We start from the raw sequence: 72,089 nt of genomic DNA, 5'->3' as shown, positions 1-72,089 counted from the left end.
ATCATGGTAACCATGACACCTACAATAGTAGGTCAAACCCAGTAAACAAGACATTTACCATGTTTTTTACCACAGTAACTGTAGTTTTACTATGGTTTCGTGATAGCACAATAATCACCAAAATAACTATAGTTGTACCACTGTAATGATAGTGTTTAAATGTGCTTTTATATGAGATTTCACAGTAATCACATTTACTGTACCATGCTTGTAATACCTTTCTAATGTAAATAAAATAAAAACACATTTTTCCCATCTTGCAGTTCATTCATATTAGTTTATATCTTAAATATTTTGCTCACAGATCACTATTAACATTCTGTATATAATTCTGTTTTATTTTCTCTCCCCTTGTATTTATTTTTTAGCTGAAAAGACGTAAAGGAAGCAGTCAGCCCAGTCGTGTTTGTGGAGAGGTATTCCTTCAGAAATGGAGAAGACAGAAAGCTGCAGAGGCAGGTTGGTCTGTGACTGTGATAGTTTGTCCCTTTTATCAAACATTCCTGCTGTTATCATTTGCACAGCATGAAGATCCCAAGTGTGTGTCGATCTTAACATGACAAAGTTCGTTTCAACTTTGCATTTTAAAATAAACTTCTAAATGTTTTTCCAATAGTCCCTATTAAAGATGACAATTTAATTTGTGGTGCTTCTAATTAAGTGATAAAAAGAAGTTACAAATGATGTACAAAATAAATATACTTTTCTGTGCACCAAGAAAACGTGCAACACTTTGTTTTACTACTAAATTATTCTCAATATCTAATTATTATTATTAATATTTCACATACATTGGAAAGGTTTGCGTGACCTCCTGTGAGATCTCTGCAAAAAGTCTCACGATTAATTCCAAAACATGATGCATGATGGGATACACTAAGCGTTGTAAAGCGCTCCGGTGCAGTATTGGAGAGGTTTAGTTTGTGTTAAGGATGCTGTGCTTTGGCATTATTAAGACCAGGGACAGTCTTGTGCACGCACTGTCACATACACAAGCTCTCAAGTAAATAAGACCTAAAGTGTGGGTATTTGGAAAGGGGAAAAGTCTTTAAAATGATCCCTAAATACAGTCGCACATCAAAGTCTTAATAATTCACTAATTCAATTTAACACTTGTATGATATTGTACAAGCCCCTGGACAATCTCATCTGACACTGTCACAATATTGGAAAATCACACAGTCAGAAAGTTTATATTGTTCATTGGCTTCTCATTAAATTACTTCAAATAAGCCCCATCAGTTCATGTTCCCACTATACGTGATCTCCATGATTAGAAATTGCTATTAATGACTTGCTTTTATAAAATGGATGCATTTAACAATTAATTATACAGCATCTTTGCAGAGGATGCTTTCATGGTCTAAAAAAACACAGTAAAGTTGCATGTAAAGAAATAATATTTCCTTCCTTTCTGTCTTCCAGGGTTGTTTGCAGATAACACTGTAGTTCTCCATCATTCACAAGGACTCACCTCTTCAACTCTTTATCCCCCCCCCCCACACACAGAAATGGTTCCTGGATCAGTTACTTAAGACTTTGCAGTGGTTTGATTTTTGCAGAAGATGTAACTTTGTTTTAATTAAGCTTATAATGAATACATTGTGACCTTCCAGCAACCCATATACTGTACTGTATACATAACCAGTGATGACAACAATAGTTAAAAATAGTATTTATCATATTGATAAAGCATTGTGTTCTCTTTTTCAAGCGTCATACAGTAAACTTTACTTCTGGTGCTTTTATCATAAAAAAAGCATCAGTTCTCATCGGGAGTTTTAGTAAAGGACATATTCATACACAGCCATCCCCTAGTTCCAGTCATGAAGTGAATGATGTTATTGTTAAAGTTATATTTCTGCATTTTTATGTAGCAGGTGTTTGTTTTCCTGAACACTTTATCTTTCTTCCATTGTTCGGACAATCAGTGTTTATTTGATGATGTGCTGATAGAGTTTTATAGATGATATTGCACACTTGACATGCATGACTTCATGATGTTATTTTGTGAGTTTGAAACATTTACATTGTGTTGTATCACTTTTTGGTCAATAGAATTTTTAAAGAGAATGTATCTTTTCCCGGTGTTCTCTGAAAGACATATACCGTATTTATACTGTTTTGTTTTTTAATAAAAGTATTTGCATACTGAAAATTGTTAACGTTTACAACATAACTGCCTTTTTATTCTTCATAATTTTATTCTTCAAAAACGAGCTTGGTGACAGTGCAGTAATATGCGCTCTTTGTCTTTAAATGAGTTTGACATAATAATAATACTGTAATAAATACTGGAAAATTCTTACAAAATTATGTATGTTCATTATGCTTTATTTCAGTTTTTATTCCTAGAGATCAATTGGTAAAGCAAGGCAAATCACAGAAACAAATGTGAATAATTTAATAACTTAATAATTTCACTCTTTACTTTTTATTAGTAAATGCACTTGTCTTTGGTCAGGAAAAAAATGTATCTTTTAAATTGAATGAAATGAATCTATTGGTTAGATAAGATACAACGGTGACTGTGCAGTTCTCATCACATGTGTAGTTGTAAATACACATGTGCACATCAATATTGCCTAATTTTTGTCAAGCTGAATAACAATAATTTCTGTATTTGCATTATTGTTGGAAGAAGGTGTAGACGTTAATAAAACACTATCTAATAGGTGGCAAATTTAATTTATTGTTAACCAATCTATCCCTTTAGCCGAAAAACGGAAGACAGCGCTCATGAATGACCATAAATGGTTAAGGAAGTGTGATGACGCTGCTCAGCTTTGATGCCATTGGCTCACCGCAGGACTGTCTGTGGTTGGACTATCTTTTAACCCATATTAAACAGCGCATCATGTTACAAAAGTATGTTTTGCTGCTATTATCACATTAGTAAATATATTAAGTCAACAATGAAGTGTTTCTATGTTGAGAAAAATCACCTTTTTAGTGAGATCCTAACCCTATCCCTAAGAATAACTTCAATGAACTACAAAAAACAGCGCCTAGTTTTGCCTTTCCATAGATAGAACGACGGAGGCTTATGGGTAATGTAGTTTAAAACGTTTTATTAACGAAATGAAATAAATAATATATTTAATGGTAAACTGGACATATAAATATGTTCACTGTGTAAACATCTATGATATATTTGAGAGGCATGATGAAATTTAGTATTTTAGAGTGAGCAATATTTAAAATGCCTTTATGCCACCTTTCCATTTATTTCTGAAAACTGTGCCCAAAATTATTTTATCAGCATAGCATAAGTAGTAATCCTGCTGATTTTCTCTTTGATATGTTAATTTGACTCTGATTTACAGCCATTTGAAATGTACAGTTTTGGGCTCTTCCAGGGGGTGCTACTGGGCCCCTGGGGGTAGAAGGGCAGTAAATCCTACATATATGTATTCTCCTCATCATGGACAACAAACTGAGCTGAGTCACATTTATATCTGACAGTTTTCACACTCCACACTTTTCTAATCTTAACATCATGGCTAGTAAAGCTTTTGACAGGACATGGTGAGGCCATCTGATGAAACATGGAAAAACTAATTAGAAAAAATCTGTGTAAAAATGTCCTCCTCACCCCCTTATCTTGCTCCTCAGGTACTGGACATCAGTAATGTGCATGCTCTTGGTTTTAATGCAGTTCAAGATAAACATTGATCATTCCTGCTACATTCTCAGTTATCCCTCAAGTGTTTGTAACAATAAAGCCCATGGCATCATCTTGTAATGCAAAATAATTAATCTCGTAACTCCCTTTCTTTCACAAAACAATTGGCATTTGTTACTAAATATAAACAATAATAACTTTCTGGTGTATTGATGTCCCAGATGTCATTAATCTGATCAAATATTTTTATGTCTTAAGTAAAAAATAATCCCGATAATTAATAATATGTAGTTTTTCCAAGTCTAAAATAAACACATATGAGCCTACCTAGTAAAATGATGTATTTACCAAGAATCTTCAGAACACAATATTCACCATTTTCATTTTATTGAAGCATAGAATATAAAGATGATAAAGGTAGCATCAAGACAAATGAGATTCAAGGAAAATAATTATTTATCATCAAAAATACATTAACCTCATATATTAATCAGTTCACACAGATGAGTGATGAAATGTCCTTAAAAGTCACACAATCCCATCCAGTCAACTGTGATTCAGATCATGTGATACAGTACATATAAGACATGTGATACTGTTCCAGAAAATAATGATTCCTTATCATCACATCTAAACTGGTTTCATCGTGATCTTCTTCTCTCGTGTCTGGAAACAGTTTGTGGTTGATATCCAGCACCGATGTGGTGTAGCTTGTTCTCAGCCAGAGGATCTCTCAGTCCGAAGATCCCAGACCTGGTCAAAGTGTAACAAACAATCCAGATGAAGTTGTTTAATGGACAGAGAGCTCAGCTTATGTTCTGTGTGATTTTAGCAGGGTGAGCAACTATGACCCTTGTAGTACTGTACACTTACCATTCTTCAAGCTGTTTTAAGACCTTTAGAGAAGCTTTTTCTTTGAAGACAATTTACCACATCCTCTTCTTTCACTCCGTTCAAGAGCATCACTTGATCAAAACCCCTCATTTGGCTGATGAGATCATCTGTGCAAAGTGAAATTGTTAAAGTATTGCAATAAACAATTTAATTCTGCAAGAATTAAGAAAAAATTACAGAGGCAAAGGTCTTGCTCATGAGACTCCATTAGCATGTGTAGTTCTCAGAGACTCTAGAATTGATCTAATGTTGCAGTAAATGTGTTTTTTTCCTCTAGAATCTCTCTCCAAAGTTCCTGACTTCTCTCACAAATGTGTTTTAGTCTGTGGAGTGTAAGGCCTTGCTTCAAACCAATCAAATATCAATCCACAATTTATAACACAACATTTACAAAACAATGAGATAATGTCAATTGGTGTTTATATCAATTAAACCACTTTTATGGCACTTGTATGCTTTTAAGAAAAACAGGTAGTGTTTTTTAAAAACTTAAGATTAAAAATGTTTCAGTCACACTTTGCTAACATGCCATAATTATAATAGCTGTATCAAATAAAATAACATAACAATAAAAACATTGGAAAGAATAATCACGGCTGACATGACCAGTCCTGTGAGAGATCATCATAAAGTGCTGTAACACATAACACAGCATTGCTTCAACACACACATACCAGTGGACTTCTGCTTGTTTGAGCACAAGATGGCCGTCTTCATTCCTCATCCTGAGCAAATCATTTCCTTGGTCTTCCTTCTCTTCTGTGAAACAAGATAATCTCTACTTACTCTGTGTGTAATTAATATTGCTCATTAAACATATAATTAAGTTAATTTAAAGTAAGATTCAGACCAGAGCATTTGATGAGTAAATGTTCATTCAAAAATATTAAAAAAAAAGGTACCTGGGAAGAGCTGATCATGGCAAGATTCACTGAGACTCAGTAATAGCTCTTTTAGTTTTTAGGAAGGTGTGTGAGGGTTGGCTCACCAAAAACTTCTGAAAAAGAAGAGCAGCATTATCTGCAAACAATCCTGTAAGACAGAAATATTATTTCATTACATGCAACTTATTCATTACTTATACATTATTTTTTAGACCATGAAAGCATCCTCTGCAAAGATGCTGTATAATTAATTGCTGTATAAGTCATTAATAGCAAGCTATATTCATATGAGTTGGTTTAAAAATTAATACATGCTAATAGGGCTGTTATCAGTAGTGTAATTGATCTGGTTCTGACAAATTAATCAAAGATTTAATATATATCACGTGACACATTAAACTAGCATTTCTACTCGTGGAGATCACGTATAGTGGGAACATGAACTGATGGGGCTTATTTGAAGTAATTTAATGAGAAGCCAATGAACAATATAAACTTTCTGACTGTGTGATTTTCCAATATTTTGACAGTGTCAGATGAGATTGTCCAGGGGCTTGTACAATATCATACAAGTGTTAAATTGAATTAGTGAATTATTAAGACTTTGATGTGCGACTGTATTTAGGGATCATTTTAAAGACTTTTCCCCTTTCCAAATACCCACACTTTAGGTCTTATTTACTTGAGAGCTTGTGTATGTGACAGTGCGTGCACAATACTGTCCCCGGTCTTAATAATGCCAAAGCGCAGCATCCTTAACACAAACTAAACCTCTCCAATACTGCACCGGAGCGCTTTACAACGCTTAGTGTATCCCATCATGCATCATGTTTTGGAATTAATCGTGAGACTTTTTGCAGAGATCTCACAGGAGGTCACGCAAACCTTTCCAATGTATGTGAAATATTAATAATAATAATTAGATATTGAGAATAATTTAGTAGTAAAACAAAGTGTTGCACGTTTTCTTGGTGCACAGAAAAGTATATTTATTTTGTACATCATTTGTAACTTCTTTTTATCACTTAATTAGAAGCACCACAATTAAATTGTCATCTTTAATAGGGACTATTGAAAAAACATTTAGAAGTTTATTTTAAAATGCAAAGTTGAAACGAACTTTGTCATGTTAAGATCGACACACACTTGGGATCTTCATGCTCACTTGGGCCAAATAAAGAAAATGTGCAAAGATGGCAAGTGTGGGTATTTGGACCGTACAACAGTTTAAGAAACAACAAATGCTGTGCAAATGATAACAGCAGGAATGTTTGATAAAAGGAACAAACTATCACAGTCACAGACCAACCTGCCTCTGCAGCTTTCTGTCTTCTCCATTTCTGAAGGAATACCTCTCCACAAACACGACTGGGCTGACTGCTTCCTTTACGTCTTTTCAGCTAAAAAATAAATACAAGGGGAGAGAAAATAAAACAGAATTATATACAGAATGTTAATAGTGATCTGTGAGCAAAATATTTAAGATATAAACTAATATGAATGAACTGCAAGATGGGAAAAATGTGTTTTTTTTTTATTTACATTAGAAAGGTATTACAAGCATGGTACAGTAAATGTGATTACTGTGAAATTTCATATAAAAGCACATTTAAACACTATCATTACAGTGGTACAACTATAGTTATTTTGGTGATTATTGTGCTATCACGAAACCATAGTAAAACTACAGTTACTGTGGTAAAAAACATGGTAAATGTCTTGTTTACTGGGTTTGACCTACTATTGTAGGTGTCATGGTTACCATGATTTTACTACAAATACAACTTCCATCTTTGAACCTGAAATGAATATGAAACGGATCCCAGGTCTATGGCACGTCACGTGACAGAGTTTAATCACCCCAGTTAGCAGCTGTGTTCATTTAGTTAAACACAATGAAACTCAAAGACAGCCTCGGATGACCGATATAATACAGAGAGTAAACATAAGGCGCTCATCTGATTAATAAAGAAGACAGAATACATTTTATAACAGGCATTAAAAGAGCATATTTACTACTACTCACCCCACCTGCGGCTCTTGTAAACTGATGGCAAGTATCGCGATGTGTGCTGAATGAGACTTCTTGAACGTGATTTCACAGCGATAAACATCTCATGTCAGTGACGCTAGAGGCGCTTGACCAGCCTTCAGTTTTTGACGCTTTGGGAGTGAATGGGTTGACGCAAAGCGCGTGATGCGCGTGGTGGGAGTGGCGGCGCTGTAGTATATTAATTATGTATTATTATTATTTAGGTCTTTTTCGGTTATTATTTCGAAGCTGTGTTGATTTGCTGTTTATTGATATTTTTAAAACTATAAGGCTACATCTATCAACATTTATTTAGATGTTATCATTGTATTCATTCATTTCTTTATTTTAATTATATTATTTCGGTCTTATTACCGGTGAAATATTACAGTAAGCCAGAACACGGGCCGAGCGGGGCTCATTCTAAGCCCATTAGCCACAATCCAACGCGGACATTCATATCGCAGAATCTGACAGCGATCAGCGGCTCATCAGCAACAGCATTTTTAAGCAGCCTTTACAATAACCTTAATAAAAACTTTTAACTTTAGAGTCTAAAGTAAAAAAAAAAAAAAAAAGATCTCTGCTAGATTATTTATTTATTTATTTATTTATTTATTTTTTATTTTTATTTAAACTATATTGTTTCTAAATGTGAAAATGTGTTACAGTTATGTGTCAAGGACTTGATATTGATATCTGTAATTAAAAAAAATCTAGGCCTATGAAAAAAATAAAAATCAATAAAAAAAAGTAAAAAAAGAACCATTGTGCATTTTACAGCAAAAAAAGTTTTAATGTGTGTTTTTGTCACCAGCAATACAGTATGTTGCTCAGTTTTGTTACAGTAAGTTAAGCTCCGATTTTTAAAAAAAAAAGTTTCAGTAAGTTTCTTCTGTTGCCCTGTGGGGGAAAAAAATTTATTAATCAGAAAGTATCGTGCTGATGCACGAAAGATGCCTCCAATTGAAATGCATTAGTTTAAAAAAAACGTGCTGCAATCACGAAAATAACGAAATAAACGTGTCCATGCCACGAATAAATAGATTAAATTACGTGCCCAAATCACGAACTGCCGTGAGACTGCATCCGTGTGTGGGCCACGGAAGATGAGTGTCATTGACTTGCGTTGGAGTTATCCGTGATCTCAGCACAGACTCCGTGCTCGTATCACAGATTTTAGTTAGGCTAACAGAATCAAAGTGAATTTTTATGATGGCAGGACAATGCAATAACTACAATAACTGTCTGGTTAACGTCATTATGGCATTGGAAAAGAAACAAATACTAAAAATGTTGCGTTTCCAAATGAGAAAGCACGTCCGTTGAGCGAGTTCTGTACTCCGTCATTGAAACGGGTATCCGTGTGTGGACCACGGAAGGTCAGTGTCATTGACTTGCGTTGGAGATATATCCGTGGCCACGTCACGGAATTTGGGGCAATTCCGTGATGATTTCACGGATTTTGAGTTAAGGGCCCGTGGACATTTCACAGAATTCTGTGAGACCAGGTTGGTAAGAGAATGCACTGATACAGTGACCTGCGTTCAGCCAGCTATATCTGCAGTAGGATACTTACCAATACGGGCATTTTGACATAATTTTTGTCAGAATTTGCCCATTTAAACACAATACTTCAGAGAGATCTTATATTCGCGCGCGTTCTGAGGCGCGGGTTTGCACGCTTCGGATGATCGCATGCACAATTCTTCCCACTGCGCGCGTGAGCTCTCGTCCTCTGGCTCTTAAATGTTTAAACTGACAAAGCTTAAATGAGTTTAGTTTAAACACATATTAACGTGTGCTGTTCAGGTCTCATCTGTGCGCGTGCGCTTTCAGCACCTGGATGATCACAGAATAAATGACTGCTCATATTCCAGCATAAGTCGTTCACATTTATCAAGAGTGAATGGTTTGTCCAGGTTTTTTTTATTTCCCCTCATCGCTATTGTTGTAATGTCTGGGAATCAAGAATGCGCATCCATCAACAGAAACATATATTAACTACTATTTATAGCAAACCATATTACAGATGCTTTGGATTGAAGTTGAACCGCCGTCCCAGCGCGTACCGAACCATGTGTGGTGAACCAAACGGTACGGGTTTTTTCTGCGAACCGTGCCACCCCTAGTAGCAAGTATACAAATTTCAGTGTTCTTGTAGTAAACTTGTAAGTGTACCGTTTCAATACTCATTGGGACTAAATTGGCCCACTTTCTAGCAGTGGCGCCCACAGAAAATTTTAATAGGGGTGGCCAGATGAGGCCACAGTAAATATTGGGCTGGCACATCAAGATAAAAAAATAAAATAAAAAAATAAGGGTTTGCAAAATTGACAAAAAATTATATGTCTGTGATTTTATCGCTAACAATAATTAGACAATATTTTGCTTAGTGTGTTATTGTTCTGATATCTAATGTCTAATTTTGCTGACAACTTTTTTTTTTACCTTTACACAATTTTTTCTAAAAGTGTGCACCATCTTTTGGGTCAAAAACTTGCATTTGGGCTTTTATCAAGCAAATGCAATCAGTATCAACAAAATTGATCTTTGCAATGCAGAGAAAACAGAAGCTGCATCCAATGTGCCATTTAGATGTTTTTACACACTGTTTAATGCAGGTCTGTGGGACATGGAACACAATCCCCCGGTTTCACAGACAAGGCTTAAGCCTAGTCCTAGACTAAAATGTAAATCTGAGCTGTTTTATCGAAAAGAAACTTGCACCGACTGATCTTAAAACATGTCAGTGCTTTTATTTTGTCTTAAGATGCACACCAGTAATACTTTTTTCGAAGGAATGTTTATAAAAATTACTTAAATGTCCTTGTGACGAGTGGGGCGTGGCCGAGGGACATGGTAGCGAGGCCGGTGGAGTGATTGGAGATGAACTACACCTGTTCGACCCACCGGTCTCGAGGCCCATGGAGGAGATGGAAGGATATAAAACTGGAGCGACGACAGTGAAGGACGAGAGAGGACCAGGCCTGGGCTTTTAGTTGTGTTTTGGTTTTTATTTTGCACGCATCAGTCGTCCGTGAGGGGCTGATGTGCTGCTTTGTGTTTATTTTGATCATTAAAGTTTTCTGTTGATTGTGCGCCGGTTCCCGCCTCCTTCTTCCGGATGAATACAAAGGTTTAATTCATTACAGTGGTGCCGAAGCCCGGGAGAAGGAGGGACGCGCTGCTGAAGATCCCTTGCCGCTGTGGTGAATCCGCGGTGCCATCCAGCTGGCGAGGAGTGTGCCGCCATGGACGCTCGAGGCGGTGGGCTGGAGCGAGTTGCCGGGGACGGGCGAGCTCGCTACCGGCCGCCCACGATGTGGAGAGACGGCTGCCGTCCGTGAGGGAGCGGAGGAGTCGGCGCCGTTCGCCAGGTGGCCGGAGCCTGCGGCCATCTGCGGGAACGGGGAGGAGCAGGGAACGGGGGACTCCTGCCGGCTGCCCAAAACCGGAGGAGTGTCGTGCCGTCCGCCGAGGGCCGTCCAGTGCCACCGCGAAGGAGATCGCCCAGCTGGTGGAGGGCCGAGCAGCGGTGCGTCTGGGAACCGGAATTTTTTAATTTTTTTTTCCTCTCTCCCGTCTCTCGTCTCTGTCGCTCCTCCTTCCATCTCCTTTTCTCCCGCCTCGTCTGTCCTACCCCCGGGTTCCCGCAGGTCCCCGCGAGCGGCCCCCCCGGAGGGAGGGGGGGGGGGGGGTAGAGCGCAGTCTCGGGAGTACCCCCCGGCCTGCGAGGGGCGATGGGGGTATGTGACGAGTGGGGCGGGGCCGAGGGACATGGTAGCGAGGCCGGTGGAGTGATTGGAGATGAACTACACCTGTTCGACCCACCGGTCTCGAGGCCCATGGAGGAGATGGAAGGATATAAAACTGGAGCGACGACAGTGAAGGACGAGAGAGGACCAGGCCTGGGCTTTTAGTTGTGTTTTGGGGTTTTATTTGCGCGCACCAGTCGTCCGTGAGGGGCTGGTGCGCTGTTTTTGTGTTTATTTTGTTATTAAAATGTTTTTGATTGTCCGCCGGTTCCCGCCTCCTTCTTCCGGATGAATATGAAGGTTAAATCATTACAGTCCTAATTGAACTATGGCCTAATCCTGGTTTAGGCTAAGCCCCGTCTATGAAACCGGGCCTTTAACCTGCAGTTACAAATGAATAAATAATGTTTTGATATTTTAAACATAAAACATTGAACACTGATTTTTGAAATTATTTAAAAAATGAAAAGGTACCTTAAGAGGGCTTTTACACTGCGACTGTGACTGCGATTGTTCCCGGCGCCATGTAGTCTCAGGTTCGGTACCCCAGTGCGCACCAGGATCTGATGACAGGGTTCACATTAGAGATGTTTCATGTGAACTGTGCCCCTTTCCACACTAAACTGCCAGTGTGAAAGCCCCCTAAATGTGAAATAAAAACCATCAGTATGTTTCAGCAAGTCACTGTTAACTTATTGAATCGAATCATTTGAATGGTTGATTCATTCAGGAACGAAACACTATCATGTTGCTTAGAAACGCAAAATGGATAGTTGGCAAAAGTTCAAAGATGGGGTAACTTGGACGTGAGGGATCCAGAGTGATTTTCTGAGCCCTTTTTCTCACTCTGTATGTATACAGTTATTGAAGGGTGGCCAGGGGAGTACCAATAATCCTTTCAGCAGTCTGCACCGTTCTCTGTAGTCCTCTGATATCTGATTTTGTAGCTGATCCAAACCAGAGGGTTACTGAAGTACACAGGACAGACTCAATGACGGCTGAGTAGAACTGTTTCAGCATTTTATGTGGCAGGTTAAACTTCCTCAGCTGGCGAAGGAAATACAACCTTTGTTTGGCATTTTTCACAATAAAGTCAATGTGATTGTCCCACTTCAGGTCCTGAGAGATGGTGGTTCCCAGGAATCTGAATGACTCCACTGCAGCCACAGTGCTGTTCATGACGGGGGTTAGTGGGGGGAGTTCAGGGGGGTTTCTCATGAAGTCCACGATCATCTCTCCACTGTTTTAAAGCGTGTTCAGCTCCAGGTTGTTAAGACTGCACCAGACAGCCAGCTGCTCAACCTCTTGTCTGTAAGCAGACTCATCACTGTCCTGGATGAGGCCGATGACTGTAGTGTCGTCTGCAAACTTCAGGAGCTTGACAGAAGGGTCTTTAGAGGTGCAGTCGTTGGTGTACAATGAGAAGAGCAGTCGGGAGAGAACACATCCCTGAGGGGCACCAGTGTTGGTGGAGCAGCTGTTTGACATGAATTTCCCCACACTCACTAACTGCTGCCTATCTATCAGAAAGCTGGTGATCCATTGACAGATAGAGCTAGGAACAGAGAGCTGGGTCAGTTTGGTCTGGAGGGCTGTTGGGTTGATGGTGTTGGGATGATGGTGGGAAACAGGATCCTCACATAAGTCCCTGTTTTGTCCAGATATTGCAGGATGAAGTGCAATCCCATGTTGATTGCATCATCCATGGACCTGTTTGCTCGGTAAGCAAACTGCAGGGGGTCCAGTAAAGGTCCAGTAATGTCCTTCAGATAAGTCAGAACCAGTTTTTCAAATGACTTCATGACGACAGACGTTAGAGCCACAGGTCTGTAGTCGTTAAATCCTGTTATCGTGGCTTTCTTTGGAACAGGGATGATGGTGGAGCGTTTGAAGCAGGAAGGCACTTCACACAACTCCAGAGATCTGTTGAAGATCTGTGAAAAGATGGGGACCAGCTGGTCAGCGCAGGTTTTCAGACATCGAGCACCGAGCCACTATTTACTGTTAGTTTATTAGTTTTGTACTGCAAGTATACTCATACGTTTTCTTAAAAGTTAACATTACACCATACTTTAAGTATAATACTATGTCAGTTAGGTTTTTACATACAAAACAACAAAAGGAAGAACAGGGTATCTGCTTGTAAACAAAAACATTTTATTCTAGCTTCATGCATTCTTTTTTTAAACAATTTAATGTGGGTAAGCTTCATAAAAAATAACGGTAACACTTTAGAATAATGGTCCATTAGTTAATGTTAGTTAACTACTTCAGTTCACATGATCTAAGCAAGAACAATCCTTCTAGGCAAGGCAAGGAAATGCAAGTTTATTTATATAGCACATTCCGTACACAATGGTAATTCAAAGTGCTTTACATAAAAGAAAGTAAAATAATAATGAAGAAAAATAACAAGAATAAAACAAACAAGTCTAAAACTTTTACAATTATTTACAAATTTACTTATTTAAGTGAAGTGAAGTGACATTCAGCCAAGTATGGTGACCCATACTCAGAATTTGTGCTCTGCATTTAACCCATCCGAAGTGCACACACACAGAGCAGTGAACACACACACACACTGTGAACACACACCCGGAGCAGTGGGCAGCCATTTATGCTGCGGCGCCCGGGGAGCAGTTGGGGGTTCGGTGCCTTGCTCAAGGGCACCTCAGTCGTGGTATTGAAGGTGGAGAGAGAACTGTACATGCACTCCCCCCACCCACAATCCCTGCCGGCCCGGGACTCGAACTCACAACCTTTCGATTGGGAGTCCGACTATCTAACCATTAGGCCACGACTTCCCCCTTAAAATGAATTTTAAACAGTTAGAAAATGATTTTACATAAAAAAAACAGTGAAAATATAGTGCAATCAGTTGGGACATTGCACAGTGCTCATTCAATAAATGCTAGGCTAAACAGTTTAGTTTTAAGTCTAGATTTAAATGTGATTAGTGTTTTAGCACATCTGATCTCTTCTGGAAACTGATTCCAACTGCGGGCAGCATAGTAACTAAAGGCGGATTCCACTTGTTTTGTGTAAACCCTTGGTATTTCTAACTGACTCGATCCTAATGATCTGAGTCGTCTGTTAGGCTTATATTCAGTGAGCATATCTGCAATATATTTAGGTCCTAGGTCATTTAGTGACCTATATACGAGTAAAAGTACTTTAAAATCAATCCTAAATGTAACTAGAAGCCAGTGTAAGGACCTGAGGACTGGTGTGATATGCTCAGATTTTCTGGTTCTAGTCAGAATCCTGGCACCAGCGTTCTGGATGAGATGCAGCTGTCTAATGGTCTTTTTGGGAAGGCTGGTGAGGAGCCAATTACAATAGTCCACCGTGCTCGTGATAAAGGCATGAACAAGTTTCTCCAAGTCTTGGCTGGAAACAAAACATCTAATTCTTGCAATGGTTTTTAAATGATAATATGCTGATTTAGTTACTGCTTTGACATGATTACTAAAACTAAGGTCTGTCTCCGGAATCACACCAAGATTCCTGACTTCGTTTTAAGTTGTTTGACCCCTAGAGTCAAGGTATGCATTCATCTTGAAAACTTCATCTTTGTTTCCAAATGCAATGACTTCAGTTTTTCCTCGTTTAAATGAAGAAAGTTCACATCCAACTATTAATTTCATCAATGCATTGGCAGAGGGAGTCAATGGGGCTGTAGTCATTTCGAGATAAGGCTAGGCAAATCTGGGTATCATCAGCATAGCTGGGATAGGCAATTTGATTCTTTTTCATTATTTGACTTAGTGGGAGCATATACAGGCTAAACAAGAGCAGTGCAAGAATTGACCCTTGTGGGACTCCACATGTCATGGACGTCCACTTAGACTTATGCTCTCCTAGACTCACATAATAGCCTCTCCCTTCTAAGTATGACCTGAACCATTTGAGTACCATCCCAGAAAGCCTGACCCAGTTTTCCAGTCTCTGTAGTAGTATGTTATGATCAACAGTGTCAAATGCAGCACTGAGATCTAGCAATACCAGCACCTATATTTTGCCAGAGTCACAATTTAAGCGAATATCATTTATTATCTTAATAAGTGCTGTCTCTGTGCTGTGATGCGGTCGAAAACCAGATTGAAAATTGTCCAGGTATCCATTTGATTTTAAGTACTTGTTCAGCTGATTAAAAACTACCTTTTCTATAATTTTGCCTCTATAGCATATTCTATAATCTTGTCTACTTGCACCAGAGAAGTATAATGGGAATCCCGAGAGATGTCAGAGCTTTGTCACTCAGTGCACTCTAGTATTTGGATTACAACCTAACAGTTTCCCAACAGAGAGCAGTAAGTTTGCATACATCCCTACTCTGCTCATGCTGGGTACACACCAAAATATTTTTTACATCTTATAAGATTTTCAAAATGTGATAGACCACAAATATGAGGATAAATAATCCTAGATTTTACCGTTTTGCTCCTAGAGTGTGTGGTGTGCCACGATGTGACAAAGACAGCACACCACACGGATTTTCAACCAGAGTATCAACTGTGAACACTGGAAATGCAAGACTTCAGAATAAGCATGTCGGACGATGCAGGATGCAGGAAGAAATGGAAACGATAGGGTTTGGAATTATTTTATACATGACACGTTGTATAAACATTTGTGTTGTTGCCACAAATAAACAAGCTGATCCACCATCTCTGTGGTCCACATCAATTTAACTTTGTGCTGCGCCATCACTGCTTCCATCATCTCACTTTCTGACTGGAAAATCTCCAGAGCGTGCACACGTTTGTCCTCTGGGTTCCCCCACACATTAGGGTTTCTGATATTAAATATTAAACATGTTGAATATTTACAATTCGCAATTGGGGCAGCTCCGACGTTCTTCAGATCAGGTTTGGACACTCTTAACCCTCTGGAGTCTAAGGGTATTTTTGGGGCCTGGAGAAGTTTTGTCATTCCTTGACATTTGTGTTTTTTCAGTTTCTTATAAATATCTAAATGGGTAAAGACTAATCTCACTGTAATCAGCACAAACTGGGCTGTAATAATATGTGAAATGCATGTATGTACATGATTGTGTTTTTGAGAAAAAAATATTATGCGTGGTTAGTGAAAAACTAAAAATGTTAAAACGCTTGAATAAGGCAAAAAAACACATAAAGAACAATGGTTCCCGGGATTTTTGAGAACTGGAGCTTGTAGCCTAGAATTTTTCTTTCTCAATGATGTGAAAATCATCTTGTTTACTCACTCACAGAAAACAATATATTGATTTAAATTTTCTAAGACACTTTTTGTTGGTAAAAGTCATATGCGAGTAGGCGTCAACTACCATGAATATCATTGTGATTTACACCTGAGAAGACAAAGGCCTGCATAATGAGCTGCATAATGAGCTGCATAATGAGCTGCATAATGAGCCTCTCAGTCAGCTGTGCCACTGAGAGGGAAGAGTTACAAGAAAGAATGTGAGAACAAAATAAATCTATATAATTTTATGTTTGTAGTTTATTAAGTATATATTTAATTATCCCACAACATAATTTAATATCCACTTGGGGGAGCAGTTAAACAGTTTATTAGAAACAATCAAAGCTGACTTTCAAACAAATTGTTTGGCATGCTTACTCCAGTCACACAATCCTTCAGAAATCCTTTTAACAATCTTATTTTCTACAAAAAAAAAAAAAAAAAAAAAAACGTTTGTTGTTATTATTATCATCATTATTATTAATGTTGAAAAGAGCTGAGAATATTTTTTTTCTGGGTTTTTAGGGGGAATAAATGGAAAGAAAAGCATTGTTTTTACATTTGTTACAGTTATGTATTTGTTACATTTATATTATTTACATCAAGCTTTCGAAGGGTATAGTGTTGTATATTGTTATTGAAACTTCATAATGTTTCACTTGATTATACATTTAGTCAGGAATTATAGTTTGGAAAAAGTCTAACTAGTAAAATGTTTACACGTTATGTGAAAACTAGTACAAGTATATAAATAAATAAAAAGAGACCTACTCATGTTTATGATCTCTGCTGAATAAAGTGCTTCATTCTTTTTTTCTGAGGAAATCCATTTCTCAAATCCTCAACCACATCACATCTTTTTGGGGTGAATTATGTGTTATTCCTCTCATCGCGAAGCAAACAGTAAAATAAAAAAAAAAAACTTGAACAGTCTGGCTGCTTTTTCTTCTGTTATGGGCGTATTCAAGCTGCGGGCTTCAGTTTGAATCTGAATAGCGCGTTCGGCGCGGGGCGTGGTCACATTAGATATAATGAAGAGAGACCTGAAAAACAGACATCGCGTTGTTTTCATATGGATTACTTTATCACAGAATATCTGTTTTCGGCGGCACTTGTTTAGTTTAAAAATAGACATGTCAAGCTTTCTATAGATATCTCTCTCATGTATTTTCGTTGAGTATTCACGGAGTTACAGTTCATTTAAATGACGTGTTTGTAAAAGAAGATCAGCGCAGACAAAGGCTGCAGACAGCGCACCTTGTTTGTTATCTTTATTTTATAAGTGCACAAAGTTTTGTTGTTATTATGTCTGTATCCAAAAAAAAGTAGACCCTTTACAGATTCGATTGATGTATTGCTCTTATCTGTACGATTAAAACTGAAAGTGTAATTTAAGTTCTTTTCGGGGTTATCAGGAGAAAATGACTCAAAACGCGTATCCGCGTTAATCGACTTGATAGGGTTAACACACCTCACACCAAGGGAAAATCTGATAAAATAATCTGTAAAACCATCAAGATAATCGGGACATAGCTAGGATTGTTGGAAGGGGGAAAACACCCCAAAATCAGCCCGATTATCTTTTGGTGTGTACCCAGCGTTACCTGAAAAGCACTGGACTGGGCTACGCATGTTAGCCACAGAGAGCGGTTGGGACCAATGAGCCCTGAGAGCAACATGAGTCCCCTCAGAATATGCAGACCTCTGTGAAGTTTTCAGCAAGACCTGCGCCACTTCTCTGCCACCCCACAGATCGTATGACTCTGCAATTAATCTGCTACCAGGTACCTGCCATCCTCGAGGGAGACTTTATTCCCTCTCTGCCCCAGAAAGAGCTGCTATGGAGGGATATATCAATGATGCTTCTAACAATGGATTTATCCATCCATCTTCGTCACCGACAGGAGCTGTTTTTTCCTTTGTGGGGAAGAAGGATGCGGGCTTCGGCTGTGCATTAACTATCGGGCCCTTAATCGTATCACGGTAAAGTCAAGTCAAGTCAAGTCACCTTTATTTATATAGCGCTTTAAACAAAATACATTGCGTCAAAGCAACTGAACAACATTCATTAGGAAAACGGTGTGTCAATAATGCAAAATGACAGTTAAAGGCAGTTCATCATTGAACTCATTGATGTCATCTCTGTTCAGTTTAAATAGTGTCTGTGCATTTATTTGCAATCAAGTCAACGATATCACTGTAGATGAAGTGACCACAACTAAGCAAGCCAGAGGCGACAGCGGCAAGGAACCGAAACTCCATTGGTGACAGAATGGAGAAAAAAACCTTGGGAGGAACCAGGCTCAGTTGGGGGGCCAGTTCTCCTCTGACCAGATGAAACCAACAGTTCAATTCCAGGCTGCAGCAAGTCAGATTGTGCAGAAGAATCATCTATTTCCTGTGGTCTTGTCCCGGTGGTCGTCTGAGACATGGTGTTTACAGGGGATCTGTGTCTGGGGCTCTAGTTGTCCTGGTCTCCGCTGTCTTTCAGGGATGTAGAGGTCCTTTCTAGGTGCTGATCCACCATCTGGTCTGGATACGTACTGGATCCGGGTGACTGCAATGACCCTCTGATCTGGATACAGACTGGATCTGGTGGCTACGGTGACCTCGGAATAAGAGAGAAACAGACAAATATTAGCGTAGATGCCATTCTTCTAATGATGTAGCAACTACATAGGTTGTTATGGGAAGTGTTTCCGGTTCCGGTTTACCTAATTAATGCAGCCTAAAAATCCTTTAATGGATTTGGATATTAAAAAACATATTAGTATTCTATGTGTAAGCCAGGTTAAAAAGATGGGTCTTTAATCTAGATTTAAACTGCAAGAGTGTGTCTGCCTCCCGAACACTGTTAGGTAGGTTATTCCAGAGTTTAGGCGCCAAATAGGAAAAGGATCTGCCGCCCGCAGTTGATTTTGATATTCTAGATATATCAAATTGCCTGAGTTTTGAGAACGTAGCGGATGTAGAGGATTATAATGTAACAGGAGCTCATTTAAATACTGAGGTTCTAAACCATTCAGGGCTTTATAAGTAATAAGCAATATTTTAAAATCTACACGATGTTTGATAGGGAGCCAGTGCACTGTTGACAGGACCGGGCTAATATGGTCATACTTCCTGGGTCTAGTAAGAACTCTTACTGGTGCATTTTGGACTAGCTGTACCAAGAACAACCACCCAATAAGCATTACAATAATCTAACCTTGAGGTCATAAATGCATAGGTTAACATTTCTGCATTTGACATTGAGAGCATAGGCCGTAATTTAGATATATTTTTGAGATGGAAAAATGCAGTTTTACAAATGCTAGAAACGTGGCTTTCTAAGGAAAGATTGCGATCAAATAGCACACCTAGGTTCCTAACTGATGACGAAGAATTGACAGAGCAGCCATCAAGTCTTAGACAGTGTTCTAGGTTATTACATGCAGAGTTTTTAGGTCCTATAATTAACACCTCTGTTTTTACAGAATTTAGCAGTAAGAAATTACTCGTCATCCATTTTTTTATATCGACTATGCATTCCATTATTTTTCAAATTGGTGTGTTTCACCAGGCCGCGAAGAAACCATCATCCGTGTTGCACCTCCTCCCACGGCCTCTCTGAGGAGATGAAGAGGGTTTTCGATCGGGGCGCGGCCAGCAGGGAGGCCGCTCACCAACTATCAGACCTCTGTGGTGGATATCTCTATCCAGTTCCGCAACCTGGCGGCCGCGTGCCAGTGGAACGAGGAGGCGCAGTGGGATCGATTCCTGCATAGGCTGGCAGACCGTGTTCATAAGGAGATCTACCTCCTCTAGTTGCCCCCAACATTCAACGGTCTCATTGATCTGGCGCTCCGGGTGGACGCCCGGATTAATCGCCTTGGTAAACAAACCAGTCCATCACGCCTTCACATCTCTCCAGAACGGGGCCACTCGAGTTGAGAGAACATGGTCGGTCCCGTCTACGATCACGAACCCATGCAGGTGGGTAGAGCTCGACTATCCCGGAAGGAGAGAGAGGCGGAGGTCCCAGGGACTGTGTATGTATTGCGGTGGCTCGGGTCATAGCCTTCATTCATGCCCGGTAAGAAAAGCCAGCCCAGTAGTAAGTTTGAGGCTACTATCAGGTGGGATCTCCGCCGGGAAGTCCTCAACCACATCTTCAACTCTTCTTCTGGTGAAACTGCGGTGGAAGAACCACACTCACTACTGTCATGCCCTTCTGGACTCTGGAGCCGAGGGTAATTTCATTGACACTGTCCTTGCACGTCACCTGAACCTTCCTGTCCTCCCCGTGTCTCATCCTATCCATGTCACCGCACTCAATGGCCAGGAACTGCCACACGTCACTCAAACCACTGAACCCTTAACTCTGCTCACTTCAGGAAACCACATCGAATCCATATCCTTTTACCTCATGGACTCCCCTGTCCCTCCCATTGTTTTAGGTCACCCCTGGTTGGTTAAACACAATCCACGAGTGGATTGGGCTTCCAACACCGTCACTTTGTGGAGTGAATGTTGTCATGATTCTTGTCTGGTCTCTGCTTGTCCTGTTGTGCCTGTTTCTGTCTTTCAGGAGGAGACCATGGTTTTATCAAACGTGCCCACAGAGTACTTGGACCTGAAAGAAATGTTCAGTAAGTCCCGCGCTGCTTCTCTTCCTCTGCATCATCCCTATGACTGTTCCATAGATTTAGTTCCAGGTAAGTCTCCGCCTAAGGGCAAGCTTTACTCTCTTTCTATTCCGGGAGGGAGGCCATGGAGAAATACATTTCTGATTTATTGACATCGAGGTTCATCCGCCCTTCCTCTTCTCCAGTGGGGGCGGGGTTCTTTTTTCTGGGTAAGAAAGGTGGTTCTCTGCGACCTTGTATTGACTACCGAGAGCTGAACAACATCACGATAAAGAATACCTATCCTTTGCCATTGATGTCTTCAGCTTTCGAGAGGTTGCAGGGAGCATCCATATTCACAAAACTGGATTTATGTAATGCTTATCATTTGGTCCGCATCAGGAAGGGGAGTGAGTGGAAAACCGCCTTTAACACCCCTAGAGGGCACTTTGAATATTTGGTGATGCCGTTCGGGCTCTCCAACTCACCAGGGTTTTTCCAAGCACTCGTTAATGACGTGTTGAGAGACATGGTAGATCAGTTTATATATGTTTACCTGGATGACATACTGATTTTTTCTTCATCTCTCCAGGAACATGTGCAACACGTCAGACGAGTGCTCCAGAGATAACTTGAGAATTGTCTTTTTGTCAAGGCGAAGAAATGCTTATTCCATGCACAGTCTGTTCCCTTCCTAGGGTATATCGTCTCGTCCGAGAGAATACGTATGGATCCTGACAAGGTTAAGGCTGTGATAGATTGGCCAAGTCCAGATTTCCGTAAGGCCCTACAGCGGTTTCTGGGGTTCGCCAATTTTTATCGACGTTTTATTCGTAATTTCAGCCAACTAGTCTCACCTCTGACCGCCTTGACCTCCCCCAGTACTCCGTTAATGTGGTCTAATGCAGCCGGCTCCCATCTTAGTAGCCCCTGATCCCACACGGCAGTTCGTGGTGGAGGTCGACGCATCAGAGGTGGGAGTAGGTGCAGTTCTTTCCCAACGTGCTGCCTCAGACGATAAGATGCATCCCTGCGCTTTTTTCTCCCATCGTTTATCTACTGCTGAACGCAATTATGACATTGGTAACAGAGAATTGTTGGCTGTCAAATTAGCTTTAGAGGAGTGGTGTCACTCGTTGGAAGGGTCAAGGGTACCTTTCATAGTTTGGACCGATCATAAAAACTTAGAATACATCAGAACTGCCAAAAGACTCAATTCCAGGCAGGCTCAGTGGGCACTTTTTTTCGGCCGCTTTGATTTTTCTCTGTCGTACCGCCCGGGTTCCAAAAACGTTAAACCCGATTCTTTGTCACGTCTTTTTGATCCTTCAGAACGCCCGGTGACTCCCGAATGTATTTTACCTGAGAAAATAGTCATCTCAGCACTCGTATGGGAGGTCGAATCGAAGGTCAAGACGGCCTTAGAAGGGGTAATGCCTCCGCCCGGATGCCCACCGAATCGTTTATTTGTACCGGAAGAGTTACGGTCTGAGGTTATTCAGTGGGGTCACTGCTCTAATGTTGCTTGTCATCCAGGGATAAGCCGAACCAAGGGTTTAGTTAACCCTTTGAAGTCGATTAACGCATATATGCGTTTTGAGTCATTTTCTCCTGATAACCCCGAAAAGAACTTAAATTACACTTTCAGTTTTAATCGTACAGATAAGAGCAATACATCAATCGAATCTGTAAAGGGTCTTTTTTTTGGATACAGACATAATAACAACAAAACTTTGTGCACTTATAAAATAAAGATAACAAACAAGGTGTGCTGTCTGCAGCCTTTGTCTGCATTTGTCCAGAGGTGCCACCACACCTGGACCAGAGCCCGCGAGACTCTACTCCAGATGAGGGATCGCACTAAGGCCAAGGCCGATCGCCACCGGTCGAAGCCTCCCGTATACGTCGTGGGTCAAAAAGTGTGGCTTTCTACTGACAATATTCCGCACCACTCAATTAGCTCCCAAATTTATTGGCCCGTATCTCTGAAAAACCCTGATTGTGCTCTGTACAGGACATCCAGACTTAAAACTGTGGCATGTATAGTTTCATAGAAATTCACTAAAATATAATGTCCTCTTATGAGGATGCAGGGTCTCAGAAAGTTAAAATACAGATGCTCTACAGAAGAGAATAGGAAAATCATTCAGATTATGTATCGATAGAGCTATACTTAAGGCTTAAATATTAAATTGTAAAAATCCTATATTATTCTTATTTTTATTTTGTCAAACATCTTTATATTTAATCTTCTAAACCAGTGGTTTTTAACCTGTGGGTGGCGGCCCCCTAGTGGGTCGCGGTGGTATTAAAATAAATAATAATATTTTTAATATATATAAAAAAGTCTAAGTCATAACATAATAACATAATTTCATATATATAATAAAATAAAAAATAAATATTAAACTTTAACTATGCTTCCACTATTCGCGCTCGCTGATTTAAGAAAAAAACACCAATTTATCTTAGATATTTTTGCTGCATATGCTACAGAACAACAAATTCAAACATGCATAAATGGCTTTCAGCATGTTCCCTCCTGACTGCTTGCTCTGCTGACTGTCTACCCGCTGCCGAGCTCTGCCTGGATCTGGTTTTCCCGTTTTGCTGAATGGTGCCAGACTGAGTTATTTTCTGTTCATTGCCAGTTCATTCTAGGGCTGTGCGATTAGTAAAAATTGTCAAGAAATCACGATTAGAGCGTGCACGATTTCTAAATCGCTTTAAAGCACGATTTTTCGTGGCCCTGACCTCCCGCAGTATGCTATCTCATCCAATCAGAATGCAACACCCCTAGCGTGAGAACAGAACAGACTGGGCATATGCCTAACTCCAGGTTCACACTCTGTCTGTGATGCGTCTTTTTCTCCGAGCCCATGTTAACCGATCAGAGCGTTCACACTGCATGCAGTAAATGTCACGTTCGGTGTTACAGGAAACACAGGAGAGGGAACCAATTGCAGGTAAGTCCTTTATTTAAGGGGTAATCCAAAGGGGTAAACAGTCCAGGCAGGGTCAAAACCAGAATATCCAAACATAACATAAACAAGACACGAAGACAAGGTAAGGCAAGGCAAGGCAAGAAACGACGGACGTGAATAACTATAAACATTAAACAAGGACTCCGTAACACAGACTCAGACAGACCGGGTATAAATACACAGAAGGATAATGAGGGAACAGGAGACAGGTGGGGAACAATCAATTACTCAACAAGAGGAAGGTGACCAAATAAGGGAACAGGAAGTGATAAGGAGACAGACACCGTGAGAAAGGAGGACACCTAGTGGAAACCCAGGGAACACAACCCAGACACTGTGACAGTAAAAGCCTAGAAATAAAAACGTGCCAAACTAATTAATATCTAGCACATCAGCATAGAGAGAGTTTTGAGTGCACAGGACGCAGTTTAAGTGAGAGGCGAGAGGTTTTAAGTGCGCACACTCTCTCCGGGCGAGAGCAGCGTGTATCTGAGCACATGCGTCTGGACATAAGATTTATTTATTTATATATTTTTTGCCATAAGTATAGAAATTTTGTTACACTTTACTATAGTGATTATTTTGACTTATGTCTGTTCTAGAGACGTTACAACTTTTTGATATAGCTCTAATTGGTTTTCTTTTGGAAATATGTTTCAAATTCATCCTGAATGCATTTATGACTGTAAAACATATCTCTGTGTGTCAAAATCGTGATTAAAATCGCTAAATTGATCAAATACATCGTGATTTTATCATCCAAAAATAGTTTTTGGTGTGAGAACAAACACTCACTTGTCCTTCTTGATCAATCAGCACACACTTTTCCACACACACACACACACACACACACACACACACACACACACACACACACACACACACACAAAATGCTGTTGCTTTTCAAAATGTCAGTATAGATGCAATCATAGGGCCCTATTTTAATGATCTAAACACAAAGTGTAAAGCACACAGTGCAGGTGCACTCAGGGTGTGTCTAAATCCATTTTTGCTATTTTAACGACGGAAAAATGGTTGGCGGGCTAGGGGGGCATGGTCTAAACGCTTTGTCCCTATTCTCTTAATGAGTAATGGGTGTTTTTTGGAGCGTAACGTGCAATAAACCAATCAGAGTCTCATCTTCCATTCCCTTTAAGAGCCAGTTGCGCTCGTGCCATGATGGATTTGCTATTTACAAGGCAGAATTTGGCAAGCGCAAAGAACGCGTTGCCGATATGAAACGGAGCTGCTTGTGTGCAAGCAAATAGAACAGATAATTCTGATACATGTGATGACTATCAATTATGACATGTACAGTAGGAATTAATTATTTTAATCTAGATTAATCCCACTGTAATCTTGGAATTAATCTAGATCAAAATAGCTCATTTGAATTCTGCCAAAGGTTTTTTTTAATACCTAAAAGTAAGTCTTTTAGAACGGGTTTCTAAAGCCAGTTGGTACTTAGACCAGGGACTGTTTCCTGTTTCCAAAATGGTTTCCATTGGGAAGCTTCTTAAAAAAAAATTCCCTGAAGCAAACCTGGCGGCTTCAGCTGCATCCATGTTAGCACGTCATGTTTGATGTGGTAACTTCTAGGGTTTGGGCGTCGAGACATCATTACTTGGCGTGGCCGCTATGTTGATGGCCTCTTTTTCTGCTACTCGGACTACTGCGCAGTGTTTAGACGTACTCCCTCTCATATGTGTCTTAATTTGATTAATTAAAAATCTATTGGATTTTATTGGCAGAATGGGTAAATGAAAAGGCGATGCTGTGAGGTGGTTTGGGTGCTCGGTGTCTTGACTAGTTAGTGCTCTAGTGCAGTGTAGGTCCGTGCTCTCCCGTGGTGTTGGGGCTGGCGGTCACACGCTGCTCTCTATGGGCAAAGTGTCACGTGTCACAATATATATATATATATGTATATATATATATATATATATATATAAATAATTAGCCTACAAAAAATTATGCATGGCAATCCTTTAATGTTTAATATTTGGCATGTTTGTGTGCTGCTGTGCGTTCCTGTGTTTAATAAGCAGCGTGTATGCTCTTTTAATGACAAAAAAAATTGTGCCAGACTTTAGACCAGGTTTGAGTTGGTCTATGGTGCAGTCTATTTTCAGCTTCTTAAAATAGCATTGCATGAGCAATGCGGCTGAACGCACCTATTTTTTAGACCAGCATGCCCATGAGCGCTAAAATGGGTGCAAATGCATTTGCTAATTAAACAACGTGGCGCTGGACGGGAAAATGCGAAAAGCGCCAGACTAAAACTAGCAAACACACTTGCGCTACTTCTTGCGTCGCATTGCGCCGGGTGTATTATAGGGCCCAGATTAGATGCTTCAGCTCTTCTGAGTCAGCAATTTGAGAATATTTACATTTACATTTACATTCACATTTATAGTTTTTGGAACAGGCTTTCTAAGCAAATAACTCAAAAAAACTCAGTGAATAAGAAGAACATCTAAGAAGTGAACAGCAGTAGATGTAGAGGCAAATTGCAAAGAGGGGCAAATATTTAATAAATTGCTATATGAACAACTAAAGCGAATATTTACATTTTAAAGACGATCAGAGACAGATGTTCTCTTCATGTCAGAACAGATGCAGGACAGTGTTCGTGTGCTTTCAGGCATAGTTGACAGGCAGCTTTCATGCTTAAAAAAACAAAAATCAAATGACTGTTGATCTTGAAATGTTCCTAAGAAGGGAAAGAAAAGACAAACTGAAACATGGCAGGTGCAGCAACATGCAGTTTGACAGATCTAGACTGGAGAAACTGTCATATGAACCACTTCTGTGGCACTGTTAGAATTTCTTTGATATTTCGGAGCTTGACAGTTTCAGTTCTCATTCACCTCAACTTCATCAATGTTGTTTCACTGAAATAATTACATACAAGTTAGAACGACATGGGATAACATTTTTAACACAGTTAAAGTAAATATATATATATATATATATATATATATATATATATATATAAATATATATATATATATATATATAACACAGTTTAGGTAAAAATGTGGTACCACTAAATTTGAATACAAAAATAAATACAAATGTAGTTCAGGAAGATTGTCCCTCAGTTTTCTCTCAGGAGAGGACAGCTGACAAACTGTTTGGTGGATTTTGCTATTGCTGTTTACACGTAATATTCAATGTAAGCATGTCAACATGAGCTTCATCCTTTGACTTGCTTCAGATAAAAGTGTCCACCACAATTTCAATTGTGTGTGTGTGTGTGTGTAAACATTTTTCCAGCACCAGTCAAAGTGAAAAGTAGGAGGGGAGACAGTATCATGTGACTCTGATGTAAAATTAAACTAATACGTTTCTCTCAGGGAAAACATTCATTCAAACTTCCACAAATTAAAACAGACAGAATCACGAACCACCTAAAATGAACATGAGGGATTTCTACCAGAGTCTGTGTTTTTTACTGGGTAAGTATAACACAATCTGTTTAATATCTTAATGACCTTCAGTCTGCTTTCAGCTTCATCTTTCAGAAACACTTAACAAAAGACCCTCAATTATAACTGAATGTGTTGTTCTTTTTTAATGTTTTCTAAATACCCTTAAACAATATACTTTTACTTGAGATGCTGATTACATAAGTCATTAATACATGATTTTAGAAGTCATACAGAATTTGACCCAACTGGCAAATATTTGTAAAGTATAAATCTAAAAGAATACAGGTTTATAATCATAAGAAAAATCTGTTTAATTTGCAAAATACTAATCATCATTCTGTGTTTCTCATTTTAAGGCTTTTTCTCAGTTCAAACGAAGGCAGAGAAAGAAGGTGAGATTTTGTGAATTAAACACTATTTCATCTTTTGTTAGTGAGTTTATATCCAAACAGATGGTGAAAACCCATGGACTTAAATAGCCCAGCAGGGCTATAAATAATTGAATCAGTTTTTCATTTGAACACTTTCCAATGAATGTAGCAACATGGGGAACAGCTGTTCAGTCAACAACATATGACCAAAACTGGTATGTCCAATACGCTCTGGATGGTTTGAGCAACATCTGTAGTTCTACTGCGTGGCAAACTGACCCGTGGTGGAGACTGGACCTGATGAAGACGTACAGTGTGAACAGAGTGACCATCACTAACAGAGGCGACTGCTGTGAAAGCAGGATAAACGGAGCAGAGATTAGGGTTGGAAATGTTTCTTCAAATGTTTCCAGCAACCCAATGTGAGTCTCTCTGATATATTCTTATATTTAGATTCTGGTCAGTTGGTCAGTAGCTTCATCCACATACAGGGGATTTGTTATGTGGGGAGCAGGGGACTCTGTGCTTTCAGGCTTTCGAGGGGCGCACATGCAAATCCTATAAAATCTTATATCAGTTGACAAACTGTAAAATATAACAAGTTGAGAGAGCCCTTTGTTATGAACACTAAAAAGCCTGTGCACCAGGGCTCAATCAGTTAAACGGTTTAAAAAGTCATTTATAAAAAAAAATTCAGTAATTTATCAAAATATTAGGTTTGCTGCATTGTTAAAATATGCTACTTGTATAAATAAATTGTTTTTAACACTGTAAACATAGCTATGATATTTTAGTTCCCCTCACACTACAACAAATCTTTCAATTAACAGTAGCCTATTTAAAAAAGAACAAAAATAAAAAATAGCTTATAAGAAGTTTTAGCAACATAAACAAAAAGCCAAAACAAATTCTGAAACCAACGAAACTGAAACCAACATTGGGTCTCTCATTCGACACAAAATCAAATGTTTCCGTATTCACGATGTATTTCACATTTGTTTTTTATCTATTATCAAATAGCAAAGCTTAACTTTGTGCGTGCATGCAGTGCCAGCTCAATCACTTGAGTTTTTTCCAGCTAACATTGGAAGCAACTTCTTATAGTCATAAAGATAATCGAATTGTAAACGCTTTGCCTTTATTTGGGTAGATTCACAATAAAAACTAATCTTTGTGTATAAAATAAGCCTAAAGAAAAATAGGATGCCGCTTTCAGCAGTCTGGTTTCCTTTCACGCAGCACAAAACTGAACCGAAACTGCATTTTTCGTTCATTTTCATAATTTATTATTCAAGTAAAAATATATTTCTCGTATAGGCCTATTTATTCACTATATATAGCCTAACTAGCCTAGAAAGGATAAGTAGACACTTATCCTTTCTAATTTAATTCAATTCTAATTTAAAATAATCTTGTTGGTTAACAGTTAATAATCGGTTAACGAGCGTTGGTTGTCCAATAGGAAAAATAACCGAAATGAACATCCCTAATGTGCTACCCGTCAAACAGGCAACCTTCTTTTAGTCTGACTACGCCAACCCCTGATGATGGGCAGGAGGACCCACAAATCTTCCCTGAATTTAGTGTAGCTAATTCTGTATTTTCCCCGCGAAGGGACAGTTGACAAGAGGCATATATGTAAATGTATTTCAAATTTATTACAATTTTGTACAAAAGGTGCAGAAAAGTTATTAAGATGGATCTTAAATACTTCTATAAACAAATGGTGGATTCTCCTCAGCCTAGGAAGGTCGGATCAGCCAATGCAAAACCCCTGCTTAGGAGGACCCTGGTGAGACCACAAAATGAAACAGGAGACAGCAACCCAACACCAGACGAAGCATGCAACACAGCAAGCACTACACACTCAAGATCTTCAGATACCACTACAAAATCTCACACCGTGATGTAGTTATAAGTGCACACCAAAAACAGTGTCCCTAGCTAGAAAATATAGGCCTACTTTTCAGTATGCTCAACTGTCCCACAGCTCATTGACATATGAAGACAAAAGGTGAACATTCCGTTGCTACGGACAGAGAAAGTATTATAAAACATGTTCCAATACAGATAAGAAACACTTAATGGAAAATGTGCATATGTACGCTCTTTGGACAATAAACGGGACTACATCCGATTACTACACTCAACTCAGAGGACTGTAAGAGACTGTTGTGTTTTTGTGTTCACAGAAACATGGCTCAGCAACAGTGTTCCAGTGCTATTCAGCTCGACCAGCTGACGTGCTATCGAGCGGACAGAGCTCTCGTCGCAGGAGGAAAAACCCACAGCTGCGGGCTTTGTGTTTACATCAATGATGCGTTGTGCCGCAATGCTGTTGTGATCTGAAAACACTGCTCACCCCTGGTGAAGTTTATGATTATTAAGTGGTGATCGTTCTATCTACCGAGGGAATATAAAGCCATACTGCTCATTGCTGTTTACATTCCTCCGAACTTCAACAACAGCAACAGGAACGATGCACTCAATGAACTGCACCAGCACATCAGTGAGCAGCAGACAACCCACCCTGATGCTTTTCTCATCAAAACTAGGGATATCAACCATGCAGACGAGTTGCAGTTTTCCAACAAGAGGTAAAAACATTTTGGCATTTGTTTACACCACACAGAGAGGAGCTTACAAAGCTCTTCCCCTCTCCCACCTTGGTGCCTCAGACTACATCATTGTCATGCTAATGCCTGCATACAGACCGCTCATTAAAGTCGCCAAACCAGTTCAAAAACAGATTCAAGTGTGGCCGGAAGGATTGTCAGGGGCTCTTCAAGACAGCTTCAACACAACTGACTGGAATATGTGTAAGCAGGCTGCCACATGCAATAACACCACTGACCTCCAGGAGTACTCAGAGACTGTCACTGCCTACTTCAAGTGTATTGATGATGTAAAAGTCACATAAACCATCACTGTCCGGGCCAACCTGAAGCCGTGGATGACGGGAGCTCTACAGACTCCTGAAGATTCAATATTCAAGATTCATGATTCATGATTTTTATTCGTCACCAAGGCTTGACATTAACACCCGCCAAATGCGGGTGGATTTTGCTCGTGGCGGGTAACACAGTGACTCTAACTAGCCACTTTGGTGGGTTGAATAATTGCCAGTGTGTGAGTTGGAGGCCAAGTATAAGTTTAGCTCAGATCTATTTTCACTCGCGAACAACACTCTCTGACTGAGGGCTTCAGAGTGTCACTCTCCATCAGGCAATCTGTGATATTTCTAAGTTCATCTCAATGGATACGCAGCGCACCTGTATTTGTTGTACCATAAACTCTGATGTGAAGGCACACAAAGCGACGTTGCTTTCTCTCACTTACATGCAGAGACGGAGAGAGAGAGAGAGTGAGTGAGTGAGTGAGTGAGTGAGTGAGTGAGTGAATTAACTTGCTACATTTAAACAATATTCTTTGTTGTATTTTCCTGTCAAAATAACGGCGTTTCTATGGAAGTCTTCAGCTTTTAAGAACAGCCGGGTTTTCCGGTAGTGGGTGGCTAATGCTAAATCTCAAGCTCCCCTATTATCATCCCTGTTTTGATTTCAGCAAATCAGTTCAAGTTAAGCACAAAACCTGATAAATATTCATGAATCCAGCAGCTCATTAATCCTTAGTAATCCTTAGTGTGTTTTCTAGTTCTTATTATTAGAATTCGTACATTATTATCATATCAGTATTTTTGTTAGTTTTTTCCCAATTTTCTTTTTTGTCAGAAACATTGAATGACAGAAAAAACAACCACCTCTCAAGTTAAAATGTTCAGTTAAAATGCAAATATGCATTCGAACATGGTTATCAAATTTACTTATAATTACTTAAGTTATAAAAAATAATACTTGATTATTATAAAGCTTGACAGACTGATGTTAAAAGTGTACTGATATTAAAAGTGTATTTAAAAAAACTTCGCCATTATTTATTTATATATATATATATATCAAGCGCAAGGTTGGGGGTTCGATTCCCCTGGAACACATGATAGGTTAAAATTGATAGCCTAAATGCACTGTAAGTCACTTTGGATAAAAGCGTCTGCTAAATACATAAATTTAATTTAATTTAATATATATATCAATCAATCAGTCTGGCAAGTAAAGTAAAGCCAATGGCGATTCAATTGCCAAGGTGTCCGTAGAGGGTTGCAACATAACCAGTAGTCATTATTAGGGACTTAGCACAAAAATGACACAAACTGAAATGTTCTTTATGATGAGAGCAACGTTCCCCTCAAATTTTAATGAAGATAAAAGCAACTTTGTCCGAACCATGGCATGCATTTTTCGTGAGGTTTCAAGACTGACCTACTTTCCATTGCAACTTGTAACAAAGAATTTCCCAGTGTGGTTCAATAAAGTAATTCTGAGTTTGATTCTGATATTTAAACAGTGTTTCTAATGCTAAAGGATCTTTTTTATTAATCTTCTACATCCATGCACCACTTTTATTATGCAATAATAAAGTAGAAGCTACTTTTTTATGTCTTTATCTTAATACATGGTTTTATTAAAAAAAGGAGCTTTACACACAACCTTATCAGAGCTAATGATAATGACCTGTATTGTTATACATTTATGTAGTCTTGATTTGGGTGTGTACAGTGGTTTTACATTTAAAAGGGTTGTAAATCTAGTTCAAGTAAATATTATCACGCCATATTCAACTTTTATCAGGTAATTTAACAACAACAAAAATGTGGCTAGTAAAAATGATGTGTGGCTAGTAACTTTGGAAAACCACAAGCCACACTGGCTAGTGAGCAAAAAAGTTAATGTCAAGCCCTGTTCATCACATACACAATTATACATAGCATATATAACCAGCAGTGAAATGTGAGTAAGGTCCGCTCCATGGACAATGCAATTATTAAGAATACAACACAGATGAAAATATACATAAATATAGCTATGTAAGAATGAAATCAAAGTAAACAATAAAAATATAAGAATAAAATAGAAAAAAGATGAATATTGAAGAATTAAATATAGAACGCAAAATAATGTGGATGAAAGTAAACTGTAGTCTTAAATATTATGATACACAGGGATATACAAGAGGCAAATGTGCAAACAGATTGACACTGTCAGTGTGTCAATGTGAGGTAGTGAATGATGAATGTCTTACTGATATAGTGAATATTAAGTGGAGACATGAAGATGTTAAGATGTTCCTCTGACCATCAACGGTGCGACTGTGGAGAGAGTGAGCAGCACCAAGTTCCTGGGTGAGCACATCACAGAGGACCTCTCCTGGACCAACAAGACCACAGCACTGGCCAAGAAATCACAACAGCGTCACTACTTCCTCCACAAACTGAGGAGAGCCAGAGCCCCGGCCCCCATCATGTACACCTTCTACAGAGGCACCATCGAAAGCATTCTGACGAGCTGCATCACTGTGTGGTATGGTGCCTGTAATGCGTCCTGCCGAAAGACTCTATAATGCAGAGTGCGAGCAGCTGAGAAGATCATTGGTGTCTTTCTCCCCTCCCTCCAGGACATTTACGGAACCCGTCTCACTCGCAAAGCCCTCTGCATTGCAGGTGATCCCACCCACCCATCACACAGCTTCTTCAGTCTGCTGCCATCAGGGAGGAGACTGTGGAGTCTCCAGGCGAATACCGGCAGACTGAAGGACAGCTTCATTCATCAGGCTGTCAGGAAGCTGTTCTCATAATAAATTATAAACCAAATCAAAGTGACAGTAAAAATGAAAGTGACATGGCATACAGCCAAGTGTGGTGACCAATACTAAGAATTCGTGCTCTGCATTTAACCCATTCAAAATGCACACACACAGCAGTGAAAGCACACACACCGTGAACACACACACACACACGGAGCAGTGGGCATATTTTATTGAAATTAAATACCATTCTCTTTTTAAAGTGCATAACTTTTCTAACAATTGTTCTTAAATAAAATATAATTTCCTTAATGTGCATGAAAGGAAAATTAGGTAACAAAAGTGCATAAAACTGTGGATTGACTGTGGATTGTGTAGGTGCATCAGTAACCTGAGAAAACTTGCGTCAACAGATAATGTGTATTGTGTAATGTGTAATGTTTGTACTACATGAAAACAAAATAGCAAACTGCCATTCAGAAACAATCTATTCATCCCTCGTCATGAGACTTGACCATTTCTGAGCAGTTTATTCATATGAAACATTTAAATTTAGCGTTTTCAAATGTATGTTGCACATTGCAGTCTCCATGCTCACAGTGTCCGAAACACAAATAATTTTTATATTTATTTAGATTTAGATTTTCTTTGTCAATCTATATGGGATTTCAGTATGGAGTTAAAGTTTAGGATTAGGAATTTGTTTTGTAGAATTATATCACATTGTGAGTGTATATTAGCACCTTGTGTTGTTTTCTCGTGGTATCTGATAGAGCTTTTGGACACAGAAGCGATGACATGTGAGGGATATGTTTCTAAAATGTTAGATCGTGTCACACAAGTGAGAAGAATGAGTAACAGCATCCTTCTACAATCAAGTACATCACAGACCAGTGTTTCGGGAAAGAAAGTTACCAGATTCTCTGAATAGAATGTTCATTTCATTACAAAATTTGACGACACCATTTCTCCTTGAACCGTCACACAGTCTAAACTTTAAGAATTTAAATAAAAGAAGATAAAAGCAGAAAAAACTTTATTTATAAGAATAAATAATAGTAATAATAATGCTTCATTGTAATGACAAATAATTGCACATTTGCTTAGCTGCAAAATAATACTACTAATACTGCTAATAATAAATAAAAAATAATGCAAATCATCATGTATGGTACATATGTTGGAGGAAATATCAAATTATATAGGGTATTTATAAAAGAAAGAGTAAATCATCACTCTTTCATCTTTCTCCAGATGTGCTGTAGTTTCTACTATTCCAGCAGGAGCTACCTACAGCTACTCGTGTCATGGGATGGAGGGACGTTATGTTACTATGAATATTCCTGGAACTTCAAAGATTCTTACTCTCTGTGAAGTGGGAGTCTATGTGATTTTTCCAGGTAATTCAGAGCTATTAACAATCTGGTCTAAACACTTTCCATGCGAATTTGACTTTCTAAGAAATTCTCATTTCATTAAAGTGGTTTTAATATAATTCCAAATAAAGGAGCCAGCTGCTGGTTGGTAAAGTCATCATTGCGTCACTGCAGCTGTCATTACTCCTGAGACAGGATACACATTCACATTTACTGGACCAGTCTGAAATAAAAGCTTTTATGATGCTATTTGAGCATATCACAACATTTATGTATCAGTTCATGTCAGATTTTGTTGCAGATTTTAAATGTAAGTGTTTTCAGTTTTCAGAATTTCTCCATTCAGGTAGATAAGACTTTGTCTAAGATGCCTGATTGAAGAAAATTTCTTGACACTATGACTTCTTCCAGGTAATTTGGCAACAGGAAGAAACGTCACACAGTCGTCAACCTTTGACAGCTGGATCTCTGAACAGGCCATTGATTTCAATCCAGGAATCATACAACCATCGTCAGCATGTTCCTCCACCAATGCTCAGACTAACCCCTGGTGGAGGGTGGATCTGCGTTATATTTACAGAGTAAGTAGCGTCGTAATCACAAACAGACTAGACTGCTGTCCTGAACGAATGAACGGAGCGGAGATTCGCATCGGAAACTCTCTGGAGAACAACGGCAACAACAATCCCATGTGAGCTTCTCTTTCAGTGGCTTGAAAACACACATAAAGAAAGACTAGAGGTCTAAATTATGTTTTCTTTGATTCTCTTTAGATGCGCGGTGATTTCTAGCATTCCAGCTGGTGTTTCATCCACCTACATTTGTAACAATATGGAGGGTCGATACGTGAATCTGATCATTCCTGGAGATTCAAGGGTTCTTACTCTGTGTGAGGTGGAGGTCTATGGAGAAGGTGTGGTCAAACAGATTTAATGTTTTGTGAAACTATTAACAGCTTCATTTAAAAAAAAACAAAAAACAAATGCAATTTATTAGTTGAAAATGTAAAACTACAACAGTTGCATGATCTCAGCCTTCAGTAGTTCACTACAAGAAACACATTTGTACTGGACACTAAACCATGCATTTTTGCAAGTGAACCTGTATTTAATTTAATCTAGGTCTTTTTTGTGGTTATTGTTTTAGATTGTGTACTTTTGTTCAAGATTTTTGGGGATCACTACACAACCTCTAATTACACCGAAATCCCTTCTTTCTCTGTATGTTCACTCTCATGTGCCCTTTCAGGTCCTGTACTGAAGAGAACTTTCCTGAAGTTGAAACTGAAGTCCAGTTGGAGTCTGTCTGATCCTGCGGTGAGAGTCCAGCTCCTGTCACAGGTGAGAGAGCTCAGGAAACACAGATATCTGAGCTCACTGAGAGCACTTTTAAGAGATCTGCTCATTTCAGCTCCAGTCTGTTTTGGTGGAACGAGGGTTTTCTGACGTTACGCTGCAATGGTCTCAACCGCCAGAACAGGAAGTGATGCGGAAGGAAGCTGCACCAGTTGTGGGTTCAGACAAACACTGAAAAAACTGAAAAGGAATGTTGATTTTAAGTTAAAATGATTAAAATGAAAATGCATATATTACAAATAAACTGGAAAGTGATGTTTTTATGATGTAATTAACTTTTATTTGCAGCTAAATGTGCTGTAAGAAAGAGAAGATGATGATGAGGATGATGATGATGATGGGAAACCTAAACTCTCTTCGTATAAGCTTTGATGTTTCTTTATTTTCAAGCTTGAATGTTCTCCAGTCCTCGATGTTGATCACAATAAAGGTCTAGGTCTGAATATAGGTATATATGAAAACTGAAACAAACTGATTTTTGCAAAGCTGTGTTGAGCAACAAGAACAGTTGCTTTGATGACAGTTTTATTATTAATGATAAGATGTTACATGGTTCACAGCATGGGTGTAGAATACACATAGTATATGCATGATCTGGCCTGCAGGATTTCATCTGAGGTTACACACAGACTTTTTTTTTTGGTCAAAAACTGTGCTTAAATGTTCAATTAAATTAAATATCTTGAGTATGTAACTATTACACATGTCTTTAAGATTGTTACAACCTTCTTGTCAAGGACAACACAATAAAGTTACAGTAACATTTCCATTGTGGTCCTTCCTTTAAAAAAAGAGAGAAGAAATCCTGGTCAAAAATCCGCTCACTCCCATAAAATAACAAACAGATCAACAATTCCTTATATATTTTAAGACATCCTGTCTAAGAATAGTCTCTTCACCCTTATTTCTAAATAATCCTCATAATTTGTTAAAGTCCGCGTGAACGGAAGTTTACGACCAATTTTACTTCCACATTTTGACGTACTTCCTAGAAAAACTGAATATTTAAGGAGAAAAGCAGGGGGCTAGTTTGTATATTTTTTATTGCGAGCAAACTCAGTCTACCCAGTAATTGACTTCATTTGCCTTAACTAAGCCATCTCTAATTGCTGTTGTAATACGGAAATCAAATTCCTCTTTAAGCCGACTAGACCCTGCACTTATTTTTCCCCTGAAACCCTCTTCCCTGTTACTTCTGTCTCTATTTCACACCTAATCAACATGTATTGAATTTCTACCACTGTTCCTATCTCACTCGAGACTGCTGCTGTCACTCCTATTCTCAAAAAAAACAAAAAAAAAAAAAAACAATCTGGACCCTCAAAATCTATCCAACTACCATATACAAAACCCAGACATGGGTTTCATGTATAGGCGAATAAAATGTTTAATTGGACTGAATTTGCATTTAAAGTGATTACAATTTAATTAAAACATTAGAAATTGATAATAATATAACGTTTCCTTCGCACAGTTATTCAAACAGGGAATAAATTACAGAAATGACATTATCACTAACTTTGATCAATCGCACTCTCAAACAAAAAAGGGTTATATCACTGAAACGGTATATACTGCAAAATAAATCACTTACTTGTTCATACGTCCGTGCATTGTTTATAATGAGAGAATTTGCGGATTTCAGTCATCAAACGTGCACATTCAACTAAGCTGATGAGTTTCATCGATGACTCATCTAAACGTCTCTAATTGGCCATTGCATCTCTAAGCTCAACAGAATGGTGTGTGATTGGTTATAATGCGCAACACTAAAAACACCTAAAAATTTAATCTGGTGCAACATGAGCAAATCTTAATTTAATGCTGCAGCTAACACTTTCTATTCATTTACACTGTTAACAACAGACATAAGGGTTTGAATTTTTTGGGCAGGGGCATTTTTGCCCTAAGACTCCATGGCCGGGGAAGGCTAAGCCACAGTATGGAAACTGTGCTAGTAAAGGTTGTCAATGATCTATTACTTTCTGGCGATTGAGGCAGTTTATCAATTATTTTATTACTTGACCTTAGCTCAGCTTTTGATACTATTTGTCATAAGATATTACTCTTTCGCCTTGGAGAAGTTGGCATCTCCAGTTCTGCATTATCCTAGTTCTCCTCATATCTCTCAGACAATACTTCATCTCACTGCACAATTCCAAATCTCCTACATGTCTTGCTCAAACAAGAAGTTCCCCAGGGCTCAGTTCTTGGACCATTATTATTCATCTTCTACATTCAGCCTCTTGGACAAATAATTTGTCGCCATGGTTCTAACTACCACTGTTATCCAGATATACACAGTAGGTGGCCAACCAAAATGACCTTCTGCCGCCGCCACGTCTGCAAAGTACTTCGCAGCTTTTGACCACTGAGTGGCGCTTTAACCACAAATCATCAAACAAGCGCATCAAAGCTCATTTTCGCAAATAGCCGTCAGCTTTGCCTCACCGATGTATTACATTTGACGACTGCAGTCGGGTAAAATAAAAACGATGTAGTTAAAATATTTAATATTCACAGATGAAAGCTTAGTACTTATGAAGTTGTGCACATTTCTTAGAACTAATTCAAGCAGGATAAATGTCAAGCCTATGAGCCTGTGCATATATTTTCTCTTAGCTACACAGTATTACACCATATTTTAGATTTGAAACATTTAATAAATGTCCCGTATTATTTATGTAATATGAATTATGTCATATTATCCTAAAGAAATGGTGGGTTATTTTGCATCGGAGCATTAAAAGTGCTAGACTATATTTAGTGAGCTAAGCTACATTGATCTATATGCACAATATCTATATTCTCACATATTAGGCCTATATTTGTCACAAATACATTTTTAATTTATATTTTAAAATTACTTTAATAAAACCGCATGCAATTTTGTGTGATGAAATGATGAGATGGATTCAATAGCAAGTAAAAGTGAGTTTATTAGTAAATGTGGAACAGGGATGATGATGAAGATGCGAAAAAAATGTCCAAGGGAGCAAACACTCACTAATACAGTTTTAGTACAGCCCAGTCCGGACGTGACGATTCCATGAGGTGACTGAAGATGAATAAAGATCCGGAAGATGATGGCAGTGATCCGAGAGATGTTGGCGACGTGAAGGCAGACGTGCAGGACAAACAAACAGGCAGTGAAGAAACTAGATGGGAAGTCGTGGCCTAATGGTTAGAGAGTCGGACTCCCAATCGAAAGGTTGTGAGTTCGAGTCCCGGGCTGGCAGGAATTGTGGGTGGGGGGAGTGCATGTACAGTTCTCTCTCCACCTTCAATACCACGACTTAGGTGCCCTTGAGCAAGACATCGAACCCCCAACTGCTCCCCGGGCGCCGCAGCATAAATGGCTGCCCACTGCTCCGGGTGTGTGCTCACAGTGTGTATGTGTGTGTTCACTGCTCTGTGTGTGTGCACTTCGGATGGGTTAAATGCAGAGCACAAATTCTGAGTATGGGTCACCATACTTGGCTGAATGTCACTTCACTTAGATAGGCAGAAACATCCAAAGAATGATCTGACAAGAGACAAGGTGAAAACAGAGAGACTAAATAGTCAGTGCAGATCCTCTGCAGCTGGCGTGCTGATTAGTCATGATTGAGGTGCTGATCAGCCCAGTGATCAGCGCCTCCACCCACACCAACAGAAACACAGACAAGAGAGAGATGGAGAATTTATGAACTGTGACATTTTGTCACGCACATACTTTGTTATCCGTTACCTGTCCTTTATTTTGACAGATAACTTCTTGGGAAAAAGATATTTGTCTGAACACTGATATTAAGGAATTGTTTTATAAATTATTTCCCTTATTTTAGTAAAACGTGAGACATTGTATAATTTCAGTCCCATTGTTTAGGCCTAATTAAAACAAGAAACGGATAGATTAAATCTGCACAATTTAGCTATATCCTTGAAACTCTTAAAGAATGGACTGATTAATAAAACGTCCTCACTCAAGTTCTCTCATTATAATCAACAAAATGCACACAATGTAAAAAAGAGCTTCATTAATTGACAACTTAAGTGATTTTAAAGGGAGGCTTCTTTGCTTGCTTTCATACAATTTTAAATGCAGGTATCATATTCCTTAAAATATCAGAGTGCAATATTTGCGTGGCGTGCGTGATGTTGAATGCTTCGCGCAGCATTTATTCTTATTTGTCTACTTATTTTATTTTAAATTCAAATCTTGTTTGGTTTTATTTTGGGTAATTGTCTGTAAAAATACATATACTTTGTAATGCACATGCAAAATGTGAAACTTCCATCTTATTTGCAGTCCATAGCATTTTATAATTATTTGAACAATAATATTTAACTTAACCTGCTTTATATCTTTATTATTTAATGCAAAAGAGATTTATTAAAACAAGTTTATCAGAGTCATGCATCCGTTTTATCAAGAACAACTAATGATAAACGAATTGGAGCAGCATCAGCCGTTAGATCATTTTAAAACTTCAAATAGCCTTCAATGTACAGGTTATAACTGCATCTGTCTCGGTTGTAGACTTGTGAAGATTATTTTTTAATGCAGATCCCGTACTGTAACCAAAAAGAAATGTGCTCTATTATTATTCATATTCAAGTGTTTGTGCGAAAATTATTAATGCACATACATGAAAGGGAGGCGCCCTCTGGATCACTTGATTTTAAAATATCTTAAAATTAGGGTGCCTCACATTACATGAGAAATATCTACAAAAAGCTTGAAATGTCTACTTTTAAACGAATCAATTCAAAACTAAAGCAAATACTCCCTGATTATGTCCATGTGTTTCAACACTTGTGTTGTCAAACTTATGAAGATGTTGTCTTTATTTGCTGGTGTTTTTTCAATTTGCATGTGTTTTCTTCAATTGAGCTCTCTCGGCCACTGTAGTTTCTCCCATCACTAGCACCCGGACTTTGCTGTATGGAGAACAAGCTAACAACAAATGGTGTCAGTTATGTCATCATGTGTCGCACGACTCACAAAAAAAATTTAAATGCACAGTTTTTGCATTTGAATGTGTGTTTTTTTTTCGACGAATATACAAAATGTACCTTTTTTTTTGTGGCAGACATGTGCTATCAGGGTAATATCTTTCTCAAATCTTTGATCGTGCCACATAGGTAATTCCCTCAGAGCACTAGACTGGGACTTCAGTGATCACAAAATGAATAAAAGCTTCCTCCTACAATCAAGCACATCACTGAACAGTGTTTCGGGAAAGAAAGTTACCAGAGTAGAGTATTCTTTACATTACAAAATTTGACAACACCGTTTATCTCTGAACCGTCACACAGTCTACAAGGATTAAAAAAAATAATTAAATAAATATATAAAACAAATAAAAGTAGAAAAACGTTATTTTCTATGTGTAATAATAATGTTTCATTGTAATTACAAATAATTGCACATTTGCTTAGCTGCACAATAATATCATAGTACTATAAATACATACATAGAACTAATGCAAATCATTATGTATGATACATATGTTGGAGGAAATATTGAATTATATAAGGTATTTATAAAAGAAAGAGTAAATCATCACTCTTTCATCTTTCTCCAGATGTGCTGTGGTTTCTACTATTCCAGCAGGAGCTACCTACAGCTACTCGTGTGATGGGATGGAGGGACGTTATGTTATTGTGAATATTCCTGGAACTTCAAAGATTCTTACTCTCTGTGAAGTGGAGGTCTATGGAGAAGGTGTGATGAAACAAGAAGATTTAATGTTTCAGGAATCTAAATAATGGCTTCTTTTATTTCAAGGGTTCTTACTCTCTGTGAAGTGGGAGTCTATGTGATCTTTCCAGGTAATTCAGAGTTACTTTTTTACTTTTTAAGAAATTCTCATTCCATTAAAGTGGTTTTTAATATAGTTCCAAATAAATGAGTCAGTCCCAGCTGGTAAAGTCCTGCAGCTGTCATTACTCCTGAGACAGGACTGCATATTCAAAATGACTGGACCAGCCTGAAATAAAAGCTTTTATAATGTTATTTGAACACATCACAACATTTATGGGACAGTTTATGTCAGATTTTGTTGCTGATTCTAAATCTGTTATTTAAATGCGAGTGTGGCAGGCAGTTTTTGAGTTTTCGGGATTTCTCCATTCAGGTGTATAGGACTTTGTCTTAGATGACTGACTGAAGAAAATATCCCCTCAAAACAAGTTGAAGGAGTGGAAACTAAAACTGTTTCTTGACACTATGACATCCTCCAGGTAATTTGGCAACAGGAAGAAACGTCACACAGTCGTCAACCAATGGTAGCTGGATCCGTCTTTTGGTAATAAAAAAACCCCAGCAGGCACTGGACGTCTATATAACGTCAGACTGATGTTGGACATGATGTCAGGCTGGAATTTTGGTTGAAAATTAAAATCCAATTGACCTCAGTATTTACAATAACTTATTAAAAAAGATGAATTAATTGTAATGATTATAAAAACCATGTGATGTAATAAAAATGTTTTGTTTGCAGGTTGAATTACAATACTGTGATATACTGGAAAGTTCAAATTGATTAAAATTTCTTCATAATTATTTACAATTTTGAAGTCTCTTCAATCACTTCTGCTGCTGTGTTTAAGCTAACATAAATCATTAGATAGTAAAACAAAACTAACTGAACAACATACTGAAAAAAATCCTAATTACTAACTGACATAATATTAAAGGGTTAGTTCACAGAAAAAGGAAAATTATGTAATTAATAACTTACCCTCATGTCGTTCCAAACCCGTGAGACCTCCGTTCATCTTCTGAACAAAGTTTAAGATATTTTAGATTTAGTCCGAGAGCTCTCAGTCCCTCCATTGAAGCTGTGTGTACGGTCTACTGTCCATGTCCAGAAAGGTAAGAAAAACATCATCAAAGTAGTCCATGTGACATCAGAGGGTCAGTTAGAATTTGAAGCATCGAAAATACATTTTGGTCCAAAAATAGCAAAAACTACGACTTTATTCAGCTTTGTATTCTCTTCCGATGGACTACTTTGAAGATGATTTTATTACCTTTCTGGACATGGAGGATGTTCTGAAGATGAAAGGAGGTTTTACGGGTTTGGAACGACATGAGGGTGAGTTATTAATGACATAATTTTCCTACATATAATCCATCTGCAGTGTGTATGCAGTCCGCGTGCGTTACGTATGTGGTGCTGAAGCAGCACTGAATCATTGTGCTTTCACACATGACGCGTTTGCAGTTCGCTTCTTATCCGCGGCTGTTTAAGCCACAAAACACAACATTTGTCCCTTATTTTGATATCAAATTGTGTAAAAAAAAAATGAAATTAATCAAAAAGCTTTTTCAGCATTGTGATACTCTTTCATCACAGGACAGTAACAATCTTTCATAGACATATTTAAATTCAAATATAAACAACGTATTACTCATGCTTTTGACTGCTAGGTTTTTATAATAAGTTGCTGAAACAAGCTGCAACACATTTAAACACAACATTAGCCTACTTTAATAACTTTGTTTTTCTGCCTCTATAAAAGTGCATTTATAATGTTGCCTTGTTTCTCTAAAGTTGCTCTTTTTCTTGTTTTAAATCTAGCCAAAACCCATGTGTTGCATGTGAAACAGTAGGCTTTAATTAGTATACATTTATTTTGAAATGACTTCATATCCGTGTCAATCCATGTTCATTTTTACCGCGAACAATGCGCTGTCACTTTAATTCAGCGCATGCAGCACAGCAAAAATAGACTTGGTGCGTAAACGATCGCTGCACTGCTGCAGACGCACCGCTCCTGGAACGCACTGACGGACCGCAACCGCATGCAGTGTGAACGCTGGAATCCGTTAACATGGGTGCGTAAAAAAATAGGCAACGCATACGCACCGCAGACGGAGTATGTGTGAAACGGGCGTAACCCTTTAACTGTTCTGCCTGTAAAAGGTACATTATTGGAATGTTAGTCTTTAAATTGTCTGAATATGAGAGCGTCATTACTGACTTTATTCCAAAAGCTTGTCACTGAATCTTTGCTGTGATGTAAGTTTTTATAAGTCGGCTGCTAAATAAATCCTGAATAGTTTGGTTTGGAAAGTTGCCATTATATGTGTGTGTTTCTTTACTTTTTAAATTCATAAAAATGTATTTACAGGGTTAAATTAGATTTTTAAATCAGATTATGAGACTTTTGGGTTCCAGTGTATAATTTTCTTTACATAATTTGAATAAAGTAACATTCTAGCCATTCTTTGATGTATCTCTAAACATTCTTTGATGTATCACATCAAACTGTTGTTTACAATCATTTCCCAACAGGTGGGACGGTCATATCATTTTCATTTTTCCAAGTAAAACTAGTTATACACAGTACAAAATAAAAGTTTGAGAGAGAGACCAACAGTGTCTTTGAGAGAGAGAGAGCGCTATTATTAATGTTATTATTAAACACACCCTCCCAACATGACCACAAACCCGAATCAGATGGGCCTTCTCAACTTGGCCATCAATCTGACACAAACACTCCCATCCAACATCACCACAAACCAGACCGAGACAAGCCCCCTCACTATAACACATCATAACACCGTCAGGCTCGAATACTCAGTCACAAGTAAGCCAATCTCTTTTTCCTGTTTAAAAATAGAAATGTCTATCTTGACTGTTAAAGCACAAGTTATTTTTTATTGCAGGAAATCACTCAGCAGGTAAAATTGTTTCTCCACTCCACCTACCTGTAATCCAGGTGAACAGGGTTCCCCATATTTCATCTCCACAAGAGGCAGAAGTTCAAACATTTTTGCATGTTTATATGTCAACTTTGAGTGCAAGAGCATCACTTTAAAAGAAATCACAATATAAATAATAAAGAAAAGAATTACCTACATACATATATTTTGTGTAACAGCATTAAAATGCCTTCAGTGTATTTAAAACTTGAATAGACTTTGAAAAGGTGGACATTTGTCAGCAAAACGTATCTAATCTTTAATTGGACTTATCTTTGTGAAATAACGAATCTCTTTTTAAATCAGCCAACTGCAACTTTCACAAGTTAGTATGATAATGCATATTTGGCGTGCTGTCCAGGAAAAGGTCTCCGAGCTCGGGAATGGCCCAAACCTAACCATCATTAGCATGGAACATGTGTCAACCATAGGCAAAGCAAAGACTGAACTTGACAAACATCCAAAAACAATAACGTGTTTACACTTTAACGCACAACATTTACATTTCCCATTAAGTCAACACGTCAAGAATGCATTCTACCTTTAAATGCACTTCATACCTGATGAGGGGAGATGGGAAAGTTAAAGGGGTAAAAGCACTTATAGGCTGTGAGTCAGAAGCACCAGACTGTCCTTGCAACCTTTGAACTGCCCCACTTTACAGAAGCAGCCGTTGTGCCACAAATTGCAGGCTACTAGTTCAGGAAACAGCACTCATCCTCCATAAAATGCATCGCACACATCTGAATATTTGGGTTGAACTGTTCTGGAACAGTGCTGAAATACAACTTAACCACTGATTTCTATTTGTGTCTTCTTTTGGAGGGCCAAACAAAGTAGTTTCGCTTTCACAATAAAACACAGCCTCTCCACAATATGGCGGCGGCAGCAACAGATAGAATACAAGTTATGCCTTCTTTCTTTGCGTGAACATTTGGGTGGTGTTATGCAAATCTTCCCACATCGTGACGTAGAGATGTAAATTGAAATCGCATCATATGACCCCTTTAATAAAACTTGCTGTTTTACCTTCAGTCTCTGTGTAAAGATGCACTAATGCATAAAAGCTAATTACAATATACTGTAACATTTAAAGGTGCACTAAGCAACATTTAAAAGTGCACTAAGCATTGTGAAATTTGTGTGCATTGTGAATCATATTTTTCAAATAAAGCCAGGGTAACACTCATTTCACATACAGTACATTATACAGAGAAAATGCCATGAATATGACAGTGGACAAATGCATAAAGCACAGTATAATTTGAAATCACCATTTAATTAACATGGACCGATCATCACACAGAGAACATGCGATCATGCAGGATAAAAAATGCACACTTCACAAAATCTCACAGCTGGATTCTACTAAGTTTGTAAGGTTTGTGAAATTAAATGTTCATTAGTCATTCAAAGATTTGTTTAAATTGTATAAATGCGTATTTGCTTACTGCTGAAGGCAAACAAGAAAGTATAATTATAATGTTTGCTATTCTATTACTAATAAGTGACGTGACATACAGCCAAGTATGGTGACCCATACTCAGAATTCACGCTCTGCATTTAACCCATCCAAAGTGCACACACACAGCAGTGAACACACACACACACACCATGAACACACACCCGGAGGAGTGAACACACACACACCCGGATCAGTGGCCATCATTTATGAGCAGTTGGGGGTTCAGTGCCTTGCTCAAGGGCACCTCATTGTATTGCCAGCCTGAGACTCAAACCCACAACCCTAGGGTTAGGAGTCAAGCTCTCTAACCACTAGGCCACGACTTCCCCTAGTATAATATAATATAATATAATATAATATAATATAATATAATATAATATAATATAATATAATATAATATAATATAATATAATATAATATAATATAATATAATATAATATAATATAAGCAATCGTTGCAAAAAAAAGCAAATGACTCTGTTTGGATCAGTTAAACACTCCTGTGCTCAACCTAAAACACTTTTAGCATTTACACAGAAAGTGTAAAAATAAATTCACCAACACCACATGACACCAATTGTGCAGACTGATGAAAATATTAATTTATTTTCATGTACTCAAGTCAGTCAATACTGAATATTACAACAAAACATTCATAAAACATTTTCCAGTTATCATATATTACAGTATTACTGAACGTACCATTGTACTCTAAGCTTACAGTAATACTGTAACATAAATTACATATCCAGTTCAGTACCGAGAAAAAAAAAAAACTAAACATCTCTCTGCCTAGCTGCATCTGGCAACAGGGCCTCGTCAACATCACAGGCTATATTTTCATTTGCAAGGAAACGTGGGAAGAATCTTTTCGAGTGACGAATCCACCCTTGTATGGATGCTGGTTCGATTTGATCACATGCTTCCTCCATAGCTTGAATGAGGGGCATCTGGACATAGGGCCGGAGATCATAAACCTTCCACCGCCATGTCCACAACTCCTCGATGGGGTTCAGGAAGGGGGAGTATGGCGGTAGGTATTGAACTGTAAATTGTGGGTGTTGTTGAAACCAGTTTTGGACCAGAGCAGAACGATGGAAAGCTACATTGTCCCAGATGACAATGTATTGCATCTGGTCCCTTTGGTTTGCTGCTGTGATGATATTATTGTGTAATCTGTCTAAAAATGTAAGAATGAGTTCGGTGTTGTAAGGACCCAAGTTGGCATGGCGGTGGAGGACCCCATTCTGTGTAATGGCAGCAAAAGGGGTAATGTTACCCCCACGTTGCCCTGGTACATTGACAATAGCCCTGTGGCCGATGATGTTTCTTCCCCTTCTTTGTACTGTTGTCAGGTTAAATCCAGCCTCATCAATGTAAATAAACTAATGCGGGACTTCCTCCGCATCCATTTGCAAAACTCTCTGAAATACAGCAAAAGATCACATTGTGTAGATCAGTATACTGTAGGTCTGCTATACAGTAAAATTACATGTACAGTAAAAAGGTTATGTGTGCAGTACACAATACTACAGTCAGTGAACAAAACGTACCACCACATATTCACGCCGCAGGACTTTCACCCTGTCTGAATTTCTTTAAAATGGCACTTTATACAGTTGTTTCATCAGAAAGGATATGGGCTATTGTTGACAGAGAGACCTGTTGGACATTATTGAAAATTAGGTGATCATTGACAATATGGGCTTGAATTTCTCGAAGTCTGATTGCATTATTGGCCAAAACGAGGTTTATGATCTCGCTCTCTTGCTCCTGTGTGTATATGGGGCCCCTCCCTCCTTGGTGTTCACGACGTTCAATTTTTTGAACGTGGATCTTTTCCTCCACCTGGTACTCTCTGGATTCCCCTCTCATCCGCACTCTCCCTCTTCCTCTCCCTCTCCCTCTTCCTCTTCCTTGGCCTCTTCCTCCACCTGGTACTCTCTGGATTCCCCTCTCATCCGCACTCTCCCTCTTCCTCTGACACCATCCATTTTTGTTGAAGACAGGTGAACTTACCTGTTGCCTTTTTATAGTGCTTTAACATGATTGTTGTGTCTACAATTAAGCACCAGTGTGTGTGCACACCTGGTGCCTGTGTTTAACCATTTGGTTCATGGGTGTGCTCATTTGAAAGCCTTGGATTTGAAATTGCAAGGAAATTACATCATGATGAATTTCTGTGTCAAATGCATACAAGTGTGTTTAGTGTTTTGCAAATCACTGTGTGTAATCTTTTGCAAAAAGTGTGAAGCTGACAATGTGCTTACAGTTGTGCAAATCTAGGCCGGTGTTTTCCTCCTTGAGTGTAAGGTTTTGCTAATTGTGGGAAAGTTTTATTTAAGTGCGTACGCAGTTTGAGTTCAGATCATATTCTCCAAAATGGCGCTACGGTGATGTGGAGAGACACAGAGGAGATGACTTGTTGAATAAAGTTATTTTTTGTTTTCTTTGTGTACATACAGTATTCTCGTCACTTTTTAAACTTACGGTTGAATCACTGATGGCAGATTGACTATTCTGACGATGTCTTTCATACGTTTCTGGACCTTGACACTGATATTTATTTGACAGTCTATGGGACAGTCTCAAGCCTCCCTGTTTTCATCTAAAATATCTTTAATTTAATTGTTCCGAATACGAAGAAAGCTTTTACGGGTTTTGAACGACATAATACTTTTTAATGGTTTTCTTCAATGTTTGAGGCATATTGAAATAGCTCTACCTAAATTATTTTCATGCTTTTATGTTGGACTAATTTCAATTACATTTAATTTTTATTGATTTATCTATTTTAGATTTTTAAAAAGGCCCAGTTTCGACTTTAATTTTCTCACAAGGCACTGAATATGAGGCCCAAAAGATCCCAAGTAGTTATGCTTAGATACTACGTCAATCTCCTAACCCTGAAGAGTAGTAATTGAGCATGAGTTTGAAAGTGCAGACTTTATTTTTGTAAACATCATAAGTTTAGATTTTTCCGCATTTAAAACAAGTTTTAAATTGCTCTGTGTTTTCTGAACTACATCAAAAGCAGATTGACAATGACTCAAAGCTTGATCAAATGTTGATGCAGAGGAGTAAATCAAACAAAATTGTGTCAGAACAATTTTCATTAAGAAACTGGTAATAAATTTCTAGACTAATTATAAAGTGACACATTAAATTAACAGTATTTTCTCGTATGAACAAATACACTAAATAAAGTAAAACAACACCCCCACCCCCACAAAAAATAAATAAATACATCAATAAATAAAAATAAAACACGGTGGGCCAATGAAACCAGTATTCAACTTAAACTTAAAACTTAAACGTTTATCATCCAAAAGTTGTTTTTGGTCTGATTGCAAACACTCAATGTTCCTTTTTGCTACATCAGCATTCACGTTTCATTCATCTCTTTCAAGTGTTATTTTCTTAGCTTCTTTCCACAAAAATATGGTATCCAAATTGGTATTTACATAGGCAAAAGAACGGTACGCCTAGTCAAACGAACTGCACAAACAAGTGCATCAGGGCCAAGAAAAACAATGAGCAGACATTTTCAGAAAGAACCAAGTAAGAATTGTGGCAGATCAATGTTGGTGGAGCTTAAACATGAAAAATGTAAAACACATGAAGAGCTTTTGCTTTCAAAGCTCAAGACGCTAGTACAGATGCAATCATAGTGTGCATTTGAATATGTTCGTGTTCTTCTGAGTCAGCAATTTGAGAACATTTACATTTACATTCACTTTCATGGTTTTTGGAAGAGGCTTTCAAAGCAAACAACTCGAAGAAAACTCAGTGAATAAGCAAATAAAGTGACATTCTAAGACGTGAACAGCAGTAGATGTAGAGGCAAACGGCAAAGGGGTAAATATTTACTACATTGCTATATGAACAATTTAAGATTAAAGATCACCAGAAACAGATGTTCTCCTCATGTCAGACCAGTTGCAGGAGAGTGTTTGTATGCTTTCAGGTAGTTTTGACAGGCAGCTTTCATGCACAAAAAACTAAATGCAAATGACTGTTGATCTTGAGATGTTCATAAGAAGGGAAAGAAAAGACCAACTGAAACATGGCAGGTGCAACAAAATGCGGACAAATCTAGACTGGAGAAACTGATTCATATGAATCACTTCTGTGGCACATATATATATATAGGAGCTTGACAGCTTCAGTTCTCATTCACTTCAAAACCTCATGTTTCACTGAAAGAATGTCATACAAGTTAGAACGATATGGAATAACAACACAGTTTAAGTAAATATTTGGTACTGTCACGATCATTAGATGGAGTGCCCATGAGCTTCAGTAGAGGGCACTCCAGTCAGGACCATTCCACCCATTCACCACCAGTTGTCACTTGGACACTAGCACCTCTCAAACTGTTGCACCACACCCGAACTACATTACCCATGAGTCACTGCATCACAATCACCCTGCCACACCTGCACCTCATTCATCAGCCAATTTCCTTGCCACACTTGCACCTCATTTACACACACACATAAAAGCAGCACACTCACGGCGAAGTCTTGTTTAGCCAGTCTGACATTTCCGAGCGTTTTCCCTGTGTTTATCATTCCTGTGTTTTGACCTTTGGACTGTTTATTCCGACTCTGATTCTCCGCTGCCTGTCCCGATCCCTGCTTGTTTCTGATTACGATTCTGGTTATCCCTGACACACCTGACGCCATTCCTGATCTCTGCCTGTATGACCATTCTGTTTAATAAATGCTGCATATGGATCAGAACACCTCCAACTCCTTGTTACAGGTATCACTGATTTTGAATACAAAAATAAACTCAAAAGTCATTCAGGAAGATTGTCCCTCAGTTTTCTCTCAGCACAGGACAGCTGACAAACTGTTTGGTGGATTTTGCTATTGCTATTTACACGTAATATTCAATGTAAGTATGTCAACATGAACTTCATCCTTTGACTTGCTTCAGATAAAAGAGACCACCACCATTTCAATAGCATTGATATTTTGATATCATTATCTATAAAAGCTGAAGCTGAAAGTTATCATTATTTTCAGTGAAAATGTGTTCACTTGTTTTGTAGCTAAAAGCTGCAAAATATTGTTTTGTGTATTAATTTTCCCACGCCTAGTCTTTTGTACGCCTAGTCAAACGAACTGTACAAACAAGTGCACCGGGGCACAGAAAAACAATGAGCAGACATTTTTAGAAATAAGCAAATATGAATTGTAGCAGATTAGTTTTGGTGTAGCTTATACATGAAAAATGTAAAACACATGATGAGCTGCTGCTTTCAGAGCTCAGGACATGAGCTACTGAGGAACTTTCTCAAAAAAAAAAAAAATAATAATAAATTGGAAACATTCTCGGAATATTGACTTAGTTTCTCGAAATAATTAGAAACATTCTCTAAATAGTGAGAAACATTCACGTAATAATAGCTTAGATTCTCGAAATGAGAAACTTTCCTGTAATGAGAAATATTTCAGGTTACTTATGTAACCATGGTTTCCTAAGAAGGGAACGAGACACTGCATTCTCTAGAGAGAGGACTTTCTATGCATGTGCAAAGCAGTGGATAAGAAGTAGCTAAGCGATACCGGCTGGTCAAATTCTGTAATGTCAGAGTACAACCAAATCTTCAAGTTTTTCAGTTCATCAGTAAATACAGTTGGATGGTTTATCAATTACTTATCGAATAGATTTCAATAGAGGGACTCGCTTTTAGTACTCTGAATGTAAGTATCGGTGTATCATAGGGATCTGTACTTGGGCCATTATTAGTTATTTGATATATTAATGATATTGGGAATTAACTTGCACATTTAAGTTTTCATTTATATGCTGATGATATGGTGAATTAGTCCTTGGCATCAACATTGGATCAAACTCGGAGTCATCTTAAATCCCCACACCCATTCTGACCATCTCACTACACAACCATTAACATCTCCTGGATACTCAAAACAGTGGAGCTGATAGTGGACTTAAGGAGAAACCCCCCTGCACCCCCCCACACCACTCACCATCACAGATAGCACTGTGGCTGCAGTGGAGTCATTCAGATTCCTGGGAACCACCATCTCTCAGGACCTGAAGTGGGACAACCACATTGACTCCATTGTTAAAAAGGCCCAACAAAGGTTCGACGTCCTTCGCCAGCTGAGGAAGTTTAACCTTCCACAGGAGAGTCATGATCCGGTCACTGAACTTCCATTAATTCACTACCAGTGGTCATCATCCACAACACAGACTCTCACACCACGCACCTTGGTCTACATTTCCCATGCTCCATTGCACCAATCACATTCACCTCAAAACTATCACACACAGCTGCCACCACTTACAAACACACCGCAAAGTCATCAGACACGCTTTATAAGCATTGGACTTCCTCTCACATAGTGCAGAGTATTGTTCTGCACATATCCCTCTCCTAGCGATAGCTGCGATACATACACCTTCCTCTGTTAATTATCTTAGTCTTGTCTTAGTTTCTTGTTATCATAGTCTTGACTCTGTTTCTAGTTTTCATAGACTTTTCAGTTTCTTGTTTTCATAGTCTTGTTTCAGTTTCTAGTTTTCATAGTCTAGACTTTTTCTTATCTTGCCGTTAATCATGTTTTGACCCTTTTTGATCTCGTTACTAAATTACCTCTCTTGCTTAGCCCTCTGGATCAGTGGTGTAGTCCTAAAGAAAAAAGTGGTTTACTGTTACCCAGTCACCCCCCCACCCCCAACCCCACTGTCCCACCACCAGCACACACTTTATTGTTGGTTTATTAGTAATTTAAATAGTAATGTAGTAATATCAATACAGTGCACTCTAAATTTGATCAACAGATTATTTTTCAAGTAGTCTACAGCATGACTTCCAGGTTGCTGCAGCCCATCTATTGACACGTTATTACAGTTCTTTATAATTTCAACATGTTTCTTTGGAATTATATTTATAGTGAAAAGTGCTTTATATATACATCTTAATATAATGTTTTTTTTGTGTATTTGTTTTTTTTTTTCGTGTGTGTTTTTTTGCAAGGGGATTTTTCAGCATTTAGGCAGGGCTGGACTGGGGTTCAGTTTGGCCTTCGACATATCCAGCTCACGTGTTCCCCCATGAAGGTTCTGCTGGGTTATAGGGCCTTCAATTGGAGTAAATAAATTAAATAAAACAGGACAGAAACAAATAATGATAGATATTACTGAAATTTAAAGCAAATGCATTTTTGTTAGATAGAAATGCACTTGACACTAAATCAATAATTTTGAGCTAGAATGCCAAAAAAATTAGGCTTACTTCTAATGGATTCTATCATCCTTTCCACACCCTCAAGTGACTGCAAACCTGTATAACATACTTTTCTTCTGTGGAACGCAAAATATGATATTTAGTCTTGTCTATGTCTTGAATATCTCAAATTATCTTCTTTTTTCATGTTTCACAGTAGAAAGAAATCAATACGTTTAGAATTACATGATGTTGAGTAAATGTTGAGTAAAAGTAAAATAAGAACTTTATTATTTGTAAATAATACACACATCATTTAGAGAAGACACTGATATTTATATTTAATCTGTCTCTTACAGAATTAACATTTTACTTCTAATAAAATTAATTCAAACTATACATCTAAAGAGATACGTTCTTGCTTATACTGTAATTAGTAGGCCTATTAGTAAGATGGTGGTCACTAGAAGTAAAACCATGGTAAATTGCTATGCTGCTGAACTGACAAGCCTATGTAGGCCTGTTGGCATTTTCCAGTTTACCTCTTCACACAGTTTACATTATCGTGGCTGTTTTCAGCCAGCATCACTACAGAACCTTTAATGTTCTCATATATCACATGACACAACTATAACAATAATTATGTATTAATTCAATTAAAACAATAATTCCATCTGGATGGATGAAGCGACCTGTGCTGTTTTTCACTTTACATTGTGGAGCAAACGCAGCGCTGTGTGGGAGACTCTGCTCTTGCTCGCGGCTGGCCGATGCATGGCGTTTTCCCTCGTTTTGGTAATCGGATCTCAACTCGAGCGGTCCAGCTGTCCATAAATGTCCTGGTGCTCCCAATAGCATTTGAGCGGAGTGCTCTCGCTGCACTGGACACACACATTCAGTAGATGAAAGGTAGAATGACAGGTAGATAGGTAGAAGTGATAATGCGCCAATTACAGCAAAGAATCACGAGTTTCACACAAAAAAGCGGAAGCTATAGCTTACATGATAGTAGATTACAGACATGCGAAGCAACAAAACAAGTGGGTATACCGAGGATATACACCGATATTGATCTTTAGAAGTCGTAATATGCAAATTTCCCTGTGAAAAAAGTAAGCATACGGCCTATACTTGCATATAGCGCCGACTGTACACCACTGATCTGGATATTGTTAGCTCATCGAAGACCCACGCTTACCTCTAGGATTATTCTTGTGTCTTGCCCTCTATACCTGTTTGCCAGTATTTGACCCAGACCTGTTATGACCACGTCTCTGTCTAATCTTTGAACTTTTGCCATCTGGCCGGCGCTTCAGAGCCGCAAATACCAGGACAGCAAGGCACAAGAACAGTTTCTTCCTCCAGGCAATCTACCTAATGAACAGTTAAATATTCCCCACTTATGCAATAAAAATGTGCAATATCCTTATATTTATTTGTTACCCCTCCATCCTAGTTCAACCCTGCATCTTACTAAATTATATTCCATTATCATATATAGCACAACTGTTTATACAATTTATCTATTTGCAAATATACAGTATATATATATATATATATATATATATATATATATATTACAGTATAAGCTTATATATATTACAGTATAAGCTTATATATATATATATATAGAGAGAGAGAGAGAGAGAGACAACTACAACACAGAAAAAAAGGAAAATGTATATATATACACAGTATACATACATTTTCCTTTTTTCTTTTTTTCTGTGTTGTATTTCTCTCTCTCTCTCTCTCTCTCTCTCTCTCTATATATATATATATATATATATATATATATATATATTGTTGTAGTTGTCTCTGAGCATTGGAAGCTTATGTCACTAAAACAAAACTTTGGATTTTTAATTGATGATTCTCTCTCTTTTGGGCATCATATTCAGTGCCTTGTGAGAAAATAAAAAAAAAGTCGAAACTGGGTCGTTTTTTAAGAGTCAAGTATTGTTTTTATTTTGCAGTCAGGAAGAGATTAGTAGCAGCTACATTTTTGTCAGTTTTAGATCATTGTGATATTATGTATATGCAGGCACCTAAGCATTGTTTACAGGTGTTGGATTCAGTTTATTATAGAGCATTAAGGTTCTTCACAAATTCAAAAGCCCTTACTCATCATTATTTATTGTACTCTCGGGTTGGATGCCCGCTGTTAGACTTAAGCATTGGTACTAATTTATTTATAAAATCATTTTAGGTTTACTTCCTTCATACTTACAGCAGAATATCATTGAAAAAAGTGTGAAGAATGATGGACTTCGCTAATTTTAAATGTATTTTAAAGGATATTTTTGTAGAGTTACCTGTAAGTAAATGTTTTGAGTGATTTGTTTTTTCCTGTGTTTGTAAATGAATGTATTTTGTTTTATGTGTAACTTCATGTGCTGCCTATCTTGTAAATAATATTTTAAATCTCAAGAGTTTTTAATTTCCTGGTTAAATAAAGGTAAACTAAACTAAACTAAAGCAGTCTTATGAAGCCCGTATTTATAATAGATTATAAGGGTATTTTTAAAGCATTATAATAAATGCATTATGCATTATAAAAATAAATAAATAAATAAAATCTTGTATAATCTCATAAATATTTATAAGAGCAGTTTTAATATATTATAATATTTACTTATTTGTGGTTTAACTTTTAAGAGTTTGATGATTTATAACACAATGAACATGTTGCCGTTGACTTTACACCAGGTTTGACTTGGTCTCGCGCTGTCTAAGACGCAGTCTATTTTCAGCTCCTTTTGCAATGCGCCAGTCTGAACACACCTCTTTTTTAGACCAGTACGCCCATGAGTGCACAAATGGGCGCAAATGCATTTGCTAATTAAACGATGTGGCGCTGGATGGGAAAATGCAATGAATGAAACTATAAAACACACTTTCACTGCGCCTTGAGTCGCATAGCATTTATTACAGTATAGAAACTATTCTGCCTTATTATGTGATAAAAAGTTTTGTAGTATATAAACAAATCATTATTATTTGTTATTGTCCAGCAGTCATAGATTTCTAAGCCAAAAAACAAACAAACAAACAAACAAACAAAAAGCTAGAAATTAGAGAAAAATTAGTTGCGTTTAGTATCCACTACCAGTCAAAAGTTTTTGAACAGTAAGCTTGTTAATGTTTTTTTTTTAATTCTCTTCTGTTCACCAAGCCTGCATTTATTTGATCCAAGTACTGCAGAACAGTGACATTTTGAAATATATTTACTAGCCTATTTAAAATAGCTGTTTTCTATTTGAATATATTTAAAAATGTTATTTATTCAGATTTCAAAGCTGAATTGTTTTGCATCATTACTCCAGTCACACGATCATTCAGAAATAATTCTGATATACTGATTTGCTGCTAAAAAAAAAATAAAAAATAAAAATATTATTATGATAATGTTGAAAACAGCTGAGTAGAATTTTTTCAGGTTTCTTTGATGAATAAACAGTTCAGAAGAGCAGCATTTATCTGAAATAGAAAATAGAAATGTAAGTTAACATTTTGTCACACCAGTGGTAAGTGACATAAATTTCAAATACAATATTTATTTGTTTGGATGGTATGTATTATCATAAGTATTATAATTATTTTTATTTTTACAGGGAATTATTTTCTTATCTATTACTTTGAATTTGCTATAAGAAATCAAATAAATTGCTGAACAATAATCATTTGTAATCTATAATTTTTTTGATGGTTATATATGCTACAAACAGTTATTTCAATTTTCTGCACAGAATAAGGTAGAACATATCCTTTATAGTTTCTGTACTGTAATACATGACATGTCAATTAGCTCTGCGTCATTCATTCTGCATTTATTCAGTTTAGCTGCAGATAAAGCCTAGTCCGTCTATGAGCATGAGATCACGTCTCTTTCAGTGTGAAAACATCTTTATCTCATTTTCACAAAATAAAATGCTTTAGTATTTAACTTTTCCTCTCCATCAGCGAATGATGATTCTGAAAGAGAACACACACTCGATGTCTGTTTGCTAAAGCAACAAATGCTACGTTCATGGATCTGATTATCAGATAAACCTTGTGCTCTTATTTCAAGGTTATTGTTAATGTTGTGGTTATTTTAACAGTTTCCTTGCTCCGTCCATGCAATAAATACACAGCTTTTGACTGCTTAGCTATACCAGGTTAGCAGTCTGTCAACTAAATGTTTTTGGACTGAATGGAAACATTCACTCAACTGGTTTTGTTCCAGCAACATGTCACATTTCATTAATCTCCATCAACATTCATTTTCTTAGCCTTTTTCCTAGAAAAAAATGCCATCAACATTATTTACATAGGCAAAAGAATGCCTAGTCAAACAAACTGCACAACCAAGTGCATCTGGGACAAGCAGACAATTTCAGAAATAAGCAAATACGATTTGTGGCAGACTATTGTAGGTGTTCCATGAAAATGTAAATCACATAATGACAACCTGGTAGTTTTTAAAGCCCAATAATATAGGGATGGAGAGAGTCATGTAGTGTGCTTTCTCACATGTTAAAACCATGTCCAAAATGGTTTCAAACACAAATTGACCATTCAATCATCCTGATAAAGTGATTTAAGTGCATTTTAATATGTGCATTTAATCAATAGCTTGAAATTGTGAGGTAGGAGCTGTTAAAATGACCAACATTTAAAATTTGACATTAAGATCAAACATGCATGATACTGTATAAACAAATTAACATGAATGCATAACATGTTCATATAAAATGTATAAAAGAAAATGAAAACGCGGGAAAAGGGAATAAGAAAAACAATGATGTTTTTGGAAGTGATGCAAATGAAAACACCTAATCCGAATAATCATATTTTAAAGAGTTTTATATATAATAGTCTAGTGTCACCTAGAAACAGATCTCCTGCTCATGTCAGAGCAGATCTAGGACAATGTTTGTGTGCTTTCAGGTGGTTTTGAGAGGAGCCTTCATGCATAAAACAACAAAATGCAAAAGTCTTGTAAAGTCTGTAAAAACAACAGATGCTAGTAGACTCACAAGATGGAAACAACATGCAGAATAACAGATACAGATTGTGGAAACTGTCATATGAACCACTAGAATACAAAAGGGAATACAAAGCTTAATGTAGTTCAGGAAGATTGTCCCTCAGTTTTCTCTCAGGAGAGGACAGCTGACAAACTGTTTGGTGGATTTTACTATTGCTGTTTACACAGAGCATTTGCTGTAAGCATGTCAACATGAAATGTATCATTATATAATATATAATGACTTGCTTTAGACAAAAGAGTCCTGCAAATACATAGATGTAAAATTTCAAAGACAAGGTGTAGAATATTTCAATAGCATTGACATTTTGATCTCATTAATCACTAAACTGAAGTTACAAGTTACCATTATTTTCTGTAAAAATATGTTCACTGGTTTTGTTGCTAGAAAAGGTGTTTTTTTTTCTTCTCTAGGCTCAGTCAGGGAGAAAAGTGGGAGGAGAAAGAGTGTCATGTGACTTTAATGTAAAATTAAACGAATGTGTTTCTTCCAGGAACAACATTCAAACTTACTCAAATGAAAGAGAATAGATACGCACTTGAAATGAAGATGAGGACTTTTTACAAGAGTCTGTCACTTTTACTGGGTAAGTAAAACATAGAGTGTGTTTAATATCTATAAGGTCTGTTTCTAGCTTCATCTTTTTAAAAACAATAAACACAGAAGAACCTAAAGCATAACTGACTGTGTTGATTTTGGCTAATGTTATCTAAACACGCTTAAACAATACACTTTTACCTGAGAAGCTAAACTGTGTAAATATTTTTACACGATTCTAGAGATCATACAGAATTTCATCAAACTAAGTGTAAATCTAAAGTTGCAAAATACTAAGCATCGTTATGTGATTTTCATTTCAAGGGTTTTTCTCAGTTCAAACGAAGGCAGGAAAAGAAGGTGAGATTTCATGCATTAATCTCTTACATCTTCTGTTAGAGAGTTTGTGGTGCTGTGAAACGTTTTCAGAAATGGTGACAAAAACTTGATGAAAGACAGATTGCAGACGAACGAGTATGAGTATCCTCATAAGGGCAGTCTTAACTGAATTAAAATAAAGTTTGAAATGAACGATTGAACGGTTTGCGTTTGAGGAATGTGGGGGTTATGGGTGAGAGAGAGAGAGAGAGAGAGAGAGAGAGATCGTGTGACACTAAAAACTATTGCAGTAAATACAGGTTTGCATCAGAAGAATAAATTATGTTTCACAATATATTATAAGAGAGCATTTTGTTATTATTTCAAAATATTACTTTTTTTTTAATTTATTTAATTCAAATAAATGCAGTCAAGTTGAAGCTAATAATCTTCTTTCAAAAACACCAAATAAAATCTTACTGAGCCCAAACTTTTAAAAGGTGATGTAGATGAGACATATGGAGAGAAGTGGGGAATATTTACTGTAGATTTTTTCCCCCAATTCATTTATGTTTTTCAGTTGACACCACAGATGGCAGCCTTGGTTTGCTTTTCATTATCATTCTCGGTTATTTTAATAAAGCTAATCTCACACATGAACTGCCAAATATAGACAGAACATCATGTGCCCCACCAGAGACAGCAATATAATGGACCACTGCTATTTATATTCTTTGAAACAAATATTCTTTGATATAAATATAATATGGTCCAAATATTATTTATATTCTTTGATGAATTTAAAGTTCAAACGAACAGAATTTATTTAAAATATTAATATTTTGTTACATTATAAATGTCTTTAATATTAGTTTGGTATATCCTTCCTGAATATAAGAATCAATTTCTCATCGACCCCACATTTTGAATGCTTTTCTACAGTACTCATTATTTCAAAGCAGCTTCAGAGAAATTCATAAATTGGTATTTAAACATTCATTTGTTTATAATATATTACACGATAAATCCCATTCATAATTAAAATATTGTAAAGGACTGTAATTTTAATTTTTTTTTTTTTTTATTGAACTTATTCCAGTGAACTTAGCAAAATGGGGAACAGCCTTTCAGTCGACAGTGGCTAATGACTGGTATGCTCAAAACGCTCTGGATGGGTTGAGCTACACCTGTACTCACACTGCAGACCAAACTGACCCGTGGTGGAAGCTGGACCTGATGAAGATGTACAGTGTGAACAGAGTGACCATCACTAACAGAGCCGTCTGCTGTGAAAGCAGGATAAACGGAGCAGAGATTAGGGTTGGAAACAATTTTTCAGATGTTTTCAGCAACCCAGTGTGAGTTTCTCTGACATTATATATGTTAGGGATGCACCGAAATGAAAATTCTTTCAAGGCTTTTCAAGGTTTTTTCCACATGTATTTTGCATTTTTTTTCTTTTCTCATATTGCATATATTGCATAGGTAAAATCTGCTTCTTACTGTTTTGTATTGCTTTTCAGAGAAAAAAAATACAAAATCTATAATAATACAACAATTTAAAAATATTTAACACTTAAAATGTTTAACATTCTAGCAGAAACACTATACCAACAAAGCACAATTTAGCTTAAAATTAATAAGTTAGAAAAATAATATTTCTTGGTCACCAGACCCCCTTCTTGAATCAGGCGTTTACTGTTCCATTAAAAGAAGCCTTGCTGAGAAGAAACTTCTTTTAAAACATTAGGAAATATTACAGATCCTTATTTGAACACAATATGTGAATGTTATAATAAATGTAATAACAGAGCTGTTGTAATGATTATTTTGAAAATATATATATATATATTTGTCTTTTTTATTTTATTTTAGAGAATAAAAGTAAAAATTACAATACTAACATTTATGAATGTTAGTAGAGTTCTTGTTTTTTTCTCAACTTTTATGTTGGCGGAAATGCACAGGAAGGCCTCAGTGCTTCTTTTTGTTGACAATAGCAAATTTCTTATAAATAAGTCTCATTAGGTGGGAAGTCGTGGCCTAATGGTTAGAGAGTCGGACTCCCAATCAAAAGGTTGTGAGTTCGAGTCCCGGGCTGGCAGGAATTGTGGGTGGGGGGAGTGCATGTACAGTTCTCTCTCCACCTTCAATAACATGACTTAGGTGCCCTTGAGCACGGCATCGAACCCCCAACTGCTCCCCGGGCGCCGCAGCATACATGGCTGCCCACTGCTCCGGGTGTGTGCTCACAGTGTGTGTGTGTGTGTGTTCACTGCTCTGTGTGTGTGCACTTCGGATGGGTTAAATGCAGAGCACAAATTCTGAGTATGGGTCACCATACTTGGCTGAATGTCACGTCACTTTCACTTTCATTACAAATACGTTGTATGTAACGCATTGTCACATGCCTTCAAATTCTAGAATTCATAGAAATGTGACTGAGTAACTGACGAGCACACTAGTAGTTCGGATCATTTTACCGACTCAGATTTTTGAGTCGCGTTCAGCAAAATGAACAAATCTTTTTTCTGAGTCATTTCGTTCATTTTAGCAAAATGTAATTAAAATGTAACGTGTTATTTCCCCAACACATCTAGTACTTATGCAAACATTGATCACACAACAAACAATACAAAACTAAAATGCTGTAAGATACAGAAAAGATTAATTCATTCTTTACCTGGGTCTTCAGTCTGTGATTAACTCATCTCTTATCTGACAAGTCTTCGGGTTCAAGCCGTTCCTTAATCACGTGACAGACCCATACGCTAAAACCAATGCAGTCCGAGCCGGAAAGAGAATTGATTAGTTCATCTCATGAGTCTTTCGGGTCGAGTCGTTCCTTAATCACGTGACAGACCCATACGCTATTTCTGACATTTTCTGTCACTGTGTTTTTGTTACCGTTTCTTCAGGATCTGTGGTTTGTTATTATTTTATAAATAAATAAAACCCTGTTATAAATAAAATATTGATTAATTTGTCTTTTTGACTGTCTATCAGTAAATAAACACTAGGCTATATAATAATATAATAATCCAAGCCTACAATACAAAGTATTTATAGCCTAGTTTGTTCATTTTTAATCCAATTTTGAGTTTGCTGGTATAATAATTGTTTTTCCTAGGCAAACTTGACATTTTGGTCTAATATATGTATAAGATGCTTGCTCAAAAAGGACATAATGACATAAATTAAAAGCAAATAACATTTTGAATCCTAAACAAGTAACACTACAGTTCTCTAGTCTAATCTGAAGGGTGAACTCAAAAGACATAAATCATACAACAAGGTCATTTTTGAAGATTAGAAAACACTGTAAAAAAAAAAATAGAAAAATAAAACCGAAAAAAAAAGGAAATTATTCTTTATCAAAGTGATATCGCCATCATATGGACAAAATTGAAAGCATAACTAACTCTTTATTACCACATTCAGTGTTATGGAAAAGTACCATAGTGACAGAAATTAAAAGCAACAATTTGAAACCAGAAATGCATCATGTAACTGTGAGAGTAAATAATAATTATACAAGAATAATAATAAGTACTATGCACCCATTTGTAAGGAAGGTTGTAAATTAACTAATTACTCTAGCCAATGTTGTCACGTCACGGGACAAAAGAACGAACAACCCAAAGACCTGAAAGATGAATTATTCAAATCTTTTCCAGCTCAGACTGCATTCACTAGAGCATTTTTTTTTTTTTGAGGAGCAGTCACAAATAGTACATTGCCATATATTCACTATTTGTATGTTAATATTGGTATAAGACCACAAAATAAAATCAGTTGCCTTAAGAAATTTACCCTTTTAGCCTATAATTTATGTCAATTCAGTGAAGGATTCTGACTGATTCAAACCAGTCACTTTTGTCTTAAGAGACATCTGTTCCTGAATCGCACTACATCCAGCACGCGAGGACAACCCAATAACATTTCGCAGTATTATTTAACAATACACAGTATTTATTCCACCACTTTCAATACAAACTGTGAACTCAGATTCACAGATGAGGTAAATTGTTGTTTATTTTGATGTGGCAGGAAACATTGTTTTACATACCTGATGATCAGGATGTTGATCTTATTTGTCTTCTAAAATTTCTGATCACGTAATTTCCCCACGAGACCGTGCCTCCAGGGATCACAGAATGAATTAGCACCACCTACAATCAAATAGAACACTAAACGTTTTTCAAGAAGAAAAAAGGAAAAAAAGAACATAGAAGTAGAACGTTCGTAACATTACAAAATTTGATGGCACTGTATTCTCTGAAGCGTCACACAGGCAAGAAGGATAACAGTAAAACTCTATTTTTTACATGTAATAATAACATGACAAATAATTTCACATTTGCTTAGCTGAAAAAAAAGTGTATTTTACATAACTTGGGGAAAATATCAAATTATAATTGACATAGCACACTGCAAAACAAAGAGCTAATAATATAAAATAGGCTAAACTCAGGAATAAGAGAAGAAAATATAAATGTCATACTATTAATGAGCATTTACATGCACAGGAGCAGCTCACTCTTTCATCTTTCTCCAGATGTGCTGTAGTTTCTACTATTCCAGCAGGAGCTACCTACAGCTACTCGTGTCATGGGATGGAGGGACGTTATGTTACTGTGAACATTCCTGGAGATTTAAGGGTTCTTACTCTGTGTGAGGTGGAGGTCTATGGAGAAGGTTTGATCAAACAAGAAAGATTACATTTTCCAGGAATCTAAATAACAGCTTAATTTATTTTTTAAATTCATTTTAAAACTACAAAAGTTGCATGCTCTCAGCTTGTCAAACATGTTTTTTTTTATTATTATTAATAATTGAGAATAAACCATGTCTTATTGCAACCTGTATTTAATTTAATCTAGGTCTAGGTCTTTTTTGTGGTTATTGTTTTAGATTGTGTACTTTTGTTCAAGATTTTTGGGGATCACTACACAACCTCTAATTACACCGAATTCCCTTCTTTCTCTGTATGTTCACTCTCATGTGCCCTTTCAGGTCCTTTACTGAAGAGAACTTTCCTGAAGTTGAAACTGAAGTCCAGTTGGAGTCTGTCTGATCCTGCGGTGAGAGTCCAGCTCCTGTCACAGGTGAGAGAGCTCAGGAAATATACAGATATCTGAGCTCACTGAGAGCACTTTTAAGAGATCTGCTCATTTCAGCTCCAGTCTGTTTTGGAGGAACGAGGGTTTTCTGACGTTACGCTGCAATGGACTCAACCGCCAGAACAGGAAGTGAAGCCGAAGGAAGCTGCACCAGGTGAGTGTGTTCATACAAACACTGGAAAACTGAAAAGGAATGTTGATTTTAAGTTAAAATGATTAAAATGAAAATGCATATAATACAAATGAACTGGAAAGTGATGTTTTTATGATGTAATGAACTCTTTTCTTTGCAGCTAAATGTGCTGTAAGAAAGAGAAGATGATGATGATGATGATGGGAAACCTAAACTCTCTTCGGATCAGCTTTGATGTTTCTTTATTTACAAGCTTGAATGTTCTCCAGTCCTCGATGTTGATCACAATAAAGGTGTGCGTGAAAACTGAAACAAACTGATTTCTGCAAAGCTGTGTTGAGCAACAAGAACAGTTGATTTTACAACAGTTTATTATTAATGATAAAATATTACTTGGTTTACAGCATGGTTGTAGAATATGCGGTCTAGAATATAGAATATGCATAGCATATGCATGATCTGGCACGGGTGCCTGCAGGATTTCATCTGAGGGTATGCACAGACTTTTATTTTTATTTTATTTGTCAAATACAACACTTAAATGTTCAGTTAAATTCAGTATCTTGAGAGTGTAACGATTACACATGTCTTTAAGACTTGAGGACCAAACAATCAGGGACAGCAACAGTGAGCAGAACAAAGGTATCATTCACTTTAACCCTTTAAGGCCAAGGTGGAACACCACCAGCACGAAAAAATCCAAAATCAAATTACTAAGCAACCCGTGAATGAAATAACACAACATAGGTATAATTTTAAAGCTTAGAATCTCAGCTTTTTAATGAATATAAATGTATTGACCATCTCTTAACGAGGGCTAAGCAATCCCTCTAAACCAAAGTGTAACCCCCACCCCCCACGACAATATCATGAATCATATTTTTCAAACCACTGCCTTGATCAACAAAACACTTATATAATTTGAAAGCTCCAAGTCCGAGCTTTACAGTGAATACAGCCACTTTGATTAACTTGAAAGTGGTGCCAAGTTATGTGCTGATAAATGACACACACACAAAAAAATACTCTAATGTGTCAAAAACATCATACAGCTTGGATAGTCATGTGCAGTTGTGTCCTATCGGTGGAGGGACAGCTTTGGGAGGAGGAAGACTTAATGGTAAAACAATTCACAATGCATTTCAGTTCATGTTTCAGAATGTGTATTTAATTGTTTGGAATTTGACAACTGTAATACCAGAACATGTTAATGGAGTTGGAAAGCACTGCTTTTCTGTCGTGAATATGCAGAAGCTGCTGATATAACTACAACCACTAGGTGATAGAGAGGAGTGGAGGGATTGCCCAATCACATCAAAGGTTCACTTTCAGCGCTGAGGAGTGTTGAGAAAAGAAACCTTGCAAGGAAGGCTAGCTTCCCTTCTGGTAAATCAACCAATCATCGTAGAGACATAAATACCTTTATTAGTTTGAACGTCTCCCGCTGTGCTGATGATGTACCAAGTACTTATGATGAGTACTGATATTGAATATTTGATCGCCAGGATATTTATCAAGCTGTCATTCAAACAGTATATATGCAAATTACAAAAGGGAAAACAAGCCTAACTGGATATCAGCAGTCAGCTTAATTAATTAACACAACGGGCAGCTCTCTTTTAACACAGAAGGGATGGATGTTTGCTTCGAGTGATAGGACAGGTGAGTGAATTTATATTATCTCGCTGTACTGTATGCGTGTCGTTTTCTTTACGTTTTCTGACTAATAGCAACCAAAAAGCCATTTTAAAGTGGTTAAGCAAATAATAATAATAATAACAATAATAATAATAAAAGTAATAATAATAATTATAATAATAATCAGACCAATTAGTGTGCCTCCTCTATTTTAAAACCCATGAGCCACTGTAACCAGTTGACTGAGACATCTGTTTAATTTAGATTTTTTTTTATGTCCAAGGAGAAATGTTCTGTAAATTTTGTTAATTTCAGCAACACTTGTATTAAATGCATTTTTATTAAGTTCTGTTTTCAGTGGTTCCAATCGAGAGTTCCTATAATTTGTTGTAGGTGGGGTCATGAAACTTGAATATATCTAGAAAACGTCATTATTTGCAGAAAATGTAAGATTAAAAAGCCCAAACCCTGAAAAAACCTGTGAACACATCTGTGTTTTTTTTTTTTTTTTTTTTTGCTTTCAGAAACTGTCCCTCTTGACTTTCAGCGATACCTTTTTATAATTTAAATCCATGTGGATTTCTGGGAATCTTTTTGATTTTATTTGGATAAAATGCATCGTGGTGTTATATGTTTGTTCCCTTCAGTCAGTGTTAAGACATCTGCAATACAAATCATGCTGCCCTAGATTTATCCATATCTGTCAAATTACAAAAGTTTCTGAATAAAGATGTATTGTTTAATGTCATTACACAGAATGCATCCATTTGTATACTGTATGACACCTTTTTTTTCTCTTTTTTTCTCTTTTCTTTTTCTAGCTATGTGCATTTCACCATCCTGAGTGATGAATTATTTGCAACAAATTTAACACTGAAATACTAAAACCGATCAAAAATCTATTTAAATATCTAACAGTAAAGTCTTCTGTACAGTCATGCTTCATTGAAAAATGTCATGTATACAGAAGAAACCATCTCTGTTCAGATTATGTAAATTGTGTAAACATGGCAGACAAGAATTTGGTACATGTTCAAACTTCAATAAAAAAAAAGTCAACTATAGGTTATGCCCTTCACATTTGGTAAGGATCAGGGGGAGTCTCTGACAAGCAATTTAAGAATGTAAGTTTATTGCCATAGTCTAAAGCAGACACTACTGTTTCTGTTTGCTACTAGAAAGCTATTCTCAGCATCGTCCAACAGGGTTTATTTTCTTTTTTTTTTTGTATTCATGTTGACATTGGCATTGCTCTTTGAAATAAAGGTATTTGATTATCAATGTATTTAATGTATTTAAATGTCAATGAAGACTGATATTTAAGGAAACTGATAAACTTATGTTATTTCTAATACAGTAATACAGCATATCTCTGTGATTTATTTGGAAACTAAAATAATATTGTTTAGGTTGTTACTTTAACTTCTCACAGTTTACTGTAGACAGGCACAGTAGATGTTAGAAGTTAAAGGAAAAACCTAAACAATATTATTTTAGTTCCATGCTGCATTTTCTTACTGTATTAGACTCTGAAATCATTTAACAGTGTGACTACAGAAATATACTGTATTTCTGGTTAACAGACTACTACCGTAAAGTCATTTTATGTATGAATACCGTAAAAATAACGGTATACTGCTGGCGTCTCTGCTGCCAGCTCTTTACTGTTATTTTTACAGGATTTTTTTTTACAGTGTATATATATATATATATATATATATATATATATATATATATATATATACACATACATATATATAGCTGTATGTGTATATATATACACATACATACATACATACATACATACATACATATATATATATGTACCCCATACATACATACATATATATATATGTACTTGTAGAAGACATACACAATAACTACTTCAACATAAGTACACAGACATTTAGAAGCAAAGTTACCCTTTACAACAGTATAACTTTAAATGGACCCAGTTCTATGTCTCACAAGCTTGATTTCATTTAAGTTTGATGTCCATCTTTATAGAAGTCCAGAATCTCATTTATTTCTCTTGTAAAGAGAAGGTTAGAGAAGGTTATTAATGCCTTTGTTTTGTATCGCCTGGACTATTCTAATGTGTTGTATGTAGAGTCCTGCCAGACCACTACTTCACGCTTGCAATTAGTTCAGAATGCATCAGCTAGACTGCTAGGTGGTGCTAAGAAAAGTCATCATATCTCTCCTATTTTAGCTTCTCTCAAGTGGCTACCAGTGATCTACAGGATAAAATATAAAACTCTTGTGTATGTTTTTAAAGCAGTGCATGGGTTGGCCCCTGCTTACGTGTCTGAGCTCACTGCTGTTCGTCAAGTACCTAAGTCTCTAAGATCCAATAATAAGTTATTGCTTACTGTCTTTCGTAATCATTTATAGTTAAAAGGGTATCAGGCCTTTGCTGTTGCAGGACCGAAGCTGTGGAATAGTATTCCTCAGGAACTGAGAGAGGTCTCATCTTTAAAAGCTTTCCATTGAAAAACAGCAATCTGTCGTCGATGCTTGAGGCTGAAGTTTGTCAAGATTAAATTTGTCCTGTTTCATTTAATCTATTCGTATACACTGACACGTGCGAGCTGAGGGGTGTTGAGGACGCGGGCGTTCTGGTGCAGGCTAACAGTTTAAAGCGCTATATAAATAAAGGTGACTTGACTTGACTTTTACAAGACTTCAAGCAGGCACCAACCAATAACGTCAAGAAAATGCCACCCCCCAACCATTCACTATCCTTACCTATCATGCGGGTTTAAAAAGAAATGCCTTAGCCTTACCTAGCTTCAAATGAAAAAGACTAACTCTTCCCTTACTCCCTCTCTTTTAAAACACAGGAGACAGCATGAATCTTCAAATTAATTGGAATCCTCCTCCCTACAAATGATCCCCCAATAACAAAACTGAACTCATAACTTAAATAGAAACCTGGCCACACCCACTAGCCAGGGATGGACTTAACCAATAAGCGAGGTAATGGCTGGTTAGTGCCCCGGGGAATCTGATATTGGTATCAGTATAAGACCTACCCCTTCAAACAGTAACTGGAAACACACGCGAAGGATGACTATCCCAGTCACAACATCTGACTTCAAGTGTACCTGATGGAGAGGAACACAATCACACCACATCTTGATACCTCCTATTAGTACATCAGAACTGGTGTGCAAATTCTGTGAGAAGAGAAGCAACCCCTTCAGGATTAAAGACTGCTCTGAACCTGTATCTCACAAGATCACAGCAGGTTGATGATCCGTGTCAGACAATTAAACAGTACCAGTACGGATGAAAGGCTGCATGGACTTAATCTTATTTTGTATTTATTTATTTATTTTTGCCCCCATGAGGAAAACAGCTCAAATTTCCCATAAAACATGAAAATAGAACTGTGTGTTTGACATCACTGAATTTACATGGGAATAATAAAAAAAGATACTTTCAATCCACATGAACAGTTAGTGTTACTTTCCATGCAAAGCTAGCAATGATAAATACAATTAAACAATTTTCTTATTTTTAAACATGCATTCTTTTTTATGAATATCTTCTTAATCACACAAGTTTTTCTAGACTAGTTATCCCATTGCTTACATTTAGATGCCACACACACACACATATATGTATATATGTATATTTTTTTATTATACTTCTACAACAATAATTTTTCACATTCAGTATAAACTACTTGAATGATAAAAGAAAACAGCCTCATACAGGAGGAAAACACAACACTACTGTCAGAGCTTTTGTTTTGTAATGTTTTATTTTGACCACTAGATGTCCCCATGGTACCCTCACGTCAATCTTGGGCAAAAAATATATATAAAATAATAAAAATAATAATATTATTTTAAGTGTATTTTTCTTATTTTACAAATGATCTGCCAATAGAGTAAGAAAAATACGGCAGTGGCTATTTACACTAAGTGGAATTAACATACTTTCTTAGCGATAGATACTATTTACAGTAGGCTAAGTGCAAGTAGCTCTAGATGCTATTTACAGAAAAAAAATTACAATGAAAATAGTGATATATTCTATTTACCATGTAAAAGTAGCACTTCTTTGCAGTAAAATGCACTTCATTTAGATCCCCCCAGGAAACAAGACTAAGTATCTTATATCATTTTCTTATATAGAAAATCTATCTTTTTTTATCATTTTTGTTATATTTGTACTTGAGGGGAAAAAAAAGAAGAAAAAAAAAACACTTAATAAGAAGAGCATTTTTCCAGCGTGCATCAATGAAGTGTTTAAAAAGGGGGAGGAGACCAAAAACTCCTGACCAGGTTAGGTTCATAGAGTAAGTTACCACGGTAACTGACTCTGAGTATAAGTTAGCTCTCTTTCAGAAACTGGCTTGACTTACCCTGCTTTCTCAGGTTTGACAAACCTCCCATTCTGAAACAGAAAACATCTCAGTTACGTATGTAACCATGGTTCCCTGAATAGGGAACGAGATGCTGCGGTGACGTCACCGAATGGGGCCACCCCTCGGTGTGACGAATGTCTGAAGCCCTATACCATCCCGCCAATCCTATTGGCCAAAAAGGGCTTGGCACCACCCCTACGCATGCGCACGCATCATATACCTGAATGCCGCACGCTATTTTGCTCAGATTTCATGAACTGAAGAAGAAGAATGCTATCAAGGTATGGAACGGCCAGGACCTCAGCATCTCGTTACCTATTCAGGGAACCATGGTTACATACGTAAACGAGATGTTCCCTTTCATAGGTCACTTCGATGCTGCGGTGAAGTACCTGATAGCTGGGACCCAAGGAAGCATCTGCTCAAGCGGAGAGAACCCATGAGCCAGGAGCCATCCTCACATCCAGACTGTAAGACATGATAAAAGTGCTCGGTGAGGACCATCCTGCCGCAGCACAGATATCATCCATAGAAGATCCACTGAGAAAAGCTTGTGAAGAAGCAACTGCTCTCGTGGAATGAGCTCTAATTCCTAAGGGCGAAGCGAGTCCACGCACCTCATAGGCTAAAGATATTGCTTCCACCAGCCAATGGGACATGCGCTGTTTTGTGACAGCATGGCCTTTATTCTTTTGTCCAAAATAGACAAACAGCTGGTCAGACTCACGCCATGGGGCTGTTCGATCAATATAAGTCTTCAGTGCTCTGACAGGGCAAAGACATAGATCTCCTGACCCCGCCTCAGCAGGGGGTAAAGCCTCCAAGATCACTTGTTGAAAACGAAAGGGGTTAGAAGCGACCTTAGGGACATAATTAGGCCTCGGTCACAACAATACCTTCACCGAGCCCGGTGCAAATTCCTTGCACGAGGGTGAGACAGAAAGAGCCTGCAAATCCCCAACTCTCTTGATGGAGGATAAAGCCATAAGAAGAACTGTCTTCAGAGTCAGCATTTTATCCGGTATAGTTTCCAGTGGCTCAAACGGATGCCCTGAAAAACCTTGCAACACAATAGATAAATCCCATGAAGGAACTCGCACAGGACTGAAAGGCCTCAGCCATCGCGCACCCTGCATAAAACGAGAAACCAGCGGATGACGGTCCACTGAGGCACCATCTATATATACGTGGTTAGCTGAAATGGCTGCCACGTAAACTTTTAGAGTGGCTGGCGTTACTCCATCAGAAAAACGTTCCTGAAGGAACTCCAGTACTGAAGCCATTGGGCAGCAAACTGGATCCATATTACGAATTCCACACCAGGTCGTAAACAGTTTCCACTTGAAAGCATATAAGCGTTTTGTAGAAGCTGCTCTA

The 72,089-nt window shown here is 37.5% G+C and overlaps 2 protein-coding genes and 1 long non-coding RNA gene across 3 annotated transcripts in view; 2 read left to right on the top strand and 1 right to left on the bottom strand.

Moving 5' to 3' along the window:
- The first annotated feature begins 27,974 nt into the window (after window positions 1-27,974).
- LOC132095895 (uncharacterized) lies at window positions 27,975-36,361 on the top strand. Its single transcript, XM_059500992.1, has 6 exons — window positions 27,975-28,237; window positions 34,710-34,855; window positions 35,243-35,522; window positions 35,605-35,744; window positions 36,080-36,171; window positions 36,242-36,361. Exons 1-6 carry the CDS (start codon window positions 27,975-27,977, stop codon window positions 36,359-36,361), a joined length of 1,041 nt encoding a protein of 346 aa, XP_059356975.1.
- Window positions 36,362-44,618: 8,257 nt separating this feature from the next.
- LOC132095885 (fucolectin-like) lies at window positions 44,619-64,885 on the top strand. The gene is made up of 6 exons (XM_059500981.1): window positions 44,619-44,769; window positions 60,540-60,798; window positions 63,999-64,138; window positions 64,457-64,548; window positions 64,621-64,717; window positions 64,857-64,885. Exons 1-6 carry the CDS (start codon window positions 44,619-44,621, stop codon window positions 64,883-64,885), a joined length of 768 nt encoding a protein of 255 aa, XP_059356964.1.
- A 6,326-nt stretch (window positions 64,886-71,211) lies between these two features.
- The window catches only part of LOC132100243 (uncharacterized), a 1,363-nt gene continuing 485 nt past the window's right edge, over window positions 71,212-72,089 (bottom strand). Inside the window, exons 2-3 of the long non-coding RNA XR_009423101.1 lie at window positions 71,818-71,928; window positions 71,212-71,499 (exon numbers count right to left, since the gene is read on the bottom strand). This is a non-coding gene — a long non-coding RNA (uncharacterized LOC132100243). The remainder of the gene's footprint in view (window positions 71,500-71,817; window positions 71,929-72,089) is intronic.

This window comes from Carassius carassius, chromosome 2 (assembly GCF_963082965.1).
Source record: "Carassius carassius chromosome 2, fCarCar2.1, whole genome shotgun sequence".
Classification (NCBI taxonomy): Eukaryota; Metazoa; Chordata; class Actinopteri; order Cypriniformes; family Cyprinidae; genus Carassius; species Carassius carassius.
This window is presented reverse-complemented; position numbering and strand designations above follow the sequence as displayed.

Excerpts from the sequence above, each read along its gene's own strand:
- LOC132095895 (XM_059500992.1), top strand. The coding sequence starts at position 27,975 with ATGAATGTAGCAACATGGGGAACAGCTGTTCAGTCAACAACATATGAC. Across the intron at positions 28,238-34,709 it reads AATGTTTCCAGCAACCCAAT|ATGTGCTGTAGTTTCTACTA; the intron begins GTGAGTCTCTCT and ends ATCTTTCTCCAG. Across the intron at positions 35,523-35,604 it reads AACGGCAACAACAATCCCAT|ATGCGCGGTGATTTCTAGCA; the intron begins GTGAGCTTCTCT and ends GATTCTCTTTAG.
- LOC132095885 (XM_059500981.1), top strand. The coding sequence starts at position 44,619 with ATGACCACAAACCCGAATCAGATGGGCCTTCTCAACTTGGCCATCAAT. Across the intron at positions 64,139-64,456 it reads GGTGGAGGTCTATGGAGAAG|GTCCTTTACTGAAGAGAACT; the intron begins GTTTGATCAAAC and ends GTGCCCTTTCAG. Across the intron at positions 64,549-64,620 it reads GAGTCCAGCTCCTGTCACAG|CTCCAGTCTGTTTTGGAGGA; the intron begins GTGAGAGAGCTC and ends TGCTCATTTCAG.